The 72,089-nt window shown below is 39.7% G+C and overlaps 2 protein-coding genes across 6 annotated transcripts; one reads left to right on the top strand and one right to left on the bottom strand.

Annotated features, from left to right (window-relative positions):
- Window positions 1–12,146: 12,146 nt before the first annotated feature.
- Window positions 12,147–44,880, top strand: SLC25A14 (solute carrier family 25 member 14). 5 transcript variants are annotated; one of them, XM_006082106.2, is made up of 11 exons: window positions 12,213–12,301; window positions 12,432–12,668; window positions 17,879–17,972; window positions 21,135–21,282; window positions 22,660–22,754; window positions 25,294–25,379; window positions 29,004–29,099; window positions 34,402–34,526; window positions 35,246–35,381; window positions 43,374–43,454; window positions 44,430–44,880. In XM_006082106.2, the coding sequence occupies exons 2-11, from the start codon at window positions 12,603–12,605 to the stop codon at window positions 44,469–44,471; spliced, it is 969 nt and encodes a 322-aa protein (XP_006082168.1). In that variant the 5' UTR covers window positions 12,213–12,301; window positions 12,432–12,602; the 3' UTR covers window positions 44,472–44,880. The 5 variants fall into 5 exon arrangements, with proteins under 5 accessions (XP_006082165.3, XP_006082168.1, XP_006082167.1 ...); XM_006082105.2 differs by having other exon boundaries at window positions 12,432–12,677; XM_006082109.3 differs by lacking the exons at window positions 12,213–12,301; window positions 12,432–12,668 and adding exons at window positions 15,965–15,979; window positions 16,670–16,788.
- Window positions 44,881–57,411: 12,531 nt separating this feature from the next.
- On the bottom strand, window positions 57,412–58,593 carry GPR119 (G protein-coupled receptor 119). The gene has a single exon (XM_006082102.1). The coding sequence runs from the start codon at window positions 58,506–58,508 to the stop codon at window positions 57,501–57,503; it is 1,008 nt and encodes a 335-aa protein (XP_006082164.1). The 5' UTR covers window positions 58,509–58,593; the 3' UTR covers window positions 57,412–57,500.
- Between the last annotated feature and the right edge of the window lie 13,496 nt (window positions 58,594–72,089).

Raw genomic sequence — 72,089 nt, 5'->3', positions numbered from 1 at the left:
ACTTTAGTGAATGGAAGAAATTGAATGCAGGAAAGACAGGAGAGTTAGCTCTAGAAACACTTGGTATATAGTAATAATTAAAATCATAGCTAAAAAATTATATAGCATTTATTGTGTACTAAGCACTGTTCTCAGTACTTTTTTTTTTTAATTTTTGTGAGTTTATTTGAGCCAGACTGTCGACATATGCCGGGTGTTCTCAGTACTTTTTAATATCAATTATTTCATACAACCTTATCAGGAAAGTACTGTTTTATCATCTACATACACAGATGGCACAGATATAGTAAATACTTTGTTTGCAGTCACACAACACAAGTGATAAAGCCAGAATTTGAACCCAGGTATTTTGATTCTGTAATCTTAGCCATGATAGTCTCCTATCTCTTTAAATTTTAAATCTAAATCATATGTTAAATGAATGAATAAATGTAGAGATAGTATAAGAGACTGGGATCAAAGATTCTTGGGGACATATAAGTTAACAGGGAATATCAAACAATGCTGCCTTCATGTAAAATAAGTGCAATAGGGTACATACTTATCAGAATGAATCTCCCATTAAGAAAAAAATCACTCCTGGCTGAGTTTGGCTCAGTGGATAGAGCATCGGCCTACAGACTGAAGGGTCCTGGTTTCGATTCCAGTCAAGGGCACATGCCCGGGGTGCGCCTCGATCCCCAGTAGATGTGCAGAAGGCAGCCAATCAATGATTCTCTCTCATCATTGTCGTTTCTATCTCTCCCTTCCTCTCTGAAATCAATACAAATATACAGTGGGGCCTTGACTTACGAGTTTAATTCGTTCCGAGACCGAGCTCGTTAAGGAGCTCATTAAGGAGCTCGTTAACTCAAATTACTCTATCAACTCAATGCAAAAAAATGGGCCGAGAGACAGCTGGTATCTCAAAAAACTCGTTAGTCGGGACACTCGTAAGTCAAGGCCCCACTGAATAAAAAAGAAAGAAAAAGTCATTCCTATTATAAATTTTGGTGGAAGTAACACATTTAGTTACCTATGTCTCTAAGATTCTGGTTAAGGCCTTTCTATGTTCCTCACATTTGTGAACCACTTTAGCACTAGAGGGCTCTTGAATAAATCTCCAAGATGATTCACCCACATGTATAATTACTAGGTAAAGTTTTCACACTCTTCTGGTAACTGTAGGCAGAGATTGACAACCCTTCAGAGTTGAAAGTTTTAAATTTTTGTAATCAGTACTTTGCATTATGCTATATTTTAGAGAGAGGAACAAAAAAATACAACCTTTTTGGTGTATGGGACAACACTCCAACCAACTGAGACACCTGGCCAGGGCACCATTGAAGATTTTGATAGAAAAATGAAGTGCGTGTTTTGTGATTTACTCTCATCTCTCTAGACTCAAAATTGAAGTCTTAGGAGTTAAGACTAGATGCAGGGAGACCAATTAAGATACATATTATGTGGCCTTAGTGTCTGCTTTCTTTCTCTGTACAAAACGTATCCAGGGTTCCTCCATGTGGTAGCACATAGTAGTACTTCATTCCCTTTTATGGCTGTATACCAGGGGTGGGCAACCTTTTTGTGAGTGCGTGCCAAAACCAGCAAAATCTCTGACTCAAAATTCTTCTGCGTGCCAAGCCTAATTTTTTGAGAACATGTTACGCCTACTTGATATCTCTTAAGGTGTACGTATATGAAGGACCTTGAAGAAATAATAAAATTCATTCGAGCGACAAAAACACAGTATATGATGATGAAAACTGCATTTATTTTTTAATGTATACATGTACACTGATAGTCCGACAGAAAACTTTATGACTCCGTTTGATATTATCATTGGGACTTTTGCTGCTGCATCACTGATTACAGAGATTTTACATCAGGTTTATATTTCGTGACCTTCAGAGATATGCACGAGCTACTACTTTCATCCGGCAGGCTACTTCTATTATGCGACTTAACAAAATTCATCCCTGAGAACAAAGATTCACAAGCGTATGTGGATGAAACCAAAACACTGGTCGGATCTACGAAGGCAGGGAGAGTTAAGGCAGAGGCATAGAAATTGCTCTTCCCCTCTCTCGTCAATCCATGTCTATGGTCTTTAAGATAACTTGTTATGTAAAATTATTTATTTATCTAAGATGCACCTACACTGAATTTATCTGAAAATAAAAAAGGTGATATTAAGAAAAAGATTGTAAATGGAAGATTATAAGAGAGGGTTTCGCATGCCAGCAAAAGTTACTGGCGTGCCATGTTTGGCACATGTGCCAGGGGTTGCCCACCCCTGCTGTATACTATTTTATTTTATGGTTTTACCTTATTTGTTTATCCATTCATTCGTTCATGGACATCTGGGTTGTTTCTACTTTTTCCCTATTAAGAATAATGCTGCTATGAACATTTATGGAAAAGTTATTGTGTGAACATGTTTTCAGTCCATTAGGTATATACTTAGGCTTGGAAAGAAACTGTTTGCCCAATCCAGGATCACCAGGTTTTACACTTATGTTTCCTTGCAAGAATTTTAGATTTCTAAGTCCTACATGTAGATCTTTGATCTTTTTTGACTTGATTTTTGCTTATGGTATGAAGTAGGGGACAAAATTCTTCTTTTGTATGTGGCTATCTATTTCTCCTAGAACCATTGGTTGAAAAGATAATTGTTTTTTCTCATTAAAAGGTTGTGGCACCCTCATTGTAAATCAACTGATCATAGCCTTGGCCTGTGTGGCTCGGCTGGTTTGAGCATTGTCCTATAAATCAAAAGGTGGTGGGTTCGATTTCTGGGCAGGGCATATACCCAGGTTCTGGGCTCAATCCCCAGTTGAGGCCCATGTGGGAGATAACCGATCGATGTTTTTCTTCTCTCTCTCTCTCTCTCTCTCTCTCTCTACCTCTCTAAAATCAGTAAAAAAAAATTCAATTGACCATAGATGTATTGGTTTATTTCTGTGCTCTCTTTCTATTTCGCTTTTCTATGATTCTATCCTTAGGGCAGGAATACACTGTCTTGATTACTTCAGTTTTGTTGTAAGTTTTGAAATTGGGAAGGCTGCATTCTCCTACATTGTTCTTTATCAAGACAAAATTGCATTTTTTGGTGCCATATTTAAGAAATGTGAATAATCCAAAGTTAAATATTTATACATATATTTGATTCTAAGGATATTATGGTTTAGCTCTTAAAATTAGGTCTTTTATTCATTTGGAGTTAATTTTTATATATAGTAATGTTACCAGATGGGGACTGGACTGGAACAGGTCTGCCTTAAGCCGGTCTATAGTGTGTGGGTCCTTGCCTTCGTGTAGAAAAGATTTCATAACACAAGTCCAGATGATTTTGAGAGTACATTTATTAAAGCTGGGGACAGTGAAACAAAGGAAGGAGTTAGGGTAGAAGAAGTCACAGGAGAGAGCCTGGGGGAGCTCTGCTTTGGCTTCTTAGAAATGGTACAGGAAAGAAGTGGGCCAAGGAGGGGCTGCTGTTAGCTCACTTGGAAGTAACAGTCACAGTGAAAGAAGTGAGAGCTAAGGCAGGACAGCTGTTAGCTCACTGGAAAGTCAGAGAAAGGGGGGGCCTTGGAGACAGGATTAAGGGGCTAAGCCCTGGAGAGCTGCTGCTTCCCATTGCTCCCCTGGTTGCAAGTCTCCTGAGGACCCTTAGAGTTTAAGGTTAGGAGGAAGTAAAAAGTTCATGCCCAAGAAAGGGCATTGCATGCTCTAGAGCAGTGGTTCTCAACCTTCTGGCCCTTTAAATACAGTTCCTCATGTTGTGACCCAACCATAAAATGATTTTCGTTGCTACTTCATAACTGTAATGTTGCTACTGTTATGAATGGTAATGTAAATATCTGATATGCAGGATGGTCTTAGGCGACCCCTGTGAAAGGGTCGTTCGACTGCCAAAGGGGTCGCGACCCACAGGTTGAGTACCACTGCTCTAGAACAAGCCTGCACCAGGTCTTTGTCTTGAGGGTTTTAATTTTTCTTGTGCAGGGCGAGAATCTTAGGGGAAGGTTTTAGTAGAATATTCATTAGCTTTCCAGGTATGTTTTTAATATGCTGATGCATCAAAATGGTCATATAGGGGAGTTTGGGATTATTCTTTGGCCTGCTTTACTGTTTTACTTTTATCTTGGATCTGTCTAGCATTAGTCAGGTTTTTGTTATTTGTTCCCCTGACTTCATCTGTCCTTGCGTTTAGCTGGCACAAATGGCATTAATTGGATCTCTGCCCTCTAACTCCCTGACCAGGGTGATTTAAGCTATGTGTTTTCTGGTTAGGGAGGAAAGGTATAAACCATTTGCTCTCAAGTGTCCTTGGTTAGGAAGATAAGGTCTTTAATTCATTAACTGGCTATAAATTGTTCAAATTATTTGGCCTTGTTTAATTACCTTGTCTCAGTTTCCCCATTCCACTTGCCCAAGAATTTTCCTAGATTCTTATTATCCTGACTCAGTGTGAGATAGGGGACAAAATCATTTTTTTGTATGTGGATATCCATTTATCCCAGAATCATCCATTTAAAAGACTGCTTTCCCTATTGAAAGGTTGTAACACCCTTGTCAAAAACTATTTGATTATAGTTGTATGGGCTTACTTCTGGACTCTCATTCTTTTCACTTGTCTACATTTCTAGCCTTATGGTAGGACCATATTCTTTTGATTACCTATAGCTTTACAGTATGTTTTGAAATGTAGAAATAGGAGTCCTACATTTTTCTTCTTTTTCAAATTTGTTTTAGCTATTCAGGGTCCTTTGCAAGTTCATATGAATTTTATGATCAGCTCATCCATTCATGCAAAAAAAAAAAAAAAGCACGTGGTATTTTGGCTGGTCTTATATTCAATCCATAGGTCAATTTGGGGGAGTATTGCCATCTTAACACTAACACCTTTCAGCACTAATCAACCATAATCCACTTGCTGTCTCTCTCTATTTGCTTATGTTTGACATTTTTTATAAATACTGGAGGCCCAGTGCATGGATTCGTGCACCAGTGAGGTCCCTCAGCCTGACCTGTGACCTCTCGAAATCCAAGACCTCTTGGGGGATGTTGGGCTGCTGGTTTAGGTCTGATCCCCGCAGGCCAGTCCGACATCCCCAGAGGGATGTAGTAGCAAGTGAAGTGGAAGGTGGCCTGGGAGGAGTCTGAGCCTCCGTTCCGCTTATCCAGCCCCACTGCTTAGTAGTGTTGCCGCCCAGGTGGGAGAGGCTCCTGTTGGGTCAACTGAGAGGCGCTCCCGCTGTGGGAGTGCACTGACCACCAGGGGGCAGCTCCTGCATTGAGTGTCTGCTCCCTGGTGGTCAGTGCGCATCATAGTGACCTGTCGACTGGTTGTTCAGTTATTTGTTCGCTTAGGCTTTTATATATATAGATAACCTTAAAAATGTGGCCTTTGTGCCTAACTTCCTTTTCTTTTCTTTTTTTTTCTAAAGATTATCAGTGATAACCTTTTAAAAAAATATATTTTCCCCTGCACACCCCTACTGGGGATGGAGCACACAACCTGGGCATGTGCCCTGACCGGGAATTGAACCTCCTGGTTCATGGACCATGCTCAACTACTGAACCACATCAGCCAGGCACCTCTCTCTCTCTCTCTCTCTCTCTCTCTCTCTCTCTCTCTATATATATATATATATATATATATATAATTTTTTTTCTCACCTGAGGATATTTTTTCCATTGATTTGGTTTTTTTAGAGAATGGAAGGGAGGGGGAGAGGCACAGAGAGAGAAACATTGATGTGAGAGAGACACATGAATTGATTGCCTCCCACACGTGCCCTGATCAGGCTGGGGACTGAGCCTGCAACTGAGGTATGTGCCCTTGACCAGAATCAAACCTGCAACCCTTCAGCATGCAGGCTGACGCTCTAACCACTGAGAAAACCAGCTAGGGCTGTAGATACTACATATATATATATCCAAGGATATTTTTCCATTGATTTTTAGAGAGAGTGGAGGAGAGAGGGAAAGACAGAGAGAAATATCGATGTGAGAGGAACACATTGATTGGTTGCCTCCTGCACCAGCCCTGACCAGGGCTGGGGCCAAGGAGGAGCCTGCAACTGCAGTACATGCTCTTGACCAGAATCAAACCCAGGACCTTTCAATCCACAGGCTGACGCTCTATACACTGAGCCAAACTGGCTAGGGCTGATATTATATTTTAATTCAATGATCATTGGCATGCCATGAATGAAAAGGTTTGATTATTATTAAACTAAATTTCTGTATTATATTGTTCCCTTTATCAAGTAGACAGAGCTATTATAGAAAATCCACTGGTATGAATAATAAAATGGTTTAAAATCATTAAAAATGACACATGCAAAGACTGCATTATAGCATAAATTTTTTTTTCTGTTGTAATATCAAGTGGTTGATAGATTTTATTCCTGTCTCCATTGTTTGAGTGCCTACTTTGTTAGTTGTATGTTGTAGAAAGATGCCTGGGAGCCTCAATCTTCTGATGAGGAAAAGAAAGTATAAAATAAAACATTATGGGCCGTAATAAATAAGAGTAATTTCACCAGTCAGTTCCCCATAGGAGCCACCATGACTCAGGATTTTGGCAGATGGCTATTTCTTCCATTGATTGTTATGGGAAGGGTGAAAAGTTGGCTCTCCATTACTCTTGAAAACAGACATGAATCCCTCAGATCAGATTACATGCTTCCTCTTTCCCCTAGGATTTTCCTCTAACTCTACCACTGAGGTGAGGTAGAATATTGTGTGTGTGTGTGTGTGTGTGTGTGTGAAGTAGAATCTTAGCACTGGTATGAGGCCTTACAAGTTTCTAATTACTTAAAAGTAATCTTCCCTGATACTTGGGTCTTTGCTACTGAAAATGACCATTGGGCCAATATCAGTCAGAAACACTAGATTACAAGTAACAGAAAACTTAAATCTCATGGGCCTAATTGATGAAATTAGACCAGGACTCAGAATCTGTTTCATTTTATTCAAAGGCTCAAAAATGGCATCAAAGTCAGATTTTTGTCTATGCTTTCTTTTTTTAAAAATATATATATTTTTCTGATTTCAGAGAGGAAGGGAGATGAAGAGAGAGATGGAAACATCAACGATGAGAGAGAATTATTGACTGGCTGTTCTCTGCACGCCCCCCACTGGGGATCAAGCCCACAACCCGGGCATGTGCCCTGACCAGAAATTGAACCATGACTCCTGGTTCATAGGTCAACACTCAACCACTGAGTCACTCAGGCTCAGTTTTGCCTATGCTTTCTTGATATGTGCTTTATTTTAACACGGCTCTTCCTTATGGCTGATGTATGGATGCCCACAGTATCAGGGGCTCCTTGGTTCTTTGAACACATGCAGAAGAAGGGCTTCCTCTGAAACTCCTCCAGAATATTAAAGAAAAACTTTTCCCAGAAAATTGCTATTCTCGTTGGCACCAATTAGGTCATGACTATAGCAAACCAATGGCAAATAATGGGACTATGCATGGTCTGAAGCTTTCCACTGGGTGCACTGGCTCTTGCACTGGGAGGTGTAAAGTCAGCCACTGTCCGTGCCCTGCCTGGGGCCACCTGGCACCAGCTACAGTGCTACCTACAGATGGCTGCTACTTGTGTTGGGCTAGGATAGCAGTTCTCAACCTGTGGGTCGTGACCCCTTTGGCGGTCGAACAACACTTTCACAGGGGTCGCCTAAGACCATCCTGCATATCAGATATTTACATTACGATTCATAACAGTAGCAACATTACAGTTATGAAGTAGCAATGAAAATAATTTTATGGTTGGGTCACAACATGAGGAACTGTATTTAAAGGGCCAGAAGGTTGAGAACCACTGGGCTAGGAGGTGCCCAGAAGAGGCTAAGCTGTGAACGTTGGCAAGCTGCTGCTAGTGCTGGGCCTGTGGCCACTTTTCAGGAGGTATGGGGCACACTGAGTCCAGCTGCTGCTTGTTTGAGAGATTTTAGGAAAGTCTGAAGCCTGAACCAGAACAGGCCATTCATATGGAAAAGACACTGCAAACAGCTTGGGTGGGGCGGGATCTCAGGGAATCACCAGGGCAGAGCATACATTGGTCAACTTGTCATATGTCGCTACGGAGCACTTGATGGCTAGTCTGAATTAAGATGGGCTGTGAGTGTAAAATACACAAACACTTAGTATAAAAATAAAATGTAAAGCATGTTATAAGTGCTTTTTAAATTGATCACCTTCTGAAATGATATTATTTTGGATCTATAGGGTTAAGTAAAATATTGCTAAACATTTTTAAAGGCTATGAATGGAAGGTAATTGGGCAGTAAATAGAGGGTGATAAGGGGTTAGAAGAGAATTTTCTTGTTTTGGTAACCTGGGAAGAACATGAAGCTAATAGGAAAGATAAATGGAGGAAGAGGTTGGCTCTCCAGGATCATTGAGAGGAAGTAAGGGAGCGTGGTCTTCAAGGAGGCAGGAGGTCAGGCAAAGTTTAATCAGCATGTACGTAGTTATATAAAAGACAGAAAAAATGGAAGAACACACATAGAAATATTAACCGTGGTAGTGGCTAATGGGGATGATGTTTACATTTTTTACTTCTTTTGTATTTTTATGTTCTTATGTATGTTTTGTTTGTACTTTTCTTTTCCCTCCATAAAGATACATAGCTTTTAAAAGTGGGGAAATTCAGAGGACCTAAAGTTAGAGGTATGGAGAACACTGACTTTAGCACACAAGGCCACCCTGCAGGAGCATGTGACAGGAACATGCATATCACAGAAATGATAATATAAGTATGTATGTATGCATTGAGAGAAGACTAGAAGGAGGCCCTCAACACTGTTAAGATAGTACTCTTTGAATGTTTGAATTTTGGGTGATTTTTACTTCTTTACACTTTTGTGTATAGTTTAAATGATTTATAATGATTATATACTTTTTAAAATCAGAAAAATAAGCTATTTGTAATTTTGAAAAATATATGCAGTCTTTATCACAGAAAATAACAGTCCCACATGTTCTGTGCTGATAAAACTACATCTGAGGCATTCTTTCTCTCCTGCTAGGCGGGAAGAAACAAGGGAACTGCCTATAGAGAGGGCCATGTTGCAGGAAACGGGAGAGCCTCAGGAGCTGAGAGTGGCCTCTGGCTAACAGCCAGCAAGAAATTGAAGCCCTCCATGCTGCAGCTGCAAGGAAGTGAATTCTGCAAAAACAGAGTGAGCTTGGAAGTGAATTATTTCCCAGTCCAGTTCCAAGAAAAAACACAGTCTGGCTGACACCTTGAATGCAGCCTTCTGAGACCTAGTTAAGTCATGCTTGAAACTGGAGGCAGTGAATGTGTGGTGTTTTAAGCTGCTAAATTTGTGGAAATGTTTTTTTACACAGCAATAGAAAACTAATATACCCACCCAGTGTATGAGATGCTACCAAACCCATTGTATTGTCAGTGCTTTTAACTTTGGCCATGCTGGTGGGTGTGTATTACAGTTTTAAGTTGAATTTTCTAGATGATTAATAACGCTTTGCACTTTTTCATATGCTTATTGATCATTTAGATATACTCTTTTAAATGAAATACTTTTCAGGTATTTTTCCCATTAAAAAATTGAATTGCCTGTCTTTTTATTGTTGTTAGGAGTTCTTTATTTATACTGAATATGTGGTTCTGTAGGATGCTTGGATTAAAAATCTCTTCTCCCTGTCTGGATCTTGCCTTTTTATTCTCTTAATAGTGTTTTCTTTTTAAAATATGTATTGATTTCAGAGAGGAAAGGAGAGGGAGAGATGATAGAAACATCAATGATGAGAGAGAATCATTGATCAGCTTCCTCCTGCACACCCCACACTGGGGATCAAGTCTGCATCCTGAGCATGTGCCCTGACCGGGAAATGAACTGTGACCTCCTGGTTCATAGGTCAGTGCTCAACCATTGAGCCGTGCCAGCTGGCAATACTGTCTTTTAGTGAAAATAAAAATGTTCTCAATCTTATATTATTCTTGTTTGTTGTTCCCTCTCAGTTTTATTGATATATAATTGACATGTAATATTGTATTAGTAATGTGAATTTCACCCAATTAATAAAAAAGATTTTCTGGCTCCAAATACAATGCTCTTTTCATATTTTAAGACCAGGTGTTTCTTTTGGAAGAGTAGAAGAGGAAGGCACATTTTGGCTTTTTAACAGAGTTTATCCAATAGTGAAATGAGCTGGCTTGTGATACATACTTACACTGGAAGTATTCTAGCAGAGACTGGACAACTGTCTATAATAAATATTATAGAAGGGATCTCTATATATCTTTCCCACTTGAAGATTCCAGGATTCTATAGAGATCAGAATTCAAGTATAACAGTATAATCAAATACTGGCCTATGTGGTAAAGACTACAAATAGAGGTGAATAAAAAGGAAAATGGCCAACATTGATAATGAAGACTAGATTTTTTAATGTTGTAGTTTTAGAAAAATATTTTGAACAAACTAAGCAATCAAACTGCAAATGTTTTCAATAAACGTGTTTCTTATGTTGTTTCTACAAATGCTATTTAAAATTTTATCTGTTCTTGAGCTTTTAAAATAAGTAATTGAAACAAATCTCCTTTTAACAAAGTTTATTTATGTGATCAGTGGGCTCAACTTGTGGAGGCAGGGGCTGAAGAAGCAAAAGTACAATTTTGTATAAAAGCTGGTAGTGTTTTGCTCAGAGAGGGCTATAATTCTAAAAGGCTCATAGACCTGGATATGAGGGATAGCTCAGACCACAGCTGGACATACAATTCATGTCACTGGAGAGAGTATAGTCCCTTCAAAGAAGGACTCAAAGCTGCAATCTCCTTTGGCTGACTGGAAGGGAGTGCTTTGCTGAAATGTAAATTGAAGGGAATTCACATTTTGGAATGCATGCACATGTTTCTTATATTATTTCTATTTTTAATAAATTTCTGACGGTAACAAGAGTATTAGAATTGAGAACAGTATAGTATAGTGGTTATGAGCCTGGTCTCTGAATTCAGACCAGAGTTTGAATCCCCAGCTCTGCCACTTACCAAGTTACTTTCTTAACTTCTTACTACATCAGTTTTCTCATCTACCAAAACGGGAAAGTAATAGTACCTGTCTCATAGGGTAGTTGTGTGCACATGAAGCTCTTGGCGTCATCTTCAGTAAGCATTCCCTAATGTCAGCTAACATGTATGCTGCCTTAAGACATTTTTAAATGGGGGGGGGGGGGAAACAAAGGTATTCTGAACATTTATTCATTCAACAAATAATCATTTTAGGGCCGCTAAACTGTTATATGGATAAACCCTATTATTGTGTAATCTTACGAGATTACGGGGGTGGGGTGTGGGGTGGGGGGGAGCCTTCACTCGAGAAGCTTAAAAGTTAGACGAAGCCCATTGGGTAACGGAATAATCCAGAATGCTTTGCACCTATTCCTTCCATCCTGGAGGTGCTAGAGCCAGTCAGCGGGCCCTCACTTAGTTTTCTGGCTGATTGTGAGTTGCGGATTAATTCGAACTCCCCTGTTTGTATTTCTACTCTTCAGATTCTTTAACTTTTTCTGATAGCTCTTTTCTGTTTCCAACTTGCTCTTTCTCAACCGTCTGCTTTAAGTACAGGGCCTGAGTCTAATTTTCAGTCCTGAATGCCTGGGCCCTAATGGGTGTTGAGGTTTATTTGTTTACTTGATCTTTCTTTCCCAGTTTAGGCATTTTGCGAAATAGCGCTCATCCCCTTTGCCTCATTTTCCCACTGGTTTTAAGGCTTAGTCCCGCTTTGTCCCTTAGACACCCTTTGTCCCGCTCCCTCACTTTCCCTCCTTTTTTGTGATCTTTGCGCAGGAGCCCCGCCCTTTCACTCCGCTTGCCCCGCCTCCCCGTTTGCCCCGCCCTTCGCGGGCCCGAGGTTTTTTTCCAACCCCCTCCTTTCCTGGGCCTAGTTCGCTGGAGGTGGGTAGTAACGTGATGAAGAGGAAATATCTCTGCTCTCGTGGACAAGCGTGCTGACTGCAGAAGCTGCCGATTTCTCAGGCCTTACTACCCTCTCCCGACCCCTCCCGACCTCTCCCGATAGTCAGGTTGCCCTTTTGGGCCTTTACACCTGTAGCCTGCCGACTCCCCTCCCCCATTAAGACCCCTGTTGTTTTCGCCTCCTATTTTGCGCCTCCTTTTTAAGGATTGAAGGAGGCGGAGTTCAGATGCCGGCGCCACCGTTGCCAGGGCAACAGCTTGGTTACTTCCGTTGGTTTCAATGCTTCCGGGTTGGCGCTGCAGTGGTGTTTCCGACTGTGGGAGCCTCGGCTTCCCAGTCGTCCGATGAACCCGAGCAGGTGAGGGGGAGCTCCTGCATTTCCAGGCTGGGGAGCGGGGCTGGGCCGCGCCAGGCCGCGCGGGGCCGGGCTGGCCTGGTTCCCGGCCTGGGAGGGGCTTAACGGTCCTTTGGTCTCTCTCTCCCCTCAGCTGAGTCCCTTCCCTGTCTTTCACTCTTCTGGCATCGTTGGTTTTACTTCTTCGATTGAACCCTGCTTCCTCGACCCCCCTGGGAGGCCGCCTCCTCAGGCGCCTCCCTTCTCTTCACGAACTCGCTCTGACAGCCGAGGAACTGGCAAGATCCTGCTACCCAGAGGGTGAATGGGTATCTTTCCTGGAATAATCCTAATTTTTCTAAGGGTGAAGTTTGCAACGGCGGCCGTGATTGTAAGCGGAGTAAGCAAACACCTCCATTGTATTAGTGTGAGGGGTGCTGTTGAAAGTTGCTCCCCTTCAGTTTCTACCCTTCCACTCCTTGAGGTCAAGGCATTGAAGGCATCTATTAAAATGCAGTTCAGATAACTAATTGTGATGACAGCCTTTATCAGCACGAATTAATTTCTCAGACAAGGTAATAGCAGGGACATTTGTAAATTACTATTAGTATTTCCTTGTTTTTTCCAGGCTAGGAATGCTTAGAGTTACCATGAACTCCTCTCTCATCTTCATTCCCTATATCATCAAGTTCCTTTGTGTCTCCATTTTAAGAATTTATCTCTAACCTCACTGCCAACAAACACCTTGTCTGCTTTACTTCATACCATCCTAAGCTAGTTTCCCTGGCTCTCCCATTTGTAATCACTTTGCTGCAGCCCTGGTAGGCTAACTAAAATGTGGATTTCCTCAAATCACTTCCCTGTTTAAAATTTTACAGTATCCCTCATACCCCAAGTCTTTCAACATGACCTGTTCCTTTGTAATTCTTGATTAATATTATTTCAATGACGTAAGGTAATTTTCTGTTCCATTTAGGTTGCACTCTTCTCAGAGCAAACCATGTTGATGTCTGCCTCCATGTGCTGTGCTTTCCCCCACATTTGTGTGTCTGTTCATTCTGCTCTCCTCCCCCTGCCTTTTTTCTTACCTACACCTATCCTGCTTTGTGCCAAAGCCCATTTTAAATTCTCTCAATTTCACCAACCTTTCCAAATTATGTAGGCCCATGCTGATTGTCTCCTTTTCCATGCTTATTTTGCTCTTATAGTTTGTATTATATAGTTTAGCACTTAACTTTTCTTTAATGAACTACTCTGATTTCTTCTACCAGATTATAAATTATTGAAAGGCAAGCACTGTATTTTATAGAACCTTTATCACCACTTTATTCTCCTTGATTATCCAGGAAGTATAGGTTAAATGATAAATATTGTTAAGGTGTTAGAACATTTGTTCTGTTTTTGTTTTTTTTAAACAAAACATCAAATTTAGACCAGAGCACATTGCAGGTTTGGGTATTTAATGTCCCTTCAATAAATATTTGCTTTACTCTCCATTATTATCTCTTGAAGCTAAGAATTTGATGCCTACTCTTTCTTAAAAGAGAAAGCAAGAAAGGCACCCAGATTTTTCTCATCAGATTTTTGGAGTAGTGCAGGGCTATGTAACTCATATTTTAGGACATTCTTTTCACTCTTTGGTGTATCAGATTTTCCTTAGTAAAACTTCAGAATATGTGTGTGCATTTTGAAGATATTTTTCATACAATATTTTTATTTTATACAAAAAATATATAAGGTACTCTATTTTTATTTTAACACAGATATGACTTTTCTCCTTTTACCCATATCTGGGGATAGCCCCCACAAGTCAAAGGCATTGTTAGATGCTGGGGGTATTTTACACATGTAATTATCTGCAACAAAAGCAAGGGAAGAGAATTAATAGGCAGAGAATCTCTGAGGATCAGCAAAGTGTCGTGTATCCAGTATGTAGTGTTGGTCTGGCCCAGCAACTTAACTTTCATGATTTTTCCTGTAATCTTTTACATATAGGCTGCATATATAGATAAAGCACATCACACTGGAGCCAACCATGTATTTAATGGATGTGTACCCAATTCTGTGCAAGCTATTGTAGGGGTTATAAAAAGTGCTGTGAGACATGGTTTCTGCCTTCAGAGATCTTAACCTAGTTAAGAGAGAAAAATAACATGGGCAACTAGAAGAAAAATCTCATCCTAGCCATTATTTGTATACCTGAGGTTAAGATATAGAAGGGAAAAATGAAGATTCAGAAAACATTGCACAACTGTAGAATAGCTATGACATAACATGCATGCTTGTTAATAGCCTTAAAAGAATTGGAGGTTTGAGCTGACATTTTAATGATTCATTAGTGTGATGTGGCCCCCAGAAAAGCAACTGCAATTTTCAGCTATAATAATTGAAGTATAATAATGAAAATTGTGGTTATGTAGCCTGAAAAAGATAAGATGTAGGAGAGAGAGCATGATATCTGTCTTTAAATATTGGAAGGACTTCCCTAGGGAAAAAGACTAAATTTGTCCAATATTACCTCCAAAAATGGGTGAAAACTACGGGAAGGCAGACTTTTGGCTTAGTAGGAGGAAGAAATATCTAAAATAAGACCTAGTTAAACATAATACAGGACTTCTTCATAGCAGGATTCTTTCCTAACATTAGAAGGAAAGGGATTTTACTATCACATGGGAGTGGAGCAGTAGGAGTGGTAGCAGTGTTAATTTGGCCAGTGGTTCCCAGACTTTTGGATTTCATAGACCAATAAAATTTAAATGAAAGTGCGAGCAGGAGGCCCAAATTAGGGTTGCCAGTCTTATTTTGTTAAGGCATTAAGCACAATTAACTACCAACTACTGCTATTATCTCATACAAGAGAAGTGATTTTAAAAAAATGTTCCAGGTACTGGAAGAACATGATTTCCTAATAATCCTTTAAATGAAATATATTGGACTGAAAAAAAGCACTAGGTACTCTTGTTCATTTCACCTCAGAATTGTGAAAACTTCATTAAGGAACCACTGAGCAACTGACCTAAGATTTAGTGGCTGGTCTTTTTGCTCTGCTTTGGCTCTGCCCCCTGCCTTTAACTGAATTATTATTGAAGCCTGAACCCTGAACATATCTGCCTTATTAAAAGGCTAGATAGCAGGTAGTAAAATTCTGATAGAGACTTTCTCTTATAATGAGAAGATTCAAAGAATCTGTAAAGATAAAGCTTTGGAGAGAAGCATAGCAGCCATTTGAAATGTTTGGCTGTTTTAGGGGGTCTATAAATTGGTCAATGGAGAGGGCATTTTCCCCCACAGACTCAGAGAGGGGATATGCCATGGTTCTTGCTTTTCCGTGCCTACCCTCTCACTGTATGTGTCATGCTTTGCTATAAATTGTAATTGATAAGATAGCATTTAGTACTTAAGACTCTAATTTTAAGCAGCAGCTATGTGAAGTACTTATTCCTTCTTCGCTCTTTAGAATTCTTTCCAACAACTTTCCTCCAAAAGGGCTATCTATTTGAGACTCTATGTCAGATGAACTGGCTGATCACACTGTGCTTGAAAGAAAATTTCCATAATTATTTTTGTGACCTCTAACTAAAACATTTGTCTGCAGTTTACTATCCTCTCTGGAAAATTGTTCTGTGCTTAGTTACAGAGAATTCCTTACATGGAAACAAAGCAAAACCTTGCCTCCACTAAAAAAGAGAATGCAACTCAAAGGTGCTAACCCCAGATTGGGCAATGGCGGAAGTAGACAGCAAGTAATATCTGTGAAAATGTATATTGGAGTACTTAACTTTTCAAAATGTAATAATGATAAAAGCTAATAGTTGTTGAACTAGGTTCCAAGTGCTTTTCTAGGTGTTTTACATTATATTATTTAACTAGAGGCCCAGTGCATGAATTTGTGCACGAGGGTGAGGGATGTGTCCCTCAGCCCAGCCTGCACCCTCTCCAATCTGGGACATCCCTCTCACAATCCAGGACTGCTGGCTCCCAACTGCTCGCCTGCTTGCCTGCCTGATCACCCCTAACTGCTTTTGCCTGCCAGCCTGATCACCCCGTAACCACTCCCCTGCCAGCCTGATCGAGGCCTAACTGCTCCCCTGCTGGCCCAATCGCCGCTAACTGCCCTCCCCTGAGGCCTGGTCACCCCCAACTGCCCTCCCCTGCAGGTCATCTTGTCGTGACCATCTTGTGTCCACATGGGGGTGGCCATCTTGTGTGTTGGAGGGATATTACCTCTTTATTACATAGGGTTTTCACAACAACCCTATAATATAGTATTTATTATTATCCCCATTTTATAGTTCAGAAAACCCAGAAATAGAGTGGTTAAATAACTTGCCCAAGATCACAGAACTAGTATGTGTTGTTGTCAGGACTTGAACCTAGGCAGTCTGATTTCAGAGTCTTCATTCCTGACTATAAACTACTTGAAGTTGCTTTTGAAATTCAATAATATACATCTGTGAAGCACTGAAAAAGGAATATTTAAAGAAAACTGAGAGTTCAACTTAAGAAAAGAGGTAATTTCAGCTGGACTAGGATTTAGTAGGTGATGCCAAGAGTACTAGTTCTTAACATGTGGAAGCATCAGCATTATTTGGCTGTGTCTTTTTTTAGCATCAGCATTATTTGGAAACTTGCAAATAGTCCAGACCCAGACCACCAATCAGAAACCCTGAGGGTGAGGCCCAACAATCTATTTTTTAATCCACCTTCTAGATGATTTTGGTGCACATTAAAATTTGAAAATCACTGATGTAGAGGGCAGAACTATAAGTAAAAAATTCAAGAGAGATAGCTGAGAGTGGCAGGGAAAAAAACTTGAAATGATTGAAGATGACAAGTCTACTGGAGGTGGGATGAGAAAGGAAGAAAAGGAGATGAAGAGTAGAATACCTTGTTAAAGAACCTGAACTCAAAGAAAAACAACATTTGTATGCACATGCTTTAAAAGGCCAGGGAAAAGAAGATTCACTGGATGTTAAATGTCACAGAGAAGAAAGATACGATATTACTGTCATTCCTTCGGGAACCAGAAGGAAGGTGAAAAGGTGTTTAACTCAGCCTGGGCCTAGTGGGGCGGGGGGTGGGGGAGGGTTGTGGATAGCTAGAATGAGCTACATGAACTAAAACCGTAAAGTTTAGTGGTAAGATGAAAGGGCTAAGTATATGTGAGGGTAGTGGTGTCAGCTGTGTTTTGCACATGAATAAATGTGACTGAATAGCATGAACTGCTTTTATGAGATGCCTCGGCCTATATAATTTGAACTCCAGGTTCCTTCACTAGTAATTGTCTAGTTGAATGTCTAAGTTGTGTGTGCTGGATGGCCTGGAACTTATTTGGATGGGGATGGGGATAAAATTAAATTAGAATGAAGGGCACAGATTGGTCTTTGAGTGATTCTCACCCCTGCCCCTATGTGGCAGTAAACACATTCATGATCATCTACCACATAAAACGGGATCCCCCATTTTTTTTTTGTCATTCCATTTGGTAGGGTTCCTCTATGTCTGTTTTATTTGCCAGATTTGTTGATGTGTGTTATGTGATCAGATACTGATAGATGCTCCTTACTCTTGTGCCTTGTTCTGATTTATGTTTATTTTTAGCATCAGAAAAGTGACACTGGAAGCCATGAGATGTCTGGTCTGAATTGGAAACCCTTTGTATATGGCGGCCTTGCCTCTATTGTTGCGGAATTTGGTAAGAATGTGAAAACTGACAAATCTGCTTCTTATGGTATAAATGGCAACTTTTGGTGAATTTTAAAAACTATTGTCTCAAAGCCATCAATTAACATTTTCTGGGAAAGTACTATTAATGGTATGGAAAGTGAAGTTAAGAAAAGTCAAACTTAGAAAGCTTTTTTTTCCACATTAGCTAATTAAAATTTATTATCAATTTGTTAGTAGCTAATTAAAATTTATTATCAATTTGTTAGTTGATAATAACTAACAAAATTTATACAAAATTGATATAAAATAAAAACACTTAACTCTTCTGAGTTATTCTGTCTCAGAAAGCAAAAGACCTGCAAACTAGATTACCCTGGATTACAAGTGTCACCAGAATTGCTTTGGAAACATAGTGTTGAACAAAATCACAAATCCAAAACCTTTTATATGGATCTAAAAAAAGTCTTTTTGCATATTCGTTGGGCATCAAAGTATCAGGCAAAGAACTGGGTCCCGTCTGCTTACATTCTGTTCTCTCCTTCCCCGAGGGTCAGTGTGGCCAGGTGCGCCATCCAGATCCTTCAGTCTGGGGACGCACATAACCACGACAGAAACTATCAAACACGACTTCAAACGTAAGGGCCGCTGCCTGCCCCCGCGGGCGCCCTTTAAGTTTTCGCTCCATAGGCAGCTAGAGTTCCAGGCTCCTCAGAAGGATTTCTGGGCTCCGGCACCTCTTCTTCCAATACCTGTTTCAACCAGTGGTCCGAGATGGTCTCCCTAACAAAGCACCAAGTGAGCAGAATCATGAGGGACAGGCTTAAGGGCAACACCTTTCACCAGGGTCGTTGTGCTCCTTCCCCAGGTAATGCTCTGCTGTCCAACTGGACTGGTTGGCGTTGCTGGTGGAAAACTGCGTGGGGTGGTTAGCATCCTCCGCTTCCTCGCCCTTGGCTGCAGACGGCCTGATCCTGGGCCACCGGGTGGCGTATGCAGGCTTCGGGAAGCTCAGCGCCCGGACAGCCTCAGCCACAGGCACACACAGGACACAGCTCATCAGGACCTCAGCTCTGTACCTAGAAAGCTTTTTTGATAGTTTAATGATTTGTTAATTTGCTAGGCTTAAGGTAATATACATGAAAATACAAAGGGAGTTAGATAAGATAGGGGTTTCTGCTATATTCCTGTAAGAATGGTCTTTTGTTTATGATAAGTTATTTATAACTTTCTTAGTATAAGTATCCAAACTTCTTTTCAAACCTCTGTTCCATTTTATTTTATTTGTTTATTTAAAAAATGTTTTTATTGATTTCAGAGAGGAAAGGAGAGGGAGAGAGACAGAAACATCGATGAGAGAGAACCACTGATTGGCTGCCTCCCACAGGCCCCCAATTGGGGATCAAGCCTGCAACCCAGGCATGTGCCCCTGACTGGAATGGAACCTGGGACCCTTCAGTCTGCAGTCTAACACTTTATCCACTGAGCAAAACCGGCCAGAGCACCTCTGTCCCATTTTAGAAGAAAATTGACTAACAAGATCAAACACATTCTTCTGTTTGTTTTGTTAATACTCATTGAAGGATACTTTTTCCATTGATTTTTTTAGAGAGTGGAAGGGAGCGGGGAGTAAGGTAGGGGAGGGAGGGAGAGGGATAGAGAGAGAGAGGGAAGGAGAGAGAAACATTGATGTGAGAGAGACACATCAATTGATTGTCTCTTACATGCACTCCAACGGGATCGAGCCTGCAACTGAGGTACATGCCCTTGACTGGAATCAAACCTGTGGCCCTCAGTCCACTGAGCAAAACTGGCTAGGGCAGATTTTTATTTATTTGATTTTAATTTTGAAATATTTTTTAGATTTTGTTTGTTTATTTTCCAGATTTTCTCTTCTTAAACTAAATAAGTGATTCCAATCCACTGATATTTGTTGACTTTCTTGGCATATGCTCTGGTATTGTCATATGAAGGTCATCAGTGACCAGAGTTATATTAGTATAATCACCTTGTTAGTTTTAGACCTTGAAATATTCTGTGAAACATATTTTGTCAATGTTATGACCACTTCTCTGTGTTAATATAATAAGAGAAAGAAGTTTGGTTAAAGAAAATATTCTTGAAGAAAATTCAAGACTGGTATTAGTCTTGAATTACCTAAGGAACCAGGATGAGTAGACTAAATAGGACTTTGCCATTATAGTTTATAATACTAGGGAACTGTTTGTTTCTTGTAAACAGATAAAAAGAAAAACATAAAACCTTGTAATAGTATATAAGAGTATCTGGAGGTACAATCTCACACTTTCCTATCTTCTTTGTTAAAATTTAGGAAGATTTTAAGAGGGAGAAGTGGGGAGACTTGAAGTGGGCAGAAGGAAGAGACAGAGATAAATGCCAGATTGTATGTAACACATGAAATTAAAACATTTAAATTATTTTGCCTTTACTATATATAAGGACAATCTTAAAAGCACTTTATTATATTACAATTTCAATTATACTATGGGTAAAATCCTGTTGACCAGATAGAATACAGTGCATTTCACTTTACCACATGCAAGACATGACTTAAGACAGTGGTATTCGAGTGTTCTTCTATGTGTTATAAGAAAAATTTGTCTTATGTTTTAAAAAAATATCATTGGCCAATTGTGTGGTGACTTCATGGCAGGGAGGAAGATTAGTGGAGGTGGAAGAGGGTATTTGGGGAATAAATGGTTATTGGCAAAAAAATCCTATATAATAAAAGGGTAATATGCAAATCGACCAAACGGAGGAACAACAGGTCACTATGATGCGCACTGACCAGGTGGCAGACGCACAACACAGGAGCTGCCCCCTGGTGGTCAGTGCGCTCCCACAGGGGGAGTGCCGCTCAGCCAGAAGTCAAGCTGATGGCTGGTGAGTGCAGTGGCGGTGGTGGGAGCCTCTTCCACCACCACGGTAGTGCTAAGGATGTCCGACTGCCTGCTTAGGTGGGGAGCAGGCCTAAACCATCAGTCGGACATCCCTCGAGGGCTCCCGGACTGTGAAAGGGCACAGGCCGGGCTGAGGGACCCTACCCCCCAGTGCACGAATGTCATGCATCGGGCCTCTAGTAATAAAATAAAGGGAAAAATGTCATTTGCATACATTCAGCCAACAGTTAACTGTGATTCCTTGAAAAAACTTATGAGTGTGTTCTTTATAGGAACTTTTCCTGTGGACCTAACCAAAACTCGACTGCAGGTTCAAGGCCAAAGCATTGATGCCCGCTTCAAAGAGATAAAATACCGAGGAATGTTTCATGCCTTGTTCCGAATCTACAAAGAAGAAGGTGTATTGGCTTTGTATTCAGGGTAAAACTGGATTCTTACCTTCCATCATGAATAGAAATAGTTTTTAAAGAAGTCACGGATTTTAGCTGATAGTTTATGCTGTTCATATTCACCATTTCAACTTGTAATTGAATATTGATGTGTCAATTTATATTTCACTTGCTTAAAGCCTTGAGCTTTGGATTTTGTGTTCATTTATAAGTGTGTGCAGCTATTAGGGGTCAACTTTTGATTAGCTATATCTTTGTGGTTTATTGTCCAGTTTGTTATCTGCTGCCAGTTTCCTAGGCTACTCCTGCATCTAGGGTACCAGTTTATTGTTCAGAGAATAGACATCAATTTTATTATTAATCTATGTTAGGCTGAATTTCAAAGAATTTTCTTGGGGGAAAATCAAGTAATACATCCATATTCTTTCATCAGCATGGATAATCACAAGATTATTTTTTTCTGATAGCAAGCAAATAAAGTCAGAAATATGCATATTTATCCATCATTTTTTCCCTAACTGGCTGAGCTTCTGCTGTCTTTCTATTTATAACTACTAAAATATAGTTTTGTAATTTGGAAGGATCTCAAAGGACACAAGAGTGAGAATGTCTCCAGTTTATAACTTAAATAGGGTGAAATCTTGGCCTTGGTACCTCCTTCTTGAAAGGATGAAAGATGTATCTGCAACTGTTAGGAAGTAAGGTTGATTTTTAAGAATGTACCTATGATGCGGGTAATGGTGTATACTTCTTTTCGTACATTGCTGGATTCAATTTGCTAATATTTTGACTTTTTGAGCTGACTTTTTGTTTCATTGATTTTCTCAATTTTCCTGTTTCAATTTTATTAAGTTATGCTCTTTATTACTGCCTTCCTTCTGCTTGCTTTGGATTTATTTTGCTCTTTTTCTAGTTTCTTGAGGAAGGAATTTAGATGATTGATTTGAGGCTTTTTCTTTTTCCTAATCTAAGTGTTTTGTGTTATAAATTTCTCTTTCAGCACTGCTTTGGCTGCATCGCACGTATTTTAAAGGGTGAATTTTTCATTTTCATTCAGTTCTATGTATTTTTAAAATTTCCTTTGAGACTTCCTATGATCCATGGATTGTTTAGAAGTGTGCTGTTTAATTTCCAAATGTTGAAGGATTTTCCTTCTTGATTTCTAGTTTAATTCCATTATGGCCAGAGAACATAACCTATATGATTTCAATTTTTAAAAGTTTGTTGAGGTTTATTTTAGTACCCTAAAATGCTCTCTTGGTGAATGTTCCATGGGTGCTTGAAAATATATATATTTTGCTGTTGGGTAGAATGAAAAAGCTAATGGAAATGAGTAATATGTCTAGACATGTATAATTTGCAAGCACATGTTGAGTATAATTGACTTTTTCCCCTTTTTTTTGGGCAGAATTGCTCCTGCTTTACTAAGACAGGCATCATATGGCACCATTAAAATTGGCATTTATCAAAGCTTGAAGAGATTATTTGTAGAACGTTTAGAAGGTCAGTATAGACTCCTCATTTTCTTTGGGGGTAATACTTAAGGGGATTATTGAAATCATGCTTCGTGAGAAAGTGTTCATTTTGGGTGAGAATGGGTGACAGTCATTGCAAGGACAAAGTGAGCTTGTACTGATTTGGGATTAATCCTTGTAGAGGTGATAATGTGTTAGAGGGATATGCTCTTCAAGTTTGTTCTTTTTCCTGTCAAAGGGAAAAAAAGGCTTCTGGCCATCACAGGGAACATGGAATAAGCTTGTCCAGAAAATTAATGCTGTTCTCGTCAACAAGAGGACTTCCACTATAAGGACTTCTCTAGCTGCTGAGTTTGACAAACGTTCGTTAGGTGGAGTAATTTTAGGCTATTCCAGATACTGATGTACCTAGGGCCACCTTATCCACAGTCAGCATTATTATATGGCCTTGTATTTGCTGCTGCAACATTTCCAGCCTGATGCTGTACTAAATGGTTATTTTACCACAGGCCTGGAACTGTTGCATGGTTGGAGACAGCTGGAGGACCTTTTGGTTAGCAATGGCCTTTGAATCACTTTACTAAATCAACTTATTCTGGAGCTTCTTCTCTGAGGATCCTGAAGGGTTCTCTTCCTAAAGTAATTTCCTTTCACAGATTGTTCACTTGGGTTTACCTAGTTTCTATTTGTGGGCTCTTCATGATGAAGAGGTATGGTGAAGATTGCATTTTAACTTCAGAAAAAATATGCTCTGTGTGTGTGTTTTTTTAATCCTTATCTGAGGATATGTTTTTATTGGTTTTATTGATTTATTTATCTTTTAAACTTATATTTTTTATTGATTTCAGAGAGGAAGGGAGAGGGAGAAGAGAAACATCAATGATGACAATCATTGATCGGCTGCCTCCTGCATGCCCCCTACTGGGGTTCGAGCTTGCAAGCTGGGCATGTGCTCTTGATTGGAATCAAACGTGGGACCCTTCAGTCTGCAGGCTGAAGCTCTATTCACTGAGCCAAACCAGCTAGGACTGTTTTTATTGATTTTAGAGGGAGAGAGAGCAAGAGAGAAAGAAACAGCCCTGACTGGTTTGGCTCAGTGGATAGAGCGTCGGCCTGCGGACTGAAGGGTCCCAGGTTCGATTCCGGTCAAGGGCATGTACCTTGGTTGCGAGCACATCCCCAGTAGGGGGTGTGCAGGAGGCAGCTGATCAATGTTTCTAACTCTCTATCCCTCTCCCTTCCTCTCTGTAAAAAATCAATAAAATATATTTAAAAAAAGAGAGAGAGAAAGAAACATCTATGTGAGAGAGAAACATCAATAGGTTGCCCCTGTATGCGCCCTGACCGGGGATTGAACATGCAGCCTAGGTATATGCCCTGCCCAGGAATTAAACCCGCAACCTTTTGATGCATGAGATAATGCTCCAGCCCACTGAGCCATCTGGCCAGGGACTCTGTGGGTTTTCTGTTTTGTTTTGTTTTTGGTAGCTGAGGGGATTTACTTCCAAATGACCAGTTTTTCACATTTGATTATAGAAATCTCCTGTAAATAAATAGAGGCTAGTAGATATTGAGGCTAATAGATATTAAGGCCAATCACAATATTTCGACAATTTTTTTTCTATTCTATTAGACAAAAATTTTATCTTTTTAAAAAAATCTTCACCTGAGGATATTTTTCCATTGATTTTTAGAGAGAGTGAAGGAGAGAGGGAGAGACAGAGAAATATTGATGTGAGAGAAACACATCGATTGGTTGCCTCCTGCATGCACCCTGACCAGGCCCGGGCCAGCGGGGAGCCTGCAACCGAGGTACATGCCCTTGACCGGAATCGAACCCAGGACCCTTCGGTCCACAGGCAGACGCTCTATCCACTGAGCCAAACTGGCAAGGGTAAAGATTTTATCTTTTAAAAATGACAGTATTACAGATATCCCCTATTTCCCCACCCTTTGCCCCCCTCCACCCCAGGCCTTCCTCTTCCTCATATTATTGTCTGTGTCCCTGGTTTATGTATATGTGCATGTGTTCTTTGGTTAATCTCTTCCCATCCCCTCCACACTGAGATCTGTCATTCTGTTCCATGCATCCATGACTCTGGACCTATTTTGTTCGTCAGTTTATTTTGTTCATTATATTCCATATAATAAGTGAGTATCATTTATTTCTTAACATTCAGTCCTGAGTCTTTTGAGTTGATGATTTTCCAGAAAAAGACTTAAAAATAGTTTTCTTTAGATGTTTGAAATGATTGAAAGGTAAAATACCACATTTGAATTTGTGTGTGTAATTAGCAGTTACATATAATAATAGAACATGTTCCAGTGTCCTTTAGAAATAGTTTTTTTAAAAATGATTTGTGTATTACAGTTTTATACGTTTCAGTACTGATTTGAGATCTAGAAATATGTGTTCATTTTCATAAGCTTTGTAGTTCATTTCTACAGTCATTTCTCTGACTAGTTTTCCCTTCCTTTGATAGCTCAGTACTCTGTTCTCAGAAACTGGTACCTAATACAAGCAGACATTTCGTTCTTTCTTTCTTTCTCCCCCCTCCTTTTTACAGATGAAACTCTTCTAATTAATATGATCTGTGGGGTAGTGTCAGGAGTGATATCTTCCACTATAGCCAATCCCACCGATGTACTAAAGGTAAGAGAGGTCTGGTAGCATTGGATGTGCAGTGTGATGTGAAAAGAGCATGAGTTTTGAGTCAGATTCCCCACTCTGTCACTTGTCAGCTGTAAAACTTTGGGTAAATCACTTAATTGCTTTAAGCCTCAGTTTTCTCATTTGTAAAATGAAGATAATTCAGTACTTAATCACATAAGGTTGTTAAAGATTATAGATAATGTATATAAACTGCCTGTCATTGTACTTGTTCATAGCAGATGCTCAATAAATAGTAGTCAATTTGTTAAGGTATACATTAATCCATTGGTCTTCAAACTAGAATATTGAAACCTTTTATAGGTTCTTTCCAAGGGCTAGCAATTTTAAGGAAATCAATTTCAAGATCCCTACTTCCATTTGTACTCTTTTCTAAAAGTGATCTGAGGGAGAACTTGTATATATAATAGTCCTTTCTCCACTTTACAAAAGAAAGGCATATCCCTTACCCCTTCTAGAGCTTAGTATGGTATATTGACCTGTGGTGTAACCTGTGGAACCGAACAAAGGAATAAATCAAAATGTAGTTTTTGGAAAAGCCTCTTTGAGTACCTAATTGAGGTACCTTAAGTCTATAATGCTTCTGTCTTTTCCTGTCTTATCCATATTTCTATTAAGAGTGAGATTTGGCTTTAAAATGGTATGCATATTTTGGCTTGCGTTGGGATATTCTGAATTCAGAAACAGAACAATATAGGTTAGTGGTGCTGAGTTTTCAAAATATGGATTGCTTTCAGATTTTATCAAAACACAGAATGAAACATTTATTTTAATATAAATCTTTACCTTATTTTATCTCATTAAAAGGCATTTTCTATTTAACTTATTTAAATGTATAATGAATCAGAATAATCAGATTAATTAAAAACACTAAATATATGATAAAAAAGCATGAGAGAATCCCAGATCACAAACTTAGACTGTGATGGTAACAATATAAGATTTATAATCACAGTTGGGCTGTTCAATCCTTTTATCCTTGGACAGCTCTTTCTCTGATTTACTATGTGTTACTTCTTCGCCTTTGTGCATGTAGTTCTGTTTCTGCCTCAGTTGCTTACCCTCCCCGCCTTTCCTTATGAATTTATCCTTCAAGACTTCTTAGGAACAGGGCCAGGACTAGGATGAGACAAGTAAGGCAATCTCTTTGGTTGCAACATGTAAGGAGGTACCAAAAAACTCAGTAATCAAGAGATAATGTTTTTATGCAATATTTTTCAGAAATTAAGATGAATGCAAAAAATTAATGGTGAATAGAATATCAATATTTTGTACAATTTATCATCCTTGCCTCACCTTACTCCCACTGTGTTGGATCCTATTTTAGTTGCAATTTCGATATTTGGTTCATTGTTGGTTTCTGTGCATTAATTTTGATTTTTTAAAAAAAGTTTCATTAAGATGTTATTTTTCTGGATTACTGAAGTTTTTTGTGTTTTCCTCCTACATTTTGTGCCTGAGGGAAGTGCCCTGCTTGTTGCTCCACCCTAGTCCCAGACCTGCTTAGGAATCATCTCCTTAAAGAAATCTTGTACTTATCATATGGTATTTGTGGTTTCAGCTTGTCTTTGTGGTGATTTCTATTCTGATATAATTTGGTTAAGGTTTTTATTTCAACTCTTAGTAGTAGCAGTTGATTTTCTACATAGAGACATGTTGCTATTACATGATATTTATGGAAACCTAGAGTTTTGCTTCATGAAAATCAGGGCTACATTTGGGCCACTAGTATTTAGTGATGACTCCTGTGATTCTTTTTTTGTGTGTTGTTAATCCTCATCCAAGGATATTTTTCCATTGATTTTTAGAGAGAGTGAGGGGGAGAGACACAGTGAGGGAAACATCAATGTGAGAGAGACACATTGATTGGTTGCCTCCCACACGCTCCCTGACCAGAGCCGGGATTGAGCCTGCAACAAAGGTACATGCCCTTGATCTGAATCGAACCAGGACAGGTCAGTCTATGGCAGCGGTTCTCAACCTGTGGATCACGACCCCTTTGGGGGTCGAACGACCCTTTCACAGGGGTCGCCTAAGACCATCGGAAAACACATATATAATTACATATTGTTTTTGTGATTAATCACTATGCTTTAATTATGTTCAATTTGTAACAATGAAAATACATCCTGCATATCAGATATTTACATTATGATTCATAACAGTAGCAAAATTACAGTTATGAAGTAGCAACAAAAATAATTTTATGGTTGGGGGTCACCACAACATGAGGAACTGTATTAAAGGGTCGCGGCATTAGGAAGGTTGAGAACCACTGGTCTATGGGCTGATGCTCTGTCCACTGAAACAAACTGGCTAGGGCACAACTCCTGTGATTCTGTGTGTGCAGAGTGCTCTATCTCCTTTCTTGTGCTCTTCTCATAATAATAGCAGGCTGATTTTTCTTTGCAGAATATAGTATTATGCTTTTTTACAAATAAAATTCAGTTTAATGTCTTGTAGCATAAAATTACATTAAAACATTTTTGCTTTTTATAATTACATAAGCAGTGCATGTTAAATGTAGAAAAAAAGTGGAATGCAGAAAAAGCAAAAAGGGGGGAAAATGCTCATGGATAGCCTCATCTCTCAGACTTAAGCCATGGTCAACATTTGCGTGTGTATGTTCATCCACTCTCTTTGTTGTGCATATGGCTTATTTTAAGTTAACATGCTTATAGCATACACACTGCTTTGCAGCCTGTTTTTTTCTATTTAGCGATTACTTGTTGACATTTTTTCAATGTCAAATATTATTCTACAACATAATTTTATGGCTGCACAGTATTCCATTAAATGGATGGATCCACCATACATTTATGCAGCCAATCCTTTGTGGTTTTTGGGCATGTAGACTGTTTTAATTTTTCACTAAATTACTTAAATTTTAAATGAATTGTTTTCTACCTACACTGAGTACTTGTTCGTTCTTTTCCTCAAGTTTTTTTTTCAACTCCAGAAATGATAGACCTACGTATGAGGAATGTGAGGCTGATTAAATCATCTTTATAAGATACTAGAGGCCCGATGCATGAAATTCGTGCAAGAGCAGGCCTTCCTTCCCTTGGCTGCCGGCACCAGCTTCCCTCTGGCACCCGGGACCCGGGCTTCCCTCTGGCTGCTGGCAGGCACCCAGGACCTGGGCTTCCCTTGCAGCCCCGGCTTCGTCCGGAAGGTCGTCCAGAAGGATGTCTGGTCTAATTAGCATATTATGCTTTTATTATTATAGATACTTTCTATATATAGTTTAAGTCATTAACTTCATAATAATAGCAGGTTCATTTTAATTTTTTTAAAATTTTTTATTGATTTCAGAGAGGAAGGGAAAGGAAGAGAGAAATAGAAACAACGATGAGAGAAAATCATTGATAGGCTGCCTCCTTCATGCCCCACACTGGGGATCTAGCCGCAACCAGGCATGTGCCTTGACTGGGAATTGAACTGTGACCTCCTGGTCCATAGGTTGATGCTCAATCACCGAGCCATGCTGGCTGGGCCTGATTTTTCTTTAATCCCCAAAAACTATTTTCTTAAATGTTAAATGAGTGAAATATCTCATTTTTGTTCTTTCAGTCAAAACAAAATGTTCACCTCTTCTTATTTTAGATTCGAATGCAGGCTCAGGGAAGCTTGTTTCAAGGCAGCATGATTGGCAGCTTCATTGATATATACCAGCAAGAAGGTACCAAGGGTCTGTGGAGGGTGAGTACACTTTTCCTGATATTGTTGTATACTCAGTTCCTAGAATTTGCAAAGAATACTTTTTTATATATAAAGCCATACAATTGTGAACTGTCATCTTATACTGTGTAAGATTCTTGTTAACCCAAAAAATAAGGTAAGAAGCTCCTTATCACCTATGAAAGGACCAGAAATTATCAGTTGTCTTTATTTCTACTTAATGTTTGGGGGTTATGTATGTGAGAGAATATATTACATTATTTGAGATAGCATTTTGATTTGTTCAAATTCAGAGTGAATTAGTTCTTCAATATCTATTTTTGCCAGTTTTGTACTGACACAGCAATGTCTGTTTATGATACCTCTGTAATGCTTACGTTCTAAAGTTGTTGCCTAAAACAACCTTTTTAAACCTTTTTAAAGGTAAAAGATGTACTGTAAAATATTGAGAAAATATATAAGTGAGAAAAAATCCATCAAGTCACACTAGCTAGAGATAATCACTTTTAACATTTTGTCTTATTATCTTTTAGTCTTCTATCCATACTTCTTTTTTTGTTGTTTGCATATAATGATTTATCCTATTTTAACCACTTAGTATTAAGTAAGACTACTAGTAGAATATGCAGAGTAGAATGGGAAATTCTATTAATAGACTCTTAAAAAAGAACTTCGCTGTTTTTCTTCCTTTATAATTTCCCCCAACTTCTTCTTAAAAAAATTTCAAACATACAGAAAAGTGGAAAGAATAGAACAATGGATACCTATATACCTGGATTAAATGACTGTTAAAGTTTGGCCATATTTGCTTTATCTATTTATGTATGTATATATACCCTTTTTCTTTTTGCTAAGCTATTTGAAAGGAAATTGCAGACATCGTGGCATTCCCCTAAATACTTCATTATATATCTCTTAAGAATACGGACATTCTCCTACATAATAATAATACCCTTATCACACCTAAGAAAATTAACAGTAAGTCCCTAATACCTAACATCCAGCCCATATTCAAATTTCCTTTATTGATGAGTCCAGGCTAGCTTTCTTATAAAATGATTCCTCATATTTCCTCTGTACTTTCTGTAAACTGGAAGTTAAGTCTGTTGGCTTGATTAGATTCATGTTAAATGTTTTTGGTAAGAGAAGTTCATGGGTAAGACTGTATTTCATATGCAACACACTAACAGAAAGATGATGTTGGGTTATTCCATAGTTAGTGATGTCAAGTTTGATTACTTGGTAAGATGATGTCTACTAGATCTCACCATCGTAAAAGGTAAGTTGTTTCACCATTGGCAGTTAGCAAGTAGTCTGTAGGGTTATATTCTAGCATCATGCATGTATCCTATTATCTAATAACCTTTCACCTAATGGTCTTGGTATCTATTAATGATCTTTGAGATTTGCTTTTTAATAATAGCAGGGTGCCATTTCTTGATTAGTTCAATTTAAAACCAGAAAATGGAACTAGCTAGAATTTTTTTTTACAAAGTAAGGCTAAAGGAAAGACAGCAATAATAGAATTGAAGATTTGGTCAGGGGAACATAGATACTTAATTTTTAATCAAAACTTTTAGTTGTGGTAAAATACACATAACAATATTTACCATCTTAACGATTTCAACTTCAGTTGTGTAGAGTGCATTTACATTTTTCTACAACCAGTCTCCAGAATTCTTTTCATCTTGCAAAACTGGAACTCTGTACCCATTAAGCAATTCCCCATTCTCCCCTTCCTCACAACCTTATACCTTATGTCTATATGAATTTGACTATACTGGATACCTTATATAAGTGGAATCATACTTTTGTCATTTTGTGACTGGCATATTTCACTTAGCATAGTGCCCCTCCAGGTTTATTCATGTTGTCACATGTATCAGGATTTCTTTCCTTTTTAAGGCTGAGTAATAGTCTATTGTGTATATTTATCTGCTCATCTGTTAATAGACATTTAGGTTGTTTCTATACCTTGGCTCTTATGAATAATAGTGCTATGGACATGGGTGAGTGAAGACTGTGACTTCAGTTCTTTTATGTATATACCCAAAAGTGGGATTGCTGGATTGTATGGTAATTCTATGTTTAATTTTTTGAGGAACTGAACATAGCTACTTTTATGATTCAGGCTACTTACATCATCCAGGCATGTACATTGTGTTATGTATTCTTTTGACACGGACATGTTATTTGCATATTAAATACAGAATTATTTTTTCATTTCAAAGAGAAATATGTCTGCATTTTTCTTCAAATACATGGTCCTCTTTGTTTATGCTTTATTTCCCTGCTTTGATTACAATATGGATATTGGAAACATTTCACTTTCTTCCCTACTCCATTGGGAGAAATAACCGCATGAATACAACAATAAAGCATAACTGGCACTAATGTCAGCTTTGGAAAGACAATAGAGTGGTGGGGACTTTGGTAACTGGAGAGCACCTGCCCCACTCATTGTTGCCATGTGTGATGTGAATTCAGTGTTGCCAAGTTTTCTGGATTTGCAAGAGAAGCTGGAAATATGCATTTCTATGTGAAGTGTCCTGGTTTTTTATATGTTGACAGTTTATTCAGCCTTCTAGAAACACTGTTTGGTGAAACAAAACATGTCTGAATTCAGCCCATGGACTCCAGTTTGGGGCCTTAGTCTTCACCAAAGTAGTCTTCTGTAAAGGTCATCTTCTAACAGAGTTGAGCAGATGGACGGGTCAGAGAGGAAGGCATTGTTGGGCCAGTCAGCCCGATCAGCAGAATAAAACATGGTGACAGCACAGCTATATTACTTCCATTGTATACATTGAGTTAGGAATTTTAAAAAAATATATTTTTATTGGTTTTAGAGAGGAAGGGAGAGGGAGAGAGAGAGAAACACCAATGATGAGAAACACCTATCAGCTGCCTCCTGCATGCCCCCAACTGGGGACAGAGCCTGCAACCCAAGCATGTACCTTTGACCAGAATTGAACCCAGGACCCTTCAGTCCACAGGCTGATGCTCTTTCCACTGAGCCAAACCAGCTAGGGCGAGTTAGGAAATTTAGAGATGATTGAATAATATAACAGGTCTTCCAGAAAGCAGTTGTCCCCACAGTATGTTATGTTCAATTTTCAATGAAATTTAAACACAATCTATAATAATAAAAGCGTAATATGCTAATTAGACCAGACAGTCAAACAACCTTCCAGACGTCATTCCGGATGGCCTTCCGGATGAAGCTGTGGCAGCGGTGGCCGAGGCAGAAGAGGTTGGGGCAATCAGGCAGGCAGGCAAGTAGTTAGGGGCAATCAGGCAGACAGGCAGAGTGGTTAGGGGCGATCAGGTAGACAGGCAGAGTGGTTAGGGGCGATCAGGCAGGCAGGCAGAGTTCTTAGGGGCAATGAAGCAGGCAGGCAGAGGCGGTTAGGGGCAATCAGGCAAGCAGGTGAGCAGTTAGGGGTGATCAGGCAGGCAGGCAGAGTGGTTAGGGGTGATCAGGCAGGCAGGCAGGCGAACGGTTAGGAGCCAGCGGTCCCAGATTGCGAGAGGGATGTCCGACTGCCGGTTTAGGATTGGGCCTAAACTGACATCCCCCAAGAGGTCCTGGATTGCAAGAGGGTACAGGCTGGGCTGAGGGACCCTCCACACACACAAATTTCATGCACTGGGCCTCTAGTTTACTTATAAAAGTAAAACATTTGTGGTGAAGGCCTGGGGTGGGGTGGGAACCAGATGGAGAAAGAAAGTGGAGGGATAATGGGGACATCTGTAATACCCTCAACAATAAAGATAAATAAATTTAAAAAATAAAAGTAAAACATTCATTGTGATTTTTAAAATATAGATAGATATAGAAATAAGAATTAACTGGTCTGTTATCCTAATCCCAGATGAAGAAAAATATTTTGGTGTATTTCCCTCTAACCTTTACAAAAATTTGGTGTGTGCGCATACCTTTTTCCCTGTTAGAACAGTACAATAGTAATTTTATGTGTTGCCTTCTTTAAGGTTATATCATAAGTATTTTCTTGTGTCAGTAGTCTTCAAAATATGACTTTTAATGCTCTAGCAGCCCTGCACTATAATGTGAGCTGTAATATGCTGTTGAGTGAAACTCTGGTAATATTATCCCAGGAGGATTTATAAGGAAGTATTGCTTTTGCCTTGGCCTTCTCCCTAGCTGCAGCATACCTTTGCTGGCATCCTAGTGTGTTCTTTCTGCATATCCTAAAATTCTGTGAATTAAACTTGGAAGTGCTTCTCTCCCCACTGACATTTTTCTCTCTCTCTTTTTTCTTTATTGATTAAGGTATTACATATGTGTCCTTATCGCCCCATTGCCCCCCCCATTCATGCCCTCACCCCCCTGGTGTCTATGTCCATTGGTTATGCTTATATGCATGCATACAAGTCCTTTGGTTGATCTCTCCCCCTTACCCCCACCCTCCCCTACCTTCCCTCTGAGGTTTGAACATCTGATCGATGTTTCTCTGTCTCTGGGTCTGTTTTTGTTCATGACTTTATGTTGTTCATTATATTCCATAAATGAGTGAGATCATGTGATATTTATCTTTCTCTGACTGGCTTATTTCGCTTAGTATAATGCTCTCCAATTCCATCCATGCTGTTGAAAATGGTAAGAATTCCTTCTTTTTTACTGCAGCGTAGTATTCCATTGAGTAGATGTACCACAGTTTTTTAATCCACTCATCTGCTGATGGGCACTTAGGCCGTTTCCAAATCTTAGCTATGGTAAATTGTGCCACTATGAACATAGGGGTGCATATATCCTTTCTGATTGGTGTTTCTAGTTTCTTGGGATATATTCCACTTCCAAGCTCATTCTATGAAGCCAGCATTACCCTAATACCAAAACCAGATAAAGACAACACAATGAAAGAGAATTACAGGCCAGTATCCCTCATGAACATAGATGCCAAAATCCTCAACAAAATTCTAGCAAATCGGATCCAGCATTACATCAGACAGATCATACCCCATGAACAAGTAGGATTTATCCCGGGGATGCAAGGATGGTACAGTATCCACAAATCAATAAACGTGATACATCCCCACTGACTTTTGCTTCATGGCTTTATTTGATTTTTATAACATCTTAATTGAGATAATTCACATACCATTAATTTCACCATCTTAAAGTGTACAATGTAATGGTTTTTAGTAATTCACAGACTTGTTCCAGTAGTAGGCATTGATTTGAAAGAGTAATGTCTGTACTCCAGACTTGGATTTTTCTGTCACTTTTTAACTCACAATTTATTTTGTTCACTTTTGGACTTATGCCACACTACCTGTGTATTTTCTTGGTGTCTAATTGTAGGGTGTCGTTCCAACTGCTCAGCGGGCTGCTATCGTTGTGGGAGTAGAGCTACCAGTCTATGATATTACAAAGAAGCACTTAATATTGTCAGGGGTGATGGGAGACACAATTTTAACTCACTTTGTGTAAGTATGATAGGTTGTGCTCATGCCATATTACCAGCACACAAAAAATCTCACTGAAATCCTCATGTAGAATTGATACCTTTATTCTACATCCCAGATGCTATGGGCGCTTTGGTACTTGAGGGCAGTATCTAATACAACAGCCTGTCAGATTTCTGTCAGTGTTTGCATTTTTTCATACACAGCCTCTATATCTAATAAGCTCATCTGTTATTTGCTTTGGTTTATTTTAGAACAGAAAGCAAACTTTTCTCAATGAGAATCAGAAAAAATCAAATTGTATAGGGCCTATGAAACAAAAACATAGTTTGGGCTGAAGACTGTTGCCAGTCACATCCTACATTTTCTTCATCTTGCAACTTTTATGATATTTTACTACTGAAATGCATTTGGCATATGATCCTGTGTTTTGAAAAATCTACATAACTAATATATGATGTATGAAACTTGCTGTTTAGGAATCTTGCAATACTTTTAAATTGTCCCCCTTTAAGAAAAAAAAAAGCTATGTAAGTTTCAGATTGAAAAGTGAAAAGGACCACTTTAAATGATGTCTCTTTAGAACATATTTTTTTCTTTTTAGATTATGATAAAAGGGCAAGTGCCAAGTTTTATCTGATGAGTCTGACTCATTGTACATTTAAGTTTGCCCTCATTTCTGTTTAGGGGGCAGGAGTGGAAGAAGGGCAGTCTATTTACTTGAACTTTTCATTTTTCAGTTCCAGTTTTACATGTGGCTTGGCTGGGGCTCTGGCTTCTAATCCAGTTGATGTGGTTCGAACTCGCATGATGAACCAGAGGGCAATCGTGGGACATGTGGACCTCTACAAGGGTACTTTGGATGGTATTTTAAAGGTATGGACACTGTGGGCTTGCATTGCATTTTTAATTTTCTTTGGTGTCTTAGACCTTCTTTCAAGCCTTATTCTTTTTTTTTTAAATATATTTTATTGATTTTTTACAGAGAGGAAGGGAGAGGGATAGAGAGTCAGAAACATCGATGGGAGAGAAACATCGATCAGCTGCCTCCTGCACACCCCCCACTAGGGATGTGCCCACAACCAAGGTACATGCCCTTGGCCGGAATCGAACCTGGGACCCTTCAGTCCGCAGGCGACGCTCTATCCACTGAGCCAAACCGGTTAGGGCGCAAGCCTTATTCTTAATTGCTACATATAATTCTGAAGATGGAAGAGTTACCGTGTATATTTTAATAGGCTGTCAGAGTAATTTCCAGGTAGAAAAGCTGTGTCCTTGGCAATCTGCTGATGCTTAGTGGTCCTTAATATTATTATTCCGATTTGAATGCTTGTGACTGTAGGATACTTTTATCAATAGTACCATGTACAATTAATATAAAGGACTTAATGTATCCCACATTTGCACATTTCAAACAAGACGGAGACCCTGTGATAGAAAATCTGGTACTCAGTTTCAGTTCAGCATTGTGCTATTGTTCACACTTTTGCTTTGAAAGTTTCCACTATGTTATTCTTGTAGATAGCTAAATATCGTAAATGAATTATGTATGATACAATCACTGGTGATAATACTTCTACAAAAAAGAAATTTGAGGCTAAAATATGATATTGCCATATAGTTTCTCTGTGGTTCAGCTTAATTTAACCACTTTTTATTATAGATCAGGCACATTTTAGTAGGCACAGAGAAATTATAGCATTTCTCTGTGGGTGTACAAACATAACACAGCTTGGTAAGTGAAAAACTCAGGGATCTGTGGGAAGAAATTTTAGTCCAATTTGGAAGTTTGGGATGGATTTCCTGTAGATGGTGGCATCATGAATAATAATAACTCATATGTTGAGTGCTTTACTATATATTTGGAAATATCCTAATGAGACCTTACATATTATTTTAGTGGTGACCATGTGGTGGCATTCATTAACAGAACATCACAGGAAGAGGAACAGGTTTTGTGGGAGACATCACAGTTTTGAGCACTTAGTTTGAAGTTCCTGAGGAACATACAGTGGATATATTTGAATATATTAGTCTTCACTCAGAGGAGAGTTCGTGGGTGTAGCTAAGAGCCTTGGGAATCAGTAGTGTACAGGTGTTGCATACTGTGGAGGGGGAGACCAAGGAGAGCAGGTAAAGGAATTCACAACATTTTTGCCTTCCTAGCACACTGGAGTGTTAAAAAAAATTCCTTCCGTTAATAGTGATTCACAGAGGCACTGATTCTCAGACTCTGGGGAGTAGAGTTTGACAAAAGTCCCCCCCCCCCCGCTTTCTGTTTCTCATATGCTCATCCTTCCACTTGACAATCACTGATGTAGAGAGAAAAGTCAGGCTAAGGAAAGAAATACCAATTATTAAGGCCTTGGCAGATGCGGAACTCAGGGAAGACATAAAAAGGTAACAGTTCAAAAGATATGAGGAAACTTAGAAGAGAATAGACATCATGGAAGCAAAGGGAGTAATGAGTTTCAAGAAGGGGTGAGTAATTGTTTAATGTCAAATGGAATAAAGAGATCCAGTATAGGTCTGCAAAGTACCTATTGGATTTAATATTTTCTAGAAGAGGTTTGCTAGATTAGTGTTTGCAAAAACCCAACTGCTGTGCATTGAGGAGTGTGTTTAATCATTCATTCATTTGATACAAAAATGTTTGTGTCTTATGTGCCAGGTACTGTTCTAGATTGGTGAACAGAAAAGTCCTGTCTTTCATGACACTGTAATTTTAATTGGAAGAGACAGATAAACACATAGGAATTGAGGATAAGTAGAGAAGGTTGGTTAAGAGGAGATAGAAGGTACAATAATCTAGTAATAGCTAGCATTTATTGAATGTTTACTATGTATCACACTATAATATATCCTTTAACTCACATCAACGTTATGGAATAGATAATTATCTTTCCCATTTTATAAAAGTTATTTTAGTTTCAGAGTAGCTAAGTATTTATCAAAGATTACACACCCAATAAGTGTCAGCTCTGGGATTTAAACCAGGACCTGTCTGATTCCAAAGTTTGTACTTATAACCACTATCCTGTGTTGTATAGAAGGAAACATTTTCATGTTGGCAGTAACCTTTAATTACTTATATCTACTCACTGATTCACTTATTTGCTATTAAAATTCTTTAAAAACAATTTCACTCTATATTATTATGATATATAATAGCATCATACTTTGTTATTTTATCTCTAAACGTCCCCAAACACTTTGGCGAATGGAATAATGCATTCGTCTCTGACATAGAAATGAGCAACTGCAAACCTCATACTGTCATCTCCATCTTAAAACCATTGGGTGGATTTCCATTGATCCAAGGCTCTATATGATTTGACCTCTTTTTACTTTCACAGTCTTATCTTTCCTACCTTTACTCTGCATTCCAGATATACTGAACAATTTCTAGTACTTGACTTTCTTTCATTTCCAAGTTTTCTTCCAAACCATATACTTTGTTAGATGCCCCCCACTCCATCCTAAGTCCCTTTCAATTGGCTAGCTCCTGCTCATTTTTAGATCTCGTTACTTTTTCATAAAGGCCTTCCCTGATTGTTAAACTAGGTTATGTGTACATAGTTTAGTGCACTTGCTCTATCATAGCATTTATTATATTTTTAAAAATCTTTATTGAGGACTAATTCACATATCATAAAATTAACCTATTCAAAGTAGCTTTTGGTATATTCACAGATATGTGCAACCATCATCACCACATTTTCATAACCTCAGAAACCATATTCCCCCTATATCCCCCATCTCTAAGAAAGCACTAATCTACTTTCTATTACTGCAGATTTTCCTATTCTGGATATCTCATATAAATGGAATTATAGAAAATGTGACCTTTTTGACTGGATCCTTTCATTTTACCATAATGTTTCAAGGTTCATCCATGTTATAGCATGTATCAATACTTTGTTCCTTTTTTAAAATTTGATCTTTTTTTTTACTTTGTTCCTTTTTAATTGTTTAAAGTATTACAAATAGTAGTACATATGTCTCCTTTTTTTTCAGTTGATCTTCCCTCAGCCTCCCCTATCCCCCGGCACATGCCCTCACCCCTCTCCCAGTGTCTTGCGTACATTAGTTATGCTTATACTTTACTAGCGGCCCGGTGCACGAAATTTGTGCACGAGGGGGGGGTGTGTCCCTCAGCCCAGCCTGCACCCTCTCCAATCTGGGACCCCTTGAGGGATGTCCGACTGCCCATTTAGGCCTGATCCCTCTCACAATCTAGGACTGCTGGCTCCCAACCACTCACCTGCCTTCCTGCCTGCCCATAACTGCTTCTGCCTGCCAGCCTGATCACCCCCTACCCACTCCCCTGCCAGCCTGGTCGATGCCTAACTGCTCCCCTGCTGGCCCGATTGCCCCCAACTGTCCTCCCCTACAGGCCTGATTGCCCCCAACTGCCCTCCCCTGCTGACCATCTTGTGGTGGCCATCTTGTGTCCACATGGGGGGCGGCCATCTTGTGTGTTGGAGGTATGGTCAATTTGCATACTACCTCTTTATTAGATAGGGTTTACAGGTCCTTCGGTTGATCTCTTACCTTCACCCACCAATCCTCCTCAGCCTTCCCACTGTCATTTGACAGTCTGTTTGATGCTGCTCTGCCTTTATATCCATTTTTGTTCATCAGTTTATGTTGTTCTTTATATTCCATAAATGAGTGAGATCATGTGATATTTATCTTTCTCTGACTGGCTTATTTCACTTAGCCTAATGCTCTTCAGTTCCATCCATGCTGTTGCACATGGTAAGAACTCCTTCTTTTTTACAGCAGCATAGTATTCCATTGGGTAGATGTACCACAGTTTTCTAATCCACTCATCTGCTGATGGGCACTTAGGCTGTTTCCAGATCTTAGCTATGGTGAATTGTGCTGCTATGAACATAGGGGTGCATATATCCTTTCTGATTGGTGTTTCTGGTTTCTTGGGATATATTCCTAGAAGTAGGATTACTGGTTCAAATGGGAGTTCCATTTTTAGTTTTTTGAGGAAACTCCATACTGTTTTCCACAGTGGTTGCATCAGTCTGCATTCCCACCAGCAGTGCACAAGGGTTCCTTTTTCTCTACATCCTCTCCAGCACTTGTCATTTGTTGATTTGTTGATGATAGCCATTCTGACAGGTGTGAGGTGGTACCTCATTGTTGTTTAGATTTGCATCTCTCGGATGATTAGTGACTTTGAGCATGTTTTCATATATGTTTCTTGGCCTTCCTTATGTCCTCTTTCAAAAAGTGTCTATTTATGTCCTTTGCCCATTTTTTTATTGGATAATATCCCATCAGGCTATATCACATTCATTTCATTTTATTTTAATTACTTTTACTTTTTAATTCTTTTTAAATTTAATTTATTAGGGTGACAGTGGTTAATGAAACCATACAGGTTTCAAGTGTACAACTCAATAAAATATTATCTGCCCTAGTTTCCCATCATCATCAATGAGTCACTATCTCATACATTCTGTTAGTTTATTCACAGCATTTTCTTCTATCTGAAATTATACTCTTTAATATTTGTGTGTTTATTGTCTGAATCTATGGTTCTATGTTATCTGTATCTGGGCTTTACTTTTACATCATGCACTCATCACCCAAAGTAAAGTCTCTTTCCATCCCCATTTATCCCCCTTTTGCCCTCTTCTACCTTCCCCCACCCCCTTTCCCTCTGGCTGTCACCATACTATTGTCTGTGTCTGTGTCATATACGGGGTGGGAAAAGTAGGTTTATAGTTATTTGTATGGAAAGTAATACAATAATTAATAAACTATAATACAAGAATAAACTATGTTTTGTATACTCATAACTGTAAACTTACTTTTGCCATGCCTTATATTTTTTCTGCTTAATCTTTTCACCTTTTTTCACCCAGCCCCGAAACCCTACCCCTCTGTAATTACATTTAATATCTGTCATCCAGTAGACTGTAAATTCCTTGAAGGCAGGACAGTGTGCATCTTATTTGTCATTTTATCCACAGCAAATTATTTGTTGAATGAATGCATAACTTCATGAAGTAGCCTGTTGTTTCTGTTTATCTATAAAAGTTCTTGTTTGTTTTCATACAACTGCCTCAAGCCAAAAAATGTGCCTCCTAGTACTAATGTTCTAAAGAAGTTAGTCAATATTTTGGAGCTTTATAAGGAGTCAGATGGCTCATGGAAGTGTTAGAGACCCTCACTGTGTTTGTATATCCATTCACTCAACAAATACAGGGCATTCCCCCCAAAATTTTTACACACTTTAACAGCTGATAACTCAGTTTTGAAAATGAAATGTATTTTAATAAACACGGCCTTTATAATTATTCAAAGTGTACGTATACATTATTTTGGGCACCCTATATTTACTTAGATATTTGTTGGAAACTTTACTGTGCCAGACAGTGTTAGGTGGTGGGGATATAATGGTGAATGAGACAAACACAGTCCATGCTTTCCTGGAGGAGGACAGACAATAAATAAACAGTATAATTTCAGATAGAAGTAAATGCTGTGAAGAAACTAACAGAATGTATGAGCTAGTGACTCAGTGATGATGATGGGAAACTAGTTCAGCTAGGGTAGCTAGGAAAAGGCTGTGAGGAGTTGACATTTGAGCAGAGGTCAGATGATGAGAAGGTGGCCATGTGAAGATTGGAGAGAAAAGTATTGCATAAAGAAGGAACAGGTACAAAAGGTCCTGAGTTGGGAATGAGCTGGACATGTTCAAGGGTTAAAAATAAGGTTGGCTTGCCTGAGTGTGGTAAATGAAGGGCAAAGTGTAGGAAATGAAACTGGAGAGAGAGGGAGGGGCTAAATTATGTAGGATCCTAAATGTCATCACAGAAAACTTGCAGTTAGAATGAATTCCACTGGGAAGTCATTGGGGAGCTTTAAGCAGGAAAGTGACACTGTCTTGTTTAAAAATTTAAAAGATTGTTTTGACTTCCAGGTGGAGATTGTAGACCAATTTGGAGGTTTATTGTGGTATTCTAGGTGAGAGGTGATGGGGTTGGATTGTATTTGTAAGGTCCCTTATAATTTTAGCAATCTATGGTTCTACGTTATCTGCATCTGGGCTTTACTCTTGCTGATTTTCACAATTTTTCAACAACAGTTTTGCTGAGACCTTTGACATTTGCTCATAATCCATTGGGGGAAGTATATTATCACTATGCTTTCATAAACAACGCCCTACTTATGTTGCTGTTTGCTCCAAAAAATGCTTAGTATGGATAATTATCTCGCGTGCTCATTTTTTTCAATTTAAGTATAGTTGGCATACAATATATTATGTTAGTTTCAGGTGTACAATATAATGATTTGACGTTTATATACCTTATGATATGATTACCACCATACAACATAGCAATTCTACTTTTGGGAATTTAAAGAAACCAAGCATAGGATAAGGGATATTTATAAGTCTGGATTCTCAAATTATTGTCTAGTCCAGATATATTTACTTTTTAGTATAGTGGTGGGTTTCACTTCACCAGTGGAAAGACAAAATAACATTTTTGTTGTTGTTAATCCTCACCTGAGTATATTCTTCCATTGATTTTTAGAGAGAGTGGAAGGAAGGCAGTGAGAGAGAGAGAGAGAAAGAAACATTGATGTGAGAGAGACACATCAATTGGTTGCCTCCTAAATGAGCCCCAACCAGGGCGGGTAATTGAGCCTGTAACTGAGGTGCATGCCCTTGACTGGAATTGAACCCAGGCAGGCTGACGGCTCTAGCCACTGAACCAAACCAACAGGAGCAGAATAACATTTTTTTCCAATGTCTAACACAATGCCTAAATTACAGGAGTCACTTAAGAGATAATCTGTCCATTAAATAGGAACTGTTTCTATAGGTTGGATTCATTATACACCACTAGTTTATGACCTTTGATATACCTCATTTTTCCTTTAATTCATAATAACCATTAAGCTGGTATGTGTAGACCACCTTTGAAACAGGAAACCCAAACTCAAAGGAATTCACAATTTTCCTCATGTGATCCTCAGAGCATTGATATGAGGTAGGCCCTAGCATTACACAGAACTTGCAGTGATGAACCAGTGATGAAATGTGATTTGATCTTGACTGGGGCTGGGATATCTGCTTCAGAGATCATTCATGTGGCTGTTAGCAGGAAGCCTCTCTTCCTCTTTGGCTGTTGGCAAGAGGCCTTAGTTTCTCACAGTTGGGCCTCTTCATGACATGGAAGCTGGCCTCCTCCAGAGTGAATGATCTAAAAGAGAACAAGGCAGAAGCTTTATATATAAAGCATCTTTTATAACAAAGCATTGGAGATGACATGTTCACCACCGCTTTATTCTATTGGAGACACAGACCAATCCTGATATGTGTGGGTGGGCCTACACAAGGGTATGAAAAACTGGAGGTGGCTTTCTTTGGGGACCATCTTGGAAGCTGTCTACCACAGATACTTCCTTTTTTTCTGGGGGGGATTCTTTTTTATTGCAAATGGTAAATAGCCCTCATGCATTTAGTCCATCACATTTTAAAACATACATTTCTTCTCTTGCTTATACATTTTCTGATAGGAAACTCTGCAGGGATCATTTTGCAGTTAATCCATGTTGAAGGCGATACTTTCTTTCTCTTGTTTGCTAGTATTACTGTTATCTCAGTATCAAGAATACATTTGCATATGGTAGGTGCTCAATAAATATTTGTTGAATGAATGGGTAGATTTATTTAGATTATCTATGAATTCAAATGTGTGTCTAGAAAAAAAGGACTATTCATGGAGCCATGAGTTGTTGGGGAGGGACTTGGAAGATGAATATTAAAATACATGTAATTGTCAGATGTAAAGAGTAAGGGGAATTCACTCTATTTTTTATTACATCTTTCAGATGTGGAAACACGAGGGCTTTTTTGCACTCTATAAAGGATTTTGGCCAAACTGGCTTCGACTTGGACCCTGGAACATCATTGTATCCTTTCAGAACATGAGAATGAAAGCAAATACTTTAAGCTCCCAGGTAATTCTAGGCTATGGGAAGGAAAATTTGATCCTTGAAGCTTTTAGGCAAGTGAGAAACCTAAGCATTCTAATGGTGACCATTGAGGATGGAATTAAGGAATGACTTTCAGTTGGAGTCTAATACAAACTGAAAGGACTAGAAAAGGCATAGCAAAGTGTCCTCTTAAAAAAAAAAAAGCACTAACATTAACAGACAAATCTGGAAGGTGCTATTTCCCTGCTGGGAAATGCCCACAGAAAAGTCCATGCTGAGGAGGTCCATATTTCCTATCCCCTAACTATAGGACCAAAACAGCTGGAGAAATAATAAGACAGAAAACATTGATAGGGTGAAGGAATCTAGGGCCAAGTAGGGCTATTTCCTCAGGGGTGAATCTCCTTACTTTAACTGTGTTTGAGTGCCTTCTACATGCAGAGTCATGAATTGGATGCTGTGGGTGGTGGTGTGTGTACAGTGGTGAGCATTGCATGGTTGAAAAGTAATTTCCTGCCCTTGTGGAGTCTATAGGTTGAGGGAGATAGTATTTCTCACCCTCCTTGGGATTGCTCTGATTACCTAATGTCTGTAAACGATTATTCTAGAACTGAATTATATGTTACCATTGATGTTCTTGGTTGTGTGCGTGTGTGTGTGTGTGTGTGTGTGTGTGTGTGTGTGTGTGTGTGTTATTTGCCCCTGAAGACTCCAATTATGTTAGAATTTTAATCTGTTTATATTGCTAAATGCCAGTGAAGATAATGGGCACATAGTGGGCATTCAGTACATGCTTGATTTGCCAGGTATTGTTTTTAAAAAGACTTTTTAGCAAGTGCAACTTAGAGTAGCACAAACTAAGTACCTTAATTTAAGAATGCAATGCACAATTTTAGAGCTGAGTTTGGCTTTCTGTGTTAACCCAGTGATCTTCCATGACTTACTCTTCAGTTTTTTATCACATATGAACAGCTTAAGAGACTTCAGATCTAAGGACTGAATTACATGTGAGCCAAGCCCTGCCAACCTTTCTACTCTTTTTCCCTTTTCCTTCTTCAAATGTATTTTGACAAAGTTGTGAGTGTTTACTGAACCATTGGTCTCCTAAGGGCCTCCTGATGGAAGAACAATAGATAAGATTGTTCAAAATTGTTCAGTTGTTTGTGTTACCATGTTAACTTCCCTGAGAGGAAGTGTTAACATTGAGATTCTGGCACCAGATTGGTATCTTCTATGAAGATGGATACTGATGGGTGACATTCAAAATGGCCTTCTTTTCAAATGTGGGTTAAATGTAGTTGGTTAGCCTCAGACTTGGGTGAGAGCAGAAGGCATAGGCCAGGGAAGTTATTGCTGTGTATGTTACAGACCTTGGTTCTCATTAAAGAATTTATTGGAAGAATTACTTTGGTTTTGTCTTCATTTACTATTTTCCCCTTTGCCAATTCTTTATAAGTTATATTCTCCAGAGACTGATAAAGAGAAGGTGTCTATGAAGTAGAGTCTGGACTCTTACAACATATTTATGAGCACAGACTAAGTGCATTGTGCTTTCCCACTGTCATTCATTGTCATAATGCCACTCACTTGTAAACATTAGGCAAGTGGTCCTTTTCTAATCATGAATAAAAAAACAAGTAGCTAATTTAGAAGTTTGTACAGATAAAATGCTAAAAGAGGCTTAAAATAGAACTCTGTGTCTAGGTTTCTAATTGTCTTATAAGCAAAATGTTCTGCCTACTTTCTTATACTAGAATAGAGCCTAGCACATTGTAGGCACTCAAATATTTGTGGACTAAGTAGTTTACTGTAGTTCTTCATCCTTATCCATTCATTATTTGTTCAAACAACATTATGTATCTCTTATATCTTAGATGCTGGGAATATAAAAATGAGTTAAGATGGTCTCTGTTTCCAAGCTCACATTATAATAGATAATTACAGTAGGTGCTATGTACTATGTGAAAGATTAACGAAGTACTACAGAAGCACAGAGGAGGGAACTAGAGGATTGGCCAAGGACTTCATAGTGGAGTTTATATTTGTGCTAAAAAGCAGATGTTACCATATGGATGAGACAGGGAAGGACATTCCAGACAGGGGAATGAAAAAAGTTCAGTGTGGCTAAGATGTAGGACAGTGGTTTTCAAATACCACGTGAGGCAAATCACCTGGTGATCTTATGAAAATGTAAGTTCCCATCATCTGAGAGCCTAACCTTACTTGGGGAAAAGGCATTTTTCTTTTGTTACAGGCACTGAACCTGGTCCTTACATTATACTTTGAGAAACACTGGTTAAAAAATAATGTGGGCTAGAATGAAAGGAAGAGTAGTGTGGCCAAAGGGTCAAATTATGAAGGGTCTCTATATGCCCAACGAAAGAGTTTGACTTTTATCCGGAGGGATAGGGCAGACAAAGGAAGTTTAAAATAGGGAATTAACATAACAGCTTTTGTTTTTAGGAAGATAACCTAGTGTGGAGGGTATCCTGGAGGGGAACAGCCCTAAAAAGGTTAAGACATACTGAAATCTACTTCCCTTTACATCCAGGTAAACAAAACAAGAGTCCAGATAAACTAAGAAAATTTGTCCCAAGTCACATAGCTGGATTGTGGCAGGTTTGAGACTAGCACATTGCTATCAGATTTCTTTGTCTCATTCTACCACCCACAATCCTTCTTAACTGTCACTCTAAAGCACTACCTTTTGAAAATTAATTTTAATAGGTTTTATTTTTTTAGAGATGTTTTAGTTGCACAACAAAATTGTGCAGAAGGTACAGAGATTTCCCATGTACTCCCTATGCCCACATGTGCATAGCTCCCTCTCCCACATCAAAATTATTCACCAGAGTGATTAATTTGTTACAATTTAGGAATCTACATTAGCATATCATTTTCACCCCAAATCTATGATTTACATTAGGCTTTCTTCTTGGGGTTATACAATCTATGGGTTTTGACAAATGTATAATGACATGTATCTATCATTATAGTATACAAAATAGTTTCACTGTCCTGAAAATCTTCTGTGCTCCATCTATTCATTCCTCTCCCCTAATACTGGAGTCCCTTGATCCTTTTACTGTCTCTATGGTTTTGCCTTTTCCAGAGTGTCAGATAGTTGGAGTCACGCAGTATGAAGTCCTTTCAGATTGGCTTTTTTCACTTAGTAATATGCACTTAAGGTTCCTCCATGGGTTTTCATGCCTTTATATCTCATTTTCTTTTTTCTTCTTTTGGATGTATCACAGTATATTCATTCACCTACTGAAAAGGATGGATGTCTTGCTTGCTTCCAAGTTTTGGCAACTATGAGTAAAGCTGCTATAAACATTAATGTGCAAGTTTTTTGTGTGAACACAAGTTTTCAGTTCATCTGGGTAAATACCAAGGAGTGCAATTGCTGGAAAGTATGGTAAGAGTAGGTTTAGTTTCATAAGAAAATTCCAAAATGTCTTCCAAAGTAGCTGTACCATTTTGCATTCCCACCAACAACAAATGAGTTTCTATTTCTCCACATTCTTGCTAGTTTTTGGTATTGTCAGTGTTTTGCATTTTGGCTATTCTTATAGGTGTGCAGTGGTATCTCATTGTTTATATTTATTTGAAGACTACTACACCAGTCAAATAATATTTACTGTAAACTGTAATTTAAAAATAAAATAAAAATTAATATACCAAGTAGATACCAGACTCATTCCCAAATAGATGAGCAAAAAGGAAGCCATGTTTTTGCAATGGTATAGACTAAAAGATAGTTTCTTAAAGGGTTTATATATATTGTAAAATGGCTTTAATTCACCTCAGGTTAAATGCTATTTCTTCAGAAAAATTTTCCAATCTAAATAACTTTTCTCATTATCATTTCTTATACTATGTATTTATAATTACATATTGTGTGATTATTTGATTAACATCTCTATCTCCCATCAGTCTTTAAATTCCATAAATATAGAGATTCTGTTGATGTTATTTACTGCTCTGTTCTCAGAGCCTAGCACAGTTATATTACTCAGTAAATATTTAAATGAATAAATTAATTGACCTGTATGCAAATATCTGATAAAATGTCTAAAATATAGCAAAGGTTCAGCAAATACTGTGATATTTAAATGGAATGAAATTAAATTTTGAATTAATGATAATGATGGATTGGTAGATAAAGAATAGCTTATTAAGGGGAAATTGAGGGGCTTGGGGAGATGCACCTAATCTTATTAACTATTTATTCAACAACTATCTCTGCCTCATGTAGCTTGCTGTCTACAGAAGGGAGACATAAAAGATTAATGAGTAAATATATAATACATTGGAGGGTGATATATGCTTTGTAGAAAGAGCAGGAAAGAGACACGAGGAATATTCGGGTAAGGTTGTCCACTGAGCAAACCAAATTTGATTGGAATCTAGAGGAGGTAGGATAAAAAGCCAATCTAGGTTTAAAGCAAATGCAAAGGCTCTGAGGTGAGCATGTACCCAGAGTCTAATGTGATGGTATAGTTATGGTGGCTTGGATGAGGGTAATCACAGTAGAGGCTCTGAGAAGTGGTTGAAATACCTATATTTTGAAGAAGTGTACATAATGACTTGCTAAGGGATAGGATGTGGGTTTTAAGAGAAAAAGAGCCAAGATCCTCTAAGGCCTGAGCCACTAGAAGGGCATTATTGCCATAGAGATGGAGAAGACTCTGGAGGAATAGGGTTTTTTGGGGGGCGGGGGGGAAGCAAGCAAAAATTTTTTGTACGTGTTAAGTTTGAAATGCCTATTATACTTCAATACAGATGTGTAGTAGGCAGCGAGACATATAAGTGTGGAGTTCAGAGGAGAGGGCTGGAGAGTGTACATTTGGAAATCATCAGCATATATATGATATTTAAAGCCATAGTACTGAATGGGATCACCAAGGGAGTAAGTGTCAGACGAGAAAAAGTCCAAGTACTGAGCCTGGGGAAGTCCAACATAAAATAAGGCAGAAAACCACAGAGGACACTAGCGATGACTACATACTCAGCCTAGGTTGTCTTAATAAGACTAATATTCTGATGAATGATAAAGAGTAAAGGGGGCAAGAGAGTAAATTATATTTAATATGAAATTTGGAGAAAAAATAGTTTGAAGTTGATGAGGTCTTTAGCCAAATTACTAAAGCTTTAAGGAGTGCTGTCTTTATAGTAGCCAAAATCATGGGCAGATAGTTCAAATGAAAGAATTTGATTTGCTCTTTTGGTATAGTATCTTATCCTATTCTTAGTCATGGATTAATACATTATCCTCCTCACCCCCGCCCTCCCGTAACTTATTGATGGATAGAATATTTTGATTGAGCACTCAGGATTAACCCATTTCTATAGTGAAATAGGCTGCAGTAAGGGTCCCTCAGGAGTACATAAAGATCTGCCTCTTGCCACATAGCATTTATAAGGGATTATTTACATGTATGAAGAATTTAGTGTTTCACAAAGATTATTCACCATAGAGTACCCTTAAGTAATAACTCTCCGTTGTATGTTTGAATTGCAATTTTTGATTGAAAAATATCTTTATAGGGGCATGTCAGATATGAAATAGATACACCAGTGTCTTTTGAAGGTATACTGAGAAGGGAACTCTTTCAGTCAATGAATACAAGGAAATAATATTTAAAGGGACTAAGGACATTGAATTCTTGTTTGTCTCAAAAACAAAACAACACAACTCTCTGTACTGTCTGCTCAATTTATCTGTAAACCAAAAACTTTTCTAAAAAATAAAATCTGTTAATTTTAAAAATGCTCCAAATGAAAGGATAACACAAAGATAAGCAGGCACTGCTGATTTGCAAGAGAAATAATTATTTTCCCAAGTAAAAAGCCCAGTATATTAAAAGACAATATCAAGAGTTGGTGAAGAAATTGAAACTCTCATACACTGCTGGAGAGATTGTAAAATGGTGTGGCTCCTTTGGAAGATAGTTGGACAGTTCCTCAAAAGCAAAACATAGAATTGCCATATCATCCTTGCAGCATTATTCACAATAATGAAAAGGCAGAAGCAACCCAGATGCCCATCAACTGATGAATGGATAAATGAAGAGTAGTATATCCATGCAATAGAGTATTGTTCAGCCATAAAGAGATATGAAATGCTGATATATGCTACAATGTGGACTAACCTTGAAAACATTATAAATGCAAGAAGTCAGACACAAAAGGGCACATATATGATCCCAGTTAAATTAAATACCCAGAATAGGAAAATCGACAAATATAGAAAATAAATTAGTGGTTGCCTATGGCTGTCGGGGGAAGGGGGGGATGAGTTGAGGAGGGACTGATAATGGGTATAAAATTTCATTTTGGGATGAAAATGTTCTAAAATTAGATTATGGTGATGGTTGCACAACTCTGTAAGTATACTAAGAAACATTAAATTATATGCTTTAAATAGGTGTACTCATGGTATGTAAATTATCTCAATCAAGTATTTATAAAAGCCCAGCATGTATGTGGTTTAGCTTGATTAGGATAGCTAGTGAGGGATTTCAATGAAGCTACTCAATAACAAAATACAGATTGATTCATATTAACTCCAGATGATTACATGGATTTTTTTTAATAAGCAAATTCCTCATGTTACCAGCCATCTGGAGATTAAATGACATTTCTGATCTGGGAACTCTAGGTTTGAAGGGATAAAATAGTGATCAAAGTCTGTAGGCTATATGATGAAAAAAACATTTAATTTTTAATTTGAGAGGCTACAGCATTAGAAAACTAATAATACTAATAATAACAACAACATTTATATGGCTATATTATGTGTCAGATACTGTTATAAGTGTATTGTGTTTCTAAAACTCTATTTACATTGCCCAGTTCAGTGGTTTAGTGTCAACCTGTGAACCAGGAGATCACGGGACATGCCGGGTGTGCAGGAGGCAGCTGATCAATGATTCTCTCGCATCATTGATGTTTCTATCTCTCTCTCCCTCTCCCGTCTTCTCTGAAATCAACAAAAATATATTTTAAAAAAACAATTTACAGTCTTCCAACCACCCTATAAAGTAGGTACTATTCTTATTTTTCTTATGAGAAACAGGTTCAGAATGGTAAAATACTTTCGTTCCTAGGAAATGGCAGAACTAGGATTCTAACCTAGGCAGTCTGGTTCATGAGCCCATACTTGTAATGACTATGCTAGAGGTGTACGGACACAGTCTCGTCCAGGGTTACTTAAAGTTTATGGCAGGTGAGCAGTAAAGAATATTGATTTCATTAATTCCCCTATCTTTATAGCACCCTGGGAGAGAGAAGGTCAATAGCTGTGGTTGGTCACTCTTTGACACTTAACTGTAATACTGGACTGAAATTATTTTCTTAGAGACATGTGACTAAATATATATTTTTTCTCTTATTCTCCACTTTGTACTGCTTTCCCTCTCTTCTTTTTTTGGTCTTTCTTCTCAATGACCTCCTTCATCACTAGCCCACCACACACAGATGAACTTGTTCTTGTCATGTGTTATACTATTTATTGAAGAACTTGGAATTATTGATACAGAGGCCACTAGTTTGAAATTTAATAATGTGCACATGGGGATAGCCTTCTCACTGTCTCTCATCCAGTGCAAAGAAGTGTGTTGTTAGGCTTATAAACAAATTTATGGGAGAAGTGATTAAACTACTATGAACCTGATTATAAGTAATTTTTCATTCACTAAAGCATATCATATAAGGGACAACACTTTTGTTAGCCTAGCCCAATCAGAATATTACATGTAAATTAGAGTAATGATATTGCTCCTTAAAAAACAAATGTCTCCATATCTTCTCAGAATGGCCACTCTGCATTAATCTCAATTCCTAAGGTTTCACTAAAGGATATTTCTTCTCTTTATTCAGTGTCATAGCATCAAAATTCAGTTTTATTTTGGGCTGTGCCTAACTCATTATAAATTCATTGTGCATACTTGTCTGTCCCATTCATATAGTAAATAAGATAAACAATTTAACACATCATTGTGTAAAACTACTAAGGGACCTGGTAATCTTAAAGTAGTAGTTGGAATTTTGGATTATGAGTCTGGTTTTCACATTTGAAATAACCTCTAGCCATTCAGCTATAATTGCCTGGTTTAGTTTTCTCACTTTTTAACCCATCTCTGAGATGACATGACACCAGTTTGCTTTTATGTGGGAAGTATTTTAGTATTTGTTAAATGGCCCAGTGGGCAAATCTGCAAAAATATTATGAGTGATAAAAGTGCAATGAACAGTTTTGTAAGACAGTGTGGCATTTTACTGAGCCAATGAGTGTGTTATCTCAGTGTGTTTATCAGCTTTTTAGTACCTAATGTCAACACAATTGAGACAGAACTGGAACTGATGTAGATTTATTATAGTAAATGGGAAATATGACACAATCACAAACCTAAAGAAATAAGAGACCCCCCCTCAGGCTTTTGGTCTTACATGATTTTAGCCCCCCCCCCCCCAGTCCTCTGGAGCAAATGAATCCTGCCCTACTCATTGTATAGAGGTGTTTTGAAAAGAAATAAATAACAGGAACTGCTTTGTGCATTGAAACAGACTCTGAGACCCTAAACAGCTGCACTGGTCGTTTCTAGGACTCCTCATGAGAGGGCTCTTTGAGCTCAGTGGCTGATTATGGTCCCAACAGCTTGTAAATCCAGTGGACATATGGTTGGGTAGTAGCATGTTAAGCTTTCATGAACTTTACCCTGCCATAGGTGATCCATTAGGTGGAGCACACCTTTCCTTTTCAGCAAGGCTGCGAGACTACGGCTTCAAGACTTAACTGCATCAAAACTTGTCTCCTGACTCCATGTGATCATGTTTTTATATTCTCATGCCTTAGCATTTGATGGTATTGTACAAAACAACTACCTCAGAAAATTTTAAGAGTGAAAACACATTGAAATCAATACTTGGATATCATACAATGCTATATTGATGATCTAGTTGTACTGTGAGGACTGTTCTTAGGTACTGTGTCCCATTAGTTCAGATTTTTAAATTTGCAGATTAACTCTAGCAGCAGGGCATATCAATAGGTTTCCTTTTGTAAATACCAACTAGGTAATCCCCTTCAGTATGGTTTATACTTTCAGGAAGCCATGCACTTTTTTTTGAGATATTCATATCAGTGTGGTATGTTCATTTATAACTCACTTTTCATTTTTGTTAGCAAATATCCTAGGGAAACATTACACTTCAAGAAATTCCAGCAAAAATATAAATCAGAATTCTTATAAATGTTTAATGCTCCTTGACCTAGTAATATTGCTTCGGAGAATTTATCCAAAGGCATTAAACAGACATGTCAAATATTTATACAGAAGGATATTTATGGTGGTATTATAACAGTGAAAAATTGGAAATAACATAAATGTACAACTATAGGGAAAAGGTTAAAATATATACTTATGTTGAAAAAACATGCAACTTTTACAAGTCATATTTTTGAAGAAAACTTAATGACAGAAAAATACACAATATAAAGCTAAGTGAAGAGAACAGATGAAAGAGAATAACAGTGATCATCTCTGGATGATACAATTATGGATAACTATGTATTTTCAAAATTTTCTAAAATGAACAAAAACTGCTATTATAATCAGAGAAGAATAATGAAAATCATATGTACATCAACATATATCTCTAACAAATCCCAGCAAAGCTGGGGCAGTTTTAATACCTAGCTCTGAATAATGAATGTTTGTGGGGTACGTAAACAGATGAATAGACAGATAAATGAATGAATGACAGTTGACACTTGTAGGTACCATAATTAAGTTTATGTGACTGCAGGAATAACATAAATATTTTTTAATTAAAAGGAGATTTCAGATCAGCCAGCGTTTGGATGACATGGGGGGTACTGAAGGAGTCACAAAATGAGTGGCTGACAGCAGCCAAGGAGTTGTGGTCAAGTCTTAGGTCCATTCTGTTCTTGCTGCCCAACTATCGACACCATTTTTCCTCTTGTTCTATTTGTGTCCTTGAAATTTCTCTCATGCCTGCTGATTTCACTGGTCTATATTCAGTTTGGCCAGTTACTGAGAGAATGAAATCAGTCATTAGTTCGTTTCCCGTTTGAACCATGTACATTTCTTCATATAGAAAAAGATATTCCAAGGCTAACTCCGGCTGGCCAACTCTCAGAGATGGGCTTATTGGTCATGTGGACAAGCAGGTGCGTGTGGGTGGATTAGGGAAACCTGCCTCTAACACTTGTGAGACCACCCAAAATGCCCCTGCACAGAGTGCTTTGTGTTCTTATGTTCTTGAAAGTAGTCCTCTGAAACTGGTATGCTCTGTATAATGTTAGCTACTTGAGAAGCCAGTATAAAACTTAGTCATGTCACAATTTTTATAACAAATTCACAATAAGCTGTTCATGGAAACTATACATGGGACTGATTGACCTACATTTCATCATATAAGGTCTTAATATCTTTTGGCTATTTTGATCAAATTGCTAAACCGAATCTGGCTTTTTTGCACATCCATCCAGAAACAACACTGGATGCATGAATGAAATCTAAATGTTTCTTCTCTAGTGCATTCCCTTATCTGTGAAGGGGCCTGCGTCAAAGAAAGCCATTAGACTTTCATATAGCATTCTGTATCTTTGCTCTTGGTGGCTTTTTAAATGCAGTGTTTTTCATTGCAGTTACTCTTAAGCCCAAGTGCATGATTATAGTGCCTTGCTTGTATCTGCTCTGCCTTGATCCTGCTAAGATATTAGATTTACTGTTTGTGTTTTTCAACCTGAGTCACCTCTCATCAATCATTTTTTTAAAAAACCTTATTTAGGGATTGAGGAATTCACAGCTCTGAACTGTGAATTTACGTATGTTCAAAATTGTTCTTGTCCTGGAGGTCATAATATCTACAGATATGATGGGCTCCCTTAAATTGGCCAGCTGGATGTTTTATTCGGGATTTTTAAGGAAGAGGGAGAGAACATTTTCTAAGCACTAACAGTGTGCTGTAGTTTACTAGGCATTTTTTACATACATTATCAGAGTTAGCCCTCACTATGACCAAATAAGGTAGGCATTATTACCACAGTTTTACAAATGAGGAGACTGCAGCTTTGAGAATTTAAATGGCTGATCATAATTTGAACGCTGGTCTATGGGACTTCAAAGTCTGTGATTTTTTTCCACTGCACATACTGACTCCCAGGGATAAAGGGTTTCTTAAACGGAACTTAATAACACCATAAACACCTCGCTTCTCTTCAGCTCCTGCCTTTCTCCTGTAACTAATTTCCATTATACTTTGCTTGTGTTACCTTGACGAGATCAGTCCTTTGCAGCAAGGCCAAAAAATTAAGCTTTGAACCACTAATAAGGAGGGTAGTCATTTAAGCTGGCTTTCAATTTTGTCCAAAAACTCAGTTTGTGTTTTACCTAGTTCCCAATAACTCATAATCCAATCCAAGGGTGTTCCTTATTGCTGGCATAACTGGTCCTCGCTGGGTGCTCAATACTTCAATGCATGTTGGCTTCCATCATCCCCTCGAGAGCCAAAAAAGTTCTTCAGTTGTAGGAACATAAAACCTACCATGGTGAAGGCAAGCACAGTCTTCCCCTGGACCAGAGTGGTAAGCAAAGCAACTGAAAAAAGATCTCCCAAAGGAGGGTTTATGTATTAGAATAAATTAGTGAGAAACAGGCCATTTGTGCTGAAGGTAAAGGTTAAAAACAGAGAAAGGAATTTTTGAGAGTATAGAAATTGTAAGGGATGATCATTAACCTCTGAACAACTTAGGGAAAGCAAGTTAGGAGTTCATCTAAGACTGAAGGGGAATTAAAAGCCAAGTGCAAAGTATCCAAGTTCTCAGGCCATCATTTTAGAGATACAGAGAGGTTAACCTTCCAAGGCTGTTTTGGTACCAAATCCCAGACAAATTCATCCATACTGTTGAGGTTTCTTCTTGCTCTCTTTTGTCTATTCAGCTTTCTAGGGAGATAATCTAGTTTAGGGCCTTAAGTGACAAACTTTCTAGGAATCCACTGTGGAGACCAGGAGGCTGAGGAGAGGGTTACATGGAAGCTCAGGAAGGCTGAGTGTAGTTCCCGGGTTTCTTCCCCGCTCTGTTCTTGAATTTTTGCTGCTAGGGTTGCTGAGAGGGAACCTACGCATAATTCCCAGATACCAACAGTCATTTTCTGTACCCACAGAAAGCAGAAAGAGGCACCTGCTCCCCAGCTGGTCTCCTGAGCCATTGTGGAGACATCCTTTTATGCGACTGAGTTTCTTAGGAAAATGAAAGTTTGGGAGTAAATGGAAGAAAGTCAAGGTCTAGAGAGCAAAGTGGGTCTAGTGCAGGGGTGGGCAAACTTTTTGACTCGAGGGCCACAATGGGTTCTTAAACTAGACTGGAGGGCCGGAACAAAAGCATGGATGGAGTGTTTGTGTGAACTAATATAAATTCAAAGTAAACATCATTACGTAAAAGGGTACAGTCTTTTTTTTTGTGATTAATCACTATTCTTTAATTATGTTCAATTTGTAACAATGAAAATACATCCTGCATATCAGATATTTACATTACGATTCATAACAGTAGCAAAATTACAGTTATGAAGTAGCAACGAAAATAATTTTTTTTGTTTGTTTTTTTTTGGTTGTTTTTTTTTGTTTTGTTTTTTATTCATTTCAAACGGGCTGGATCCGGCCCGCGGGCCGTAGTTTGCCCACGGCTGGCTAGCGTAAAGAGTTTGGTAGTGCCTTTCTTGACACTGACCCTTCCTTTTTCTCCCCTTTCTGTGTCTCAGAATTTGTGATTCATCATTGTCATCAGCAAGTAGCTACAAATTAAGTAAGAGGCCAACTGAGGGGAAGGGGCACCACAGAGTTCGAAAGGTGGTAGATTGGGAGAGTTAATAGAAATAATCACAAGTAGGCTATTTTCCTGAGAAACACTGTCTTGAACACCATGATGTGTGGGAAAAGACACGTTTTAGAATCTAATACAGGTTCCTACATTTTGTGCAAATTCACTAGTTAAAATGTCTGATTTATATCAGGGGGACAGGACTCCTCACTTTACCAAAGCAATCACTATAGTAAAGTTAGAAAGAATAGAATCTCAAACAAACAAAAAAAGAACAGACCTCATTTTTTCTAGTGTTGTGCTGTCCAATATGGTAGCCACTAGCCACATGTGGCTATTGAGCATTTGAAATATTGCTAGTTTGGATTGAGATGTTCTGTAAAGGTAAAATACACACCAAACTTCAAAGATTTAGTGTGCAAGAAATAATGCAATAGTTTTTTTAAATATTGATTACATTGAAATAATGTTTTGGCTGTATTGGATTAAATAAAACATTAATTTCACCTATTTCTTATTTTTTAAACCTGTTTAATGTAGAACATTTAAAACTATGTATGTGGAAAACAAACTATATATGTGGCTTGCATTATATTTCTATTGGACAGTGTTGTTCTAGTATATTAAAAATAGGGTTTGACTTTTAAGCATCTTTACAATAGTACATTTCTTTTTAAAAATATATTTTTTTATTGATTTTATAGAGAGGAAGGGAGAGGGAGAGAGAGATAGAAATATCAATGATGAGAGAGAATCATTGATTGGCTGCCTCCTGCACACACCCTACATCGAGCCCACAACCCAGGCATCTGACCTGACGGGGAATCGAACCGTGACCTCCTGGTTCATGAGTTGATGCTGAACCACTGAGCAATACCAGCTGGGCACAGTAGAACATTTATTGCTTTAAGTAAGTACACCTATGCAGGAGAAACAGACTTATTGCAAGAGAAGGACACAGGAATGGAGATTTGCAAATGGGAAAATTGATTATAGAAGAAAGTCAGCAACCTGTCTCAGTTACCTCTTAGTCTGGGGTGAGGGGTTATGGGGTGATGATCAATTGCCTGAAATAAGTGCTTTCATTCCCCTAGTTCCATCTGATCTCCTGGTTGGGACCCAGAGAGAGGAGGGAAAGGGCATTTTGAAACTTCTTTCACCTTACCGTCTTAGCCATCAAGCTGTGGGTGGGAGATAGTGGCAATGTGACAGGAACTTTCCCTCGACACGTCTGGGCCACCATCCCTGGCCAAGAAAAGGAGGAGGAATGAAGCGAGCCCTTTCTTCACTCCCAGGGCCATCTGGTAGAGCTGCTGCCGCACCTCCTTCTGCCAATAGGCGTAGATGAGTGGGTTGAGCAGGGAGTTGCCCACACCAAGCAGCCACAGGTACCGTTCCAGTACTAAATAGAGGTGGCACTCTTGGCAGGCCACCTGCACAATGCCAGTGATAAGGAATGGGCTCCAGGACAGAGTGAAGCTCCCAATGAGAACAGCCACAGTGCGGACAGCCTTGAAGTCGCTGGGATTCCGTGGGGGCCGGTAAGCTCCAGCTGTGGCTCCTGCATGTTCCATCTTCCGGATCTGTTGGCTGTGCATAGAGGCAATCTTGAGCATGTCACAGTAGAAGAACACAAAAAGGAGCAGGGCTGGGAAGAAGCCAGCGCAGGAGAGTGTCAGCACAAAGCGCGGGTGAAACACAGCGAAGAAGCTGCAGGGCCCCTGGTAGGTGGTCTGCTGGAACATGGGGACTCCAAGTGGGAGGAAGCCAATGACGTAAGACACCAACCACAGCCCAGCAATGCAGGCTCCAGCCACAAACCCATTCATGATCTGGAAGTAGCGGAGAGGCTGCTTGATGGCAAGGTACCTGTCAGAGGCAATCAGCATGACTGTGAGGACAGAAGCAGCTGCGGAGGAAGTGACAAATGCCATCCGAAGACTGCACAGGGTCTTCTGTGTGGGCCGAGCTGGGTTGGAGAGCTGGTCAGTGACTAGGCCAGAAATCGCCACGCCAAGCAAGGTGTCAGCCACAGCCAGATTCAAGGTGAAGCAAAGACTAACGCCATCATTCCTGTGGATCAACAACAGCTCAGCCACGGCCACTAGTGCATTAGCAGCAATGATGAGGAACGCCAGGACAGCAAGGATCACTCCAAATGGGAAAGATGACTCCATGTCTGGAAGTGGCAGGATTTCCACTTACCAAGGCATGCTGGCTCTCTAGCTCAATTTCTCATGGGCTGGAGGAGAAGAAGCTGTGGATTCAGAGCTACAGCACAATTCTGGCCATCACTGGCAGTCCAGGCTGGCAGCTTGTCATCTTTGGGATCCTGCTGGTTATTAAGAATCACTCACTCTTCCCTTTTCAGTCCTCAGCCTCTTGCTTCTCCAGCTCTCTGAAGGCAGCAATCCCTGTGCAGACCTCCCCTGAGCCCTGAGTTAGTCCCTCCCCCTCCAACAACCAAGTTACTAGACAACTCGAAAGTACCTGGTGCACACTCTCACCAGACTCTCTCTCCTTTCACTGATGCTTCACAGACGATGGAGGGACTGGAGCATTCAGTAGATCTCCTGTCTGGCAGATGATACAATTGACTAACCACACCTTTTCTTCCTCCCAAGCTTAATGTTAAATTTCCACTTCTTTTCTTCCTCAATCTCAAGCTTAACAACTAATCTCAGCTTAATCAAGCACTTGCTCAGTAACTAATTCTCAGTTACTATAATGACTGCTTTTAATGAAAGCAAGATGATCACAATCAGTTAAAGTGGGAAGTGAGGGCAGGCAAGCTATTTCAGGGCTCAGCAGACTTCCAGGGGATTTATCATATATTTAAGCTGTTTCTTATCTTTTGCTTCCTAACACCGCAGATTCTAATTTTCTCAAACAGGGTGTGCTGTTTCCCTCTTTCTCATCCCTCGGAATTCAGTCAGTTTGGGATTTAGAAGGGAGGGAAAATTCAAGCTGAGAACTGTAAATAGCCTTCATTTTGTTTAGGATAGAGCCCGCCCCCGTCTACTAGTAAGGCTGTGTCTGTGGGATATACTCACTGAAAATTTTTCTGCACCATGTCAGACCATGTTTCTGGTCATGAGTAGTGGCTGCCAGCCTTGCCTTTATCTTGTAACCTTGCCTTTCTTTAAAATTTGTTTAAAATAGATTGTTATTGATTTCAGAGAGAAAGGGAGAGGGAAAGAGAGATAGAAACATCAATGATGAGAGAGGATCATTGATTGGCTGCCTCCTGCAACTCCACACTGGAGATTCAGCCAAAAACCCGGGCAAGTGCCCTGACGGAGAATCAAACCGTGACCTCCTGGTTCATAGGTTGACCCTCAACCACTGAGCCACAGCAGCTGGGCTAACCTTGCCTTTCTTGATCTTTGTCTTTCTTGATCCTGTAGGCCTAAGATGTATCTGGGACAGGAGAAGCGGAGGTGGACTGCATTCTAGAAAGTGTCTGCTCTAATGTTTGTGGAATTTTCCATTTCCCAAGGATAGTTAGGCCAAAGGGTGACAGTGTTGTTGAGGCAGGTGAGATAGGCTCAGAAAGGGCAGCTGTGTAGGTCACTCCTATTTTAGGTTGTATATCCATTTGCGCAGGTACATTAGAACTAACCTTTTGCCTGCTGCTCTCTTCTTGGATACCAAGAAGAGAGGGGTGGGGAGAAGAGTGGTTATAAGCTTATTTACACAGTTCAGGTGACAGCACAAATGGGAAAGGTTACTTTAAGTGAGGGAGTGGAGCAAGGTGCAGAGTGGAGGCAAATATATTCAGATGTTTTGACAGACTGAGTGGGCCTTTGGCAGATGTTTCTCCTACAAAGGATCAGAAAGGCTGTGGCGTGGGGACTTGGTATTTCAGTTGCCAGCCTGAGTACTGTTCTTATTCTTGTTACATCCATTAGAAGGCTGATTTCAGTTGCTTGGCACCTGGCCTAATTTTATACGTGGATCTAAGGTGTGCTTTTGTTTTCCCAGCCCTAGACTCCATTCATGGAGTCAAGATGGCCCAAGATGCTCAAACTTGAGAGTGCATCAGAATCTCCTATGGGGCTTGGGCTTCATCCCCAGAATTTGGGATTCATTAGGTCTGTGGTGGGCCTTAGAATCTGCATTTATAACCACTTCCTAGGTCAGTGGTCGGCAAACTCATTAGTCAACAGAGCCAAATATCAACAGTACAACGATTGAAATTTCTTTTGAGAGCCAAATTTTTGAAACTTAAACTATATAGGTAGGTAAATTGTTATTAACTTAATTAGGGTACTCCTAAGCTGGCCTTTGCTAAAAACATCCCCTCCCTTTCCCTCTCTCTTGTCCTTAACTGGAATCGAACCTGAGGCCCTTCAATCCGCAGGCCAAAGCTCTATCCACTGAGCCAAACCAATCTGCGCTCTTCTCCTCTCTCTTTTTTTTTTTTTTAGGGGATAAGGCAGAGGGTTTGGAAGCCGTACCAAAAGGAGGGATAAAGAGCTCTACTTGCACACAGAGCAGTCCAAGTAAGACCCCAGAGGCTTGAAATAGTGTACAAGTTGGGGAATTATGATGTGTTCCAACCATAAAGTGAAAGAAAGGATGGAAGGAGATGAGGTTGGAGAAAGGGGTCCCAGGCTGTCCTCACATGGAAGTCATTACAAAGCCTCTCTGTCCCACACTCCCTCTTCACTCTCTTTCTCCCTTTCACCAGGTTCACCTATTTGCTTTAAAATAACCCCTCAATTGAAAATTGAAAACAATTCAGGCCTTACTCAGGATTTTCACCTTTATCCTGAGAACAATAGGAAGCCATTTGGCAGACTTAATTAAATGAATGGTCAGAGCAGGTTTTCTTTTTCAGTTTATTCTCGTTGCTGCATTGAGAATGGTCTGAGAAGGAATGGTCAAGAAAAATTTGGACAGAGCAGTCAGGTGGTGATAGGTAAGAGAGATCATGGGGAAATGAAGTGGTGGTAGCAATAAGATAGAAGGAGTATTGGACAGGTGTGGAAAGTATTTCTAAGGTAGAACTGATAGGTCTTGCTGATGGGTTGAATGATCTTTTACCCTCTCTGCATCCACCCCCTTGGACATTTAACTTTGAAGTGTCCTCTGCCTCTGTCTCTGGACTTGACCATGTGCCTGGCTTTGGGTAATAGAATGAAGCAGAAGTGCAAGTATGGTGCTTCTAAGTCTACAACTCGAGAGGCCTTGCTCTTTCTTGTGTTTCTGTCATCTCCATGAGGACATTCCTGAGGTAGCCTACTGGCATGGAACAGATACGTGGCAGAGACTTGAAGTGCCCAGTCAGCCCAGTTGAGACTCGTCTAGGTGATGCTGATGCTGCTGGTTCAGAACCACTTTGAGAACCACTGCTCTACTGAAATGATTTTAACCTTAACTGTGTAGTGGAATCACTTGGTAATTCCAAAACTACTGAAATTTGGGCCACACACCAAGAGATTCTGCTTTCATTAGTCTGGGATATGACCTATGCATCTGGGGTTTCAAAAGTTCCTCAGGTAATTCAATATCCAGGCATAGGTGAGAACTACTGTCCAATGGCAAAAACACAGGCTTTGGAGTCAGGAGACCAGGGGTCTGGCCTGATACTATCTGTGATTTTGCTTGGCCAAATAATTTCACCTCTCTGACTTAGATTTGACCTCCTCATATGTATCATTGGGGCAATAATAGCTACATGAGAGGGTTGCAGGGGTGATAAAATGAGTATGATGGATGTGAAAGGGCTTCATAAACTGTAAGACATTACACGTATTTTTATTGCATGTCTTCTAGCCTCTTGTTAAAGTATTTATCAGATCAGGTATTGGTATGACATGAGATCTTGGTAGAAATACAGAATTTCAGGTCTGACCCAAGACCTACTAAAGCAGAGCTTCATTTAAATAAGATTTCCAGATGATCTATATGCACATTAAGGTTGTACTTTTCTGTTTCTCACTCTCAGGTGCCTGGTTGTATTAGTTTCCTTTCCTGCTATAACAAATTGCCACAAACTTAGTAGCTTAAACAACACAAATTTATTTAAGTTCTCCAGGTCAGAAGTCCAAAAAAGGGGCTCAACTCAAGGTGTTGGCAGGGCTGCATTCCTTTAAGAGGCTCTAAGGGAGGATAACTTGCTTGCTTTTTCAGCTTTTAGATGCTGGGTACCTTCCTTGGCTCATGGCACATCACTTTGATCTCTGATTCTTTAGTCACAACTCCTTCTCTGACTCTGATCCTCCTTCCTCCCTCTTTAAGGACCCTTGTGGTTAGATTGAGTCTTCCTGGATAATCCATATCTTCCCCATCTCAAGACCCTTAAGTTAAAGTATCTTTTGTCATGTAAAGTAAAATATTCACAGGTTCTGGGTATTAGGACATGCACATCTTTGAGGGGGCGGGGAGCATTATTCTGCCTACCATATCAGTATTCTCTGCTGCCAGGTCTCTTCTCCCTCCACCCCATAACAGATGCTTTCCTCGGTATGCTATTTCTTTGCCCATACCCTAAACATTTATTTCTTTTTCTTTAACCATAAACACTTCCCTGTTTCTGTCTTGTCCTCTCAGTAACCCATAAGCTGATTCAAACTAGTATAAGCAGCCTTGTAAAATATTGAGCTCCCTGTCATTGGGAGTATGCAAGCAGAGGCTGAATGCTCACCTGCCTGGAGGGCCTTAGATGGAATTCCTGCAGTGGTGCAAAACATCATTACTCCCATTGAGTTGTCTTTCAGTCCCTACACAATCTGTTTTTGATGGGACCCTGGAGTCTTTTCTCTCTCTCAGCCCCCCCCCCTTCTCTCTTAGCTACCTCCACTTCTATATCAGCCTTGGTCTTTTATGCCCCTTTTCTGACACTACCACATGGTTTCAACTGTGCATCCTAGGTGTGTGCCCATGCAGTGAGGTCAAGACCACAGAGAATGTGGTTCTTCTTGGGAGGTTGGTGGCTGGAGCTTACAGTCCTGCTCCACTGGAGTTGGCTTAGGGCTTTCAGAGTCTCTGGAATGGAGTGTCATCAAGGCAAACAAATGGGGGGTTGAGAAAGGGAAGGAAGAAAAGGATGAGAGGGTTTATTCTCTGGTCAAACTATCCCATAATGAATGCATTAAAGGCTAATCATACTGGATTGTCACCAAGCATGCAAAAGGATGCTTCATCCATCCTGAGGGCATGGGGCTGAGGAAAGAGGTTTTGGCTGGAATGGGAATGAAGGAGACACCTGGCTTCAACACAGCCCACCTTCAGAGCCAGGCCCCCGGAAAAGGAGCTCTAGGAAGATATCCAAGGCAAGTTGTGCCTGATTTCTCATGGTTCCTAGACCAGCCATTTGCCTGTGATGGTTTAGCTGCATCTTGCCTACGGACAAAGGCAGCAGTGACATTTAATATTTTTTCTGAATGACTAGACTCTTACATCCATTACTATGAAATATTACGCAACTGTGTGAAAAATATGGGATAAGGTTTATACGTCCTGACACAGAGAGACCTCCAAGCTATATTGTTGATTGATAAATCAAGTCACACATCAGTATATAGAGATATAGAGTCTGGGCTCACTTATGAAAATAAAACCCCAAACCCCATCTATATGTGTGTATAAATACATAGAAAGGAGATTGTTAATAGACAGTGAATATTTTTTAGGAGGGGAGTGGGATTGGTGAGGGGGTGAAGACTCACTGTCACAATTTACTTTGAATACTTTCTGACTTGTTATATATTTTCATAGTGAGAATGTAGTCAAGTAATTTCAAAAGAAAAAAAACCCTCAAAACTCCCCCTCCCTATTCTAGCTTAGTCATTAATTTGGAAAGGTCTTTTACAGACCACACAAAAATGCAGTGTATATTTATATATGTATTTGTAGATATATTTATATACATGTGTATATATTTATGTGTGCATATATAGTTACCTATATTTATATATTTTTTCTCATATTTTTACCTGTGTGTGTGTGTACTGGGAGAATAGGTAAAGCAAGATAGGGTGGGAGAATCAGTATTTGAGGCTTTAGTCTCTCCTTGAAGTGGGAGGTACTTTGAGGAAACACACCTAGCCTTCTGGGGCATCTGAACCTTCTTGTAGCAATGATGATACCAGCTAACATTTGTGGGGCCCTTAAGTGCTGAGTACTGTGCTAAATATACAACATGGATTCTTGTTTCATCCTCACAACATTTCTAATACCTCAATTTTACAGTTGAGGAAAGCAAGGCACACAGAGTGGGTAAATTATTTGCCCAAGGTCACACAGCTTGTAAGCCATAGGTATCGGAAATTGGCACACAGGCCATCAGCTTGTGTAGGACAGCCATCAAGAGTTTGTCCTATCTCATATCAACCATAGAGATCACATGTTGTCCTCTTTTCCTGCCAGTTATGTGCTTCTGTGCCTTTGCACATCCTATTACCTGTGACCTTCAACGTGACACTTTTATGCTTTGGGTTTTTTAAAAATACATTTTTATTGATTTCAGAGAGGAAGTGAGAGGGAGAGAGATAGAAACATCAATGATGAGTGAGAATCATTGACCCACTGCCTTCTGCATGACCCACACTGGGGATTGAGCCTGCAACCCGGGCATGTGCTCTGACCGGGAACTGAACCGTGACCTCCCAGTTCATAGGTCAATGCTCAACCACTGAGCAACACAGGCTGGGCATATGCTTTTTTTTTTTTTAAGGTGCTTGCGCTGAGATTAAGTAGAAGCCATTTTTTTTTGTTGTCACTAAAGCCCAGTGATTGTGGGAAATGAGGATAATTTTTACCCTAAGCCCAAGAAAATATATAAATCTGGATTCATATATACCTCTCAATTTATCTTCCTGCTCCTTCTTTCCATTCTTGCTATTGCCTCTTTTATTTAGTACTTCTTCATCTGCACTATGTTTATGATCTCTTAACTGCTCGTTCTGTTTCTCCCTATGCTGACATCCTTCTTCTAGCATGTTTATTGAGTGCTTATTACATGCCAGTTACTATGCTTGGAAAGAGCTTTTCATACATTCAAGTAACATCTTGGGAGCTCAATGTTATTATCCCCAGTTTACAAATGAAGATGAGGCAAAAGGAACTGCCTGAGATTATGCAATGCGGAAGGAGTGACAGATCTGGGATTGAAATCCAGTTATCCTCACTCCTAGTCTAACGGTCTTTTTGCTACTCATGTTGCAGAAGCCTGGGTGCGGTAGGGTGAAAAATGCCCCCCAAAGATATCCATGTTCTAATCCCTGTAACCTATGAATATGTTACCTTATGTGGCAAAAGGGCCTTTGCTGTTGTGATTAAGGCTCTTGAGATTGGAGATTATCCTGGATTTTCTGGGTGGGCCCAATGATACAATCATAAGGGTCCATGTAAGGGGAAGGTGGGAGATCAGAGTGAGCAGTATTAGGGTTTATGACCACAGAAGCAAAAGTTTGGAGTGATCAAGGAAGGGGCCACAAGCCAAAGATTGCAGGCGGCCTCTAGAAGCTGGAAAAGCCAAGAAACAGATTCTCCCCTAGAGCCTCCAGAAGGAACCAGGCCTGCTGATACAGTGGGACCTTGACTTACGAGTGTCCTGACTAACGAGTTTTTTGAGATACCAGCTGTCTCTCGGCCCATTTTTTGCATTGAGTTGATAGAATAATTTGAGTTAACGAGCTCCTTAACAAGCTCCTTAACGAGCCTGGTCTCGGAACGAATTAAACTCGTAAGTCAAGGCCCCACTGTACTTTGATGTTAGCCAAGTGAAACTGAGTTCAAATTATTGGTTTTGAGAACTGTAAGCTAATAAATTAGTGTTGTTCTAAGTGCTAAGTTTGTGGTAATTTGTTACAGCAGTAACAGGAAATGAATAAACTGAGCTATAGGGTTAATATGAGGAGACAGTTAAAAAAAACTGTGTCCTGGTTATATTGCTGCTTGGCAGTGCCTACTGACTAAGAGACATTTGGTTGCAGTACTACAAAGGTTCCTACTTAGCCAGGAAAGAGAAGCTTGAAGGCCAAAATGCCAATGACCAGGAAGCCCAGCAGAGGGCAGGCACTCTGTAGGGAGAAAGCAATCCTTGGCAAGGCTTTGCTCCCATGTAACTATATAAACAGGCAGGTCTCTAAAAGGAAAGATCCTTCCAGGCACTTCTGGATTGCTGTGATTGTGTTGCATCTAGGCCAGCCCTGGGCAAACTACGGCCCGCGGGCCGGATCCGGCCCATTTGAAATGAATAAAACTAAAAAAAAAAAAAAAGACCGTACCCTTTTATGTAATGATGTTTACTTTGAATTTATATTAGTTCACACAAACACTCCATCCATGCTTTTGTTCCGGCCCTCCGGTCCAGTTTAAGAACCCATTGTGGCCCTCGAGTCAAAAAGTTTGCCCACCCCTGACCTAGGCCAAGCCTTCATGCAGGCCAGAGGAGCATGGTGAATATGAAAACCTTTTCATTTGCCACTCAGGGTCAGACCTTTTTTGCTCCTTTTATTTATTTACTAGAGGCCCAATGCATTAAATTCGTGCATGGGTAGGGTCCCTAGGCCTGGCCAGCGATCAGGGCTGATCAATGGGGCCACCGACAGGGTGATAGGGGGCGGGGGGTGCTGGTACTCATCTTGGCCGGCCTGGTGCCACCTGCCTATGAGCCCCACCCCCCTGCCGCTGCCACCGGTCACCTCCCTCTGCGGGCGACTGGCAGGGCAATCAGGGGGGCCCCCCACTGGCATCCACTTGGCTAGCCTGGGGCCTGCAGGTTGAGCATCTGCCACCTGGTGGTCAGTGTGCATCATAGCCACTGGTCATTCCACTGGTCGTTCTGCTGTTTGGGAAATTTGCATATTAGGCTTTTATTATTTAGGATATTGTTGGGCTAGTACTTTGCAATCCTTTCCTCTCCTGCAGAGTAGGAGTTGGGTAATGAGGCATACACATTTTTGGTTCATTCCCATGGCTTATGGAATGGAGTGAGGCGAGAGTTGAAAATATATATTCAGTTAATACTTCTTGCATTTTTCATTGAAAGTAGTTTTTGAAGGCTATTCTTCAAAAAAGACTGCACTGAAGGGGTCACGCTAGCCTGAATTGTATATTGCAGCCCTCCATCTCTCAGGCAGCCATTCCAACTTTTCCCTGAAGAAGAGCTAGTGGCAAAACTTGGGGATTGAAAAAATTTGGGGGTTATAACAATGGCTGGGGGTATTTGGAACATGAGAAGCTTATTATTAATATTAGTAATACCTACCTAGGATCAGACAAACTTTACATGCATGATATCATTTAATTCTCATAACATCCCTGTGAAGTGATATTTTCACCAATGCACAAAGAAATTATTGAAGCCAACTAAATCGACGGAGGTTTTACAGCTAGCAAATGGTGGAAGTGGGATTTGAACTCAAGTCTGTCAAGCCTCAGAGTCTACATTCTTCTAACTTGTTACCTGTTCTCTCCAGAAGGTAAGTTGCTGAACAGAGATAGAATAAAAATGTGTGGCATCATCCTATAGCTTTGAAAACTGTGTTCAGCCTCTCGAGGGATGCCAAACCCCAGCACCCATAAGAACAATGCTGCCAGCCAACATGCAATGTCATTGTGGCATGAGCTAAGACAAGCCTGCTCTGTGCTTCATCTCTGAGGGCTTTGCTTGCCCCTCAGCCTGTCTCTCTGACCATCCATTTGCTCTTCACAATAATATGTCTCAGTGATCTGGCTTCTCTGCCTCATGGCCCACTCACTCCTTTCCCTAATTTGCACTATCTCCTATTCCCTGGATCGGTGTTTTACCTGGAACTCCTGGTAACTGACTTCTTTACCTTGGTCTCAATATGGCATCCTATGATCTGTCTTAGCAATAGAACACCCCAGGAAAAGTCTGACTTGGGACAGTGAAAATGACTGAGAGGAGGGTAAAAGCTGACTATATAAGGAATCTTTTAGAGCAGTGGTTCTCAACCTTCCTAATGCCGCGACCCTTTAATACAGTTCCTCATGTTGTGGTGACCCCCAGCCATAAAATTATTTTCGTTGCTACTTCATAACTGTAATTTTGCTACTGTTTGAATCGTAATGTAAACATCTGATATGCAGGATGTATTTTCATTGTTACAAATTGAACATAATTAAAGCATAGTGATTAATCACAAAAACAATATGTAATTATATATGTGTTTTCCGATGGTCTTAGGTGACCCCTGTGAAAGGGTCGTTCGACCCCCCAAGGGGTCGCGACCCACAGGTTGAGAACCACTGTTTTAGAGAATAGGGGGTGGGGTACTAGACTTTGGCCTATCGAGTGCCTACTCTGTATTTATCTGCTTAGATGCAATTGTAATTACCATTTTGGAACTCCTGCTCTAGGCAGGCTCCTGTCATCCCTTGAATATTCTTTTCCATTCAGCTCCATTTAGATCGGCCTAGCTCTACTCCTCATCACACCTGCTCTGTTAGTTCTACTCAGTTCAGTTTAGCATGCATGCTCCATAGACCTGCATGCCAATGGGGACTTCACATTATGAATTTAGAGTAAATGTGATTTGTGATGACAGGTAGATTCCACTTGGACTAGAGCCATACACTCCTCAGCAACTTCTTCTCTATTCTGTCCCTTTCTTCCTTGGAACTAGATTATGCCTTTTAAGTCAGTTTATCAAAAACTTTGGCAGCTTCTGAAATGTGTGCTGCTTGAGGTATGGCAAACTGCTGTTTTGGCCTGGACAGTGGAGGAAGGGTGAAAAATGATAGCCAGGTGGTATGAGAACATCTGTTGTGTGTTTCTAGAAGGCATACTTCCCCCTGGCCTCCTCCTCCTCAAGAGTTTGGGATACTCTATCCAGCTCCTCAAGTTGCTACCTAAATGTCAGATTGCTGGGAGCAAGCAGCTGTGCTGAGCCTGGAGGGGAGTACATGGGGCTGCTGTTGTGCTTCCAGTTCATCAATATTTGATTTATATAACTCATGCACGTTTTCCTGCAACAGCTTCCTGCTAAGCTTTGCAAACTGCTCTGAATTATCTGTGGATGACAGTATTGCAGATAATCCTTAGATGTTCTAAGGCAGTGGTCCTTGGCTGTTGTTTCTGAACCATGGAACCTTTTTATTTTATTTTTTAAGATTTTTTATTGATTTCAGAGAGGAGGGGAGAGGGAGTGAAAGATAGAAACACCAATGATGAGAAACTTTGATTGGCTGCCTCCTGCACGCCCTCTACTGGGGATCAAGCCCACAAGCCAGGCAAGTGTCCTCACCAGGGATTGAATGGTGATCTCCTGGTTCAAAGGTCGATGCTCAACCACTGAGCCACGGTGGCTGGGCACATGGAACCTTTTTAGAATTGGATGTAAGCCATGGACCTTCTAAAAAATGCACATGTTCATTACAGACACATCATGACTTTAGGTTTATATCCCTGGAAGAGGTCCTCTGTTGTTAACACAATACATAATTTCGTACTCTCTTTATTTCCCCAGGTAACCTATAGTTAAGGAACAGATCTTTAAACAAAATATTTAATCAGTTTCTTCAACTAAAGGAAAGTGTGGTGCACACCTACCCTTTTAGGTTTCTATTTTGCTTCCATCAGATAGCATTACCCCAAAGTCTTCAGTGTCGGGGCAGGTAAGTACAGGATGGATATATGGGTCCTCTGGAGTCCACTATCCTGATGGGGGAATCGTTTGTGGATCAATTGAAATAAGTGGTGGAAACACTGAAAAAATAAAAGTGCTTATACCAAGAACACTTTTCTGCAGAGTTTGACAATATTGGTCACCTCTTGCTCTCTTCTTGAATTCTACTTTCTCATGATGCTTCATTCTCACTTTTCATCTTCCTCCTCAGTCTCCTTTGTTGGCCCCTCAGGCACTTTTTAAAAAAAATATATATTTTATTGATTTTTTACAGAGAGGAAGGGAGAGGGATAGAGAGTTAGAAACATCAATGAGAGAGAAACATCGATCAGCTGCCTCCTGCACACTCCCTACTGGGGATGTGCCCGCAACCAAGGTACATGCCCTTGACCAGAATCGAACCTGGGACCCTTGAGTCCGCAGGCTGATCGAACCTGGGACCCTTGAGTCCGCAGGCTGACGCTCTATCCACTGAGCCAAACCGGTTAGGGCAAGGCACTTTTGACTCAACAATTTCCAAACTGAATTCATCAGTTTTCTCCCACAGCAGTCTTCCTCCCTGCCTTTCTTAGTTTGGCAGAGTGTTACTGCCCAGCTAGTCTCTCAAACCAGAAACCTAAGCATCATTCTCAGATGTTTTCTCACTACCCACATTTGATTTACTCAACCTGTTATGCCACTGAAATCTGTTCACTTGGTTCATGCTCACCACAGCCAACTGCTCTCCCAACATCAAGATTTGTGTGCATTAATCCATCCCTTATACTGGTTCCAAGGTGATCTAAAATAAAATGACCATTGTATTCCCAAAGTCCAGGGAGCATATTTGAATTGTCTTTTTCTCACATATGTTTTCCCTTGAGACTGAGCATGTTTACCTTTGTAATCTTAGCACCTAATGCAGTGTTTGCATATAACAGTTCCTCAACAGAAATGGCTGCCTTGTTGGTTGGTTGAATGACTGAATGATTGAGCCGTATGATTACTTCTCATTGCCTACAAGCTGGAATCTGAACTTCTTGGCTCAATCTATAAGGCCCTTCATGAAATGGCCTGAATTCTTCCATCTTCCTGGGATGCCCTACCCCATTCTATCCCCTGGTCACACCATACATTTTTCACACTTTGATGTTGTGGCCTCTGGAGGCTCTTCTGCTGGTTGCTCTGTTCAAAATGCTCTCTCTGCATGGCACCCATCCTCTGTCTTCTGTCTACATGGTTGCCGGGGTCCAGCCCCAGCGGTCCAGGGGTTCCCAAAGGTGTGGACGGAGTCGGCGAAGAATCTTTTACACGGAGACAGCGTTCAGAACTCTCTAGCTCTCTTTAGTCTCCGTGGATCTTCCTGTGCCTGGCTGAGGCCACAGAAAAAGATCCCGAGGCAAGCTGAGCCTTTATTTTTATAGTCAGAGGTAAACAAGGTAGTGGTTACCAAAGTTACACAGTTCTTGTGAGTTTCACTTGTTTACACAGTTCTTGTGAGTTTCACTTGTTTTTGTTCTTATTGCACTTCCCTCAGCCCATTAGCTTCCCAGGTAAGATCTAGGGAGCGTCTTAAGGTCAAGCCTAATTATGCTTAAGAGGACTGTGCCCTCTAAGCTGGGACTTGTTTGTGACTTTGCCAACAGGTCAGTCCGAGGTTTAACCCTATAGAGGCTCCCCACACATGGTGACTGCCATTGAGACCCAATTTCACTGTCACCTATCTCTTTAGCTCTCCCCACAACAATCCGTTTTCTACCCCCAGCTCCCTCTACCCTCAGTAGTCAGAATTAAATAATTTCTCATCTGGTTCCAATAGCATTTCACTATTACCTTCATTATGACATTCATCACTTTGTATTATATTTACTCATATATATAACCTTCTGGCAACATTGTGAGCTGGTCATGGGTAGGGACTGGGTCTTGTGGTCTTATTCACTGCAGTATCCCCAGCATCTAGCCCAGTACCTGAGCACTCACAAGCACAGTATATGCCTTTATGTTGATGTCATATGTGTTCTTATTTATTTTGTTTAACATATGTTTAAGCTTAAAAAATACCAGCATTGCCCAGCTGGTGTAGCTTAGTGGTGAAGCGTCGACCCATGAACCAGGAGATCATGGTTTGATTCTTGGTCAGGGCACATGCCCAGGTTTCAGGTTTCACCCCCA

This window comes from Myotis lucifugus, unplaced genomic scaffold, assembly GCF_000147115.1.
Source record: "Myotis lucifugus unplaced genomic scaffold, Myoluc2.0 scaffold_2, whole genome shotgun sequence".
Classification (NCBI taxonomy): Eukaryota; Metazoa; Chordata; class Mammalia; order Chiroptera; family Vespertilionidae; genus Myotis; species Myotis lucifugus.
The sequence above is the reverse complement of the archived record's forward strand: the minus strand, read 5'-3'. Positions and strand labels throughout refer to the sequence as shown.

Excerpts from the sequence above, each read along its gene's own strand:
- SLC25A14 (XM_006082103.3), top strand. The coding sequence starts at position 12,170 with ATGCCGGCGCCACCGTTGCCAGGGCAACAGCTTGGTTACTTCCGTTGG. Across the intron at positions 34,527-35,245 it reads ACAATTTTAACTCACTTTGT|TTCCAGTTTTACATGTGGCT; the intron begins GTAAGTATGATA and ends TTCATTTTTCAG. Across the intron at positions 43,455-44,429 it reads TTGGACCCTGGAACATCATT|TTTTTTATCACATATGAACA; the intron begins GTATCCTTTCAG and ends CTTACTCTTCAG.
- GPR119 (XM_006082102.1), bottom strand. The coding sequence starts at position 58,508 with ATGGAGTCATCTTTCCCATTTGGAGTGATCCTTGCTGTCCTGGCGTTC.